The sequence below is a fragment of the Hibiscus syriacus genome, unplaced genomic scaffold, assembly GCF_006381635.1.
Source record: "Hibiscus syriacus cultivar Baekdansim isolate YM2019G1 unplaced genomic scaffold, ASM638163v2 tig00110864_pilon, whole genome shotgun sequence".
Lineage (NCBI taxonomy): Eukaryota > Viridiplantae > Streptophyta > Magnoliopsida > Malvales > Malvaceae > Hibiscus > Hibiscus syriacus.
In genome coordinates this window covers 654,248-726,336 of record NW_024062893.1, presented here as the reverse complement: position 1 = coordinate 726,336, position 72,089 = coordinate 654,248, and the positions used below count along the sequence as shown (strand labels likewise).

General features: G+C 35.8%; 2 protein-coding genes and 1 pseudogene across 2 annotated transcripts; 2 read left to right on the top strand and 1 right to left on the bottom strand.

Moving 5' to 3' along the window:
- Positions 1 to 25,187: 25,187 nt before the first annotated feature.
- On the bottom strand, positions 25,188 to 28,951 carry LOC120143865. Its single transcript, XM_039158083.1, has 8 exons — positions 28,841 to 28,951; positions 28,169 to 28,650; positions 27,364 to 27,418; positions 27,159 to 27,318; positions 26,905 to 27,053; positions 26,585 to 26,736; positions 25,658 to 25,772; positions 25,188 to 25,531 (listed from the first exon to the last, which is right to left on the bottom strand). Exons 1-8 carry the CDS (start codon positions 28,949 to 28,951, stop codon positions 25,391 to 25,393), a joined length of 1,365 nt encoding a protein of 454 aa, XP_039014014.1. The 3' UTR covers positions 25,188 to 25,390.
- Positions 28,952 to 29,450: 499 nt separating this feature from the next.
- On the top strand, positions 29,451 to 40,437 carry LOC120143864 (annotated as a pseudogene).
- Positions 40,438 to 41,046: 609 nt separating this feature from the next.
- On the top strand, positions 41,047 to 43,561 carry LOC120143776 (protein UXT homolog). The gene is made up of 7 exons (XM_039158010.1): positions 41,047 to 41,163; positions 41,268 to 41,414; positions 41,514 to 41,543; positions 41,701 to 41,802; positions 42,548 to 42,655; positions 43,182 to 43,236; positions 43,317 to 43,561. Exons 2-7 carry the CDS (start codon positions 41,323 to 41,325, stop codon positions 43,383 to 43,385), a joined length of 456 nt encoding a protein of 151 aa, XP_039013941.1. The 5' UTR covers positions 41,047 to 41,163; positions 41,268 to 41,322; the 3' UTR covers positions 43,386 to 43,561.
- Positions 43,562 to 72,089: the final 28,528 nt, after the last annotated feature.

Sequence of the window (72,089 nt, the reverse complement as noted above, 5' to 3'; positions counted from 1 at the left end):
CCTACATTATTTAAGAGATGAAAGTAACATTTCTTTTAGTCTAAGAAGTGATAGATTAGAATATATTAATTAGTATACTGATATGTATAAATGTATTATTATGTAGATATAGAACGCAATCTTGTTCTGGAACAATCCAAAGATTTGGATCGAGTCAAAGCAAGCGAGGCTAAGGTGAGTGCGTATTAGTTGATATATTATGATGAATGAAAATAAGACTTGTGACAAGTCTATTTCCTATATTAACATACATATAAGCATGTTATTGATATGAGCATAATTGTGATATATTATTGTATATGTGGTATGATCTGGGTGAATGTATGTTATTGTTATGTGATTATGATATCAATTATGTGATAATGAATGGTATGAATATATAGAAGGTGAAGTAAGCTAAAGTATGTGAACATATGTATATAAGATAAGCCATGTGGATATGATTTATGAGAGTATGAGTGATATGATAAGAACATAGTTTATGTGATATTGCTATGTGAATATATGGTAAACATAATAATGATGCCCATGTTACGTGTCATGAGAGCTAGAGGTATAGTTGGCATGCCAAGAGTCGAGGGTTCTACGTAGTCCTTCGGGACATATATGTAATTCTATAGAACATATATGTGGTACTTCGGTACACTTATTTGGTCCATTGTATTATGTGTTTGGTTCTTAAGGAGTGGTCCTTCGGGACATAGTGGTCATTCTGGACATAGTGGTCATTCGGGACAAATATACAGTGCTCCTAGTGGGAATTTATTCGAGTTGTGGTGACAGCATCAGTGCACAACCTCAATGAACTCACATATTTTTAGTTCTCCAAGATGTACATAGGCCAATAAAGAAATAATATATAGAATCTTAACATGATTGTCATATGTGATTGAACATTTGGATGTGAATGTGTGAGTTTCATTTTTTTCATATATGATATGTTCTATGTGAAATATGTTGATATGATATATGGGAATGTAAATGAATATAATATAATTATATGATATGTTAGAGGTAATTTCATGAGAAATCTAGTGAACGCTATATATATGTAACACCTCAACCCGTACCCGACCCAAATACAAGTCCGAGATGTCACATTGACATTTTAAAACACTTTTGCATACAAAATAACAAAACATTTGAACTTATTTTAAGAAAATACGATAATATACTATTAAATTATGTTCGGAATAAAATTTTGAGGTAAAAACGTATTTATGAACAGTACCGCGAACAATAATGAACATTACCGTGAACAGTAACCTACTATAGTACCAAAATGTTAAATTTTCCAGATTACAAATAGGGAACCGATTCCCCTGCTACATGGAATCGATTCCCCTGCTACAGTACTGCTACAATACTTCTGTAAAACGTACATAAAACTCATAAAAATTTTAACTGTTCAATACTATACATTTACATTCACTTAAATACGTTCAAAACATTAGAAAAGTCGATCATAGTGTTCATAACTAACAACTTATTACATTTCTTACATGCCAACATACTACACAAATCAAAATACATACTTTCTCAATTACTTCTGATATGATCTTCTAGTAGTGTTGCTGTTCTTGCCACTCCTATTTATGTTATTCTTGGTTCTTGGTACCTACGTGTAAATCACTTACACGCAAAGTCATAGACTTAGTGAGGCATAATTAAATATATAACAATGAATTCATGAAACATATACTCTTACCGTTCAATCGTAACATTATAACCTGCATGTATCCATTTCACTACAACATGTATGATCATGTCATGCATATATGAAATTTATCGTCTTATGCAAGTTTCACTTCACTTTATCTTTGTATTACCCATGTACATTTTTTAGAACAAGAGGTAAATGAGTACACTAAGGTTGTACACGAATGTTGTCACCACGGCTCGAATAAATTCCCACTAGGGGCACTGAATATTTGTCCCGAAGGACCACTATATCACGAAGGACCACTGTATATGTCCCGAAGGACCACTATATCCCGAAGGACCACTTCATAACCCTCGACTCTTGGCATGCCAATTATACCTACAACTCTCATATTAAATAACATGGTCTTAAATATGAATACATTTCTCATTTTCATATATTTTTCATCACTTTTCATATAAACACATATTTCACTTCACATGTACACATATGATCATTTCCATTATTTCACATACCTGAATTGATTATTTGACAATTGCATTCTTTCATATAATATCATATTAAAGCATGTATGAATTATGCAAGAAATCAATGTATTCAATATAGATATATGGATGCATGTATGTGAATATGAAATCATGAATTCAACTATAAGAGATAGACTTATCGCAAGTCTTATCTCCATACAATTCTATCTAGTATGTGCACTCACCTTAGCCTTGCTTAATTTGACTCTATTCTAATCCTTCGATTGTTCTTACTTGTCACTTGTTCCGGAACTCGTTTAGGCTCGATATCTACATAAACATAATTTTCGAGACAATTATCAAAATCCTAAACCTTATCATTAACGTCTAATAGCTTAAACAAATTTAATGAACCAAACTTCAACTTTCCTTTAGGGGGTATCGATTCCCTCCTCATAGGGAATCGATTCCCCTTGCATAATCTGTAAAAACGCAGAATTTACTGTTCAAACCCGAAAATCATCAACTCTTCACTAAATTTTCTCATACAAAGTTTCTTTCATACCACCAAATTTAACTACAACAATTTTAACTAACTTCTATCATTTCAACACTTTATTATTTCCAATACTTCATTCAAATTCTTAAAACCAATAATCATACCCAAATTTCAAACAAGTTATTAATCAATTATAACACTCCTAACCCTTTAATTAACCTCTTGACTAGTCAAAAATCTTATTCAAACCTCAAAAACTCATCCATATCGAAATTTCATCTAAAAATCCATTTTTCAAATCTATCTCTAAAACATTTATCTTGTTGTTTTAATGTCATATAATCTTTCTTTAGCTTATATAACATCCAAACTTCCATTTCCAAACTAAAAATAAAAGAAACGACCAAGGTTCAAATTCTTACCTTGAGCTTGTGTGCCTCACGTTGGGAGAAGAAGATGAAGAAGAAGATGAGAGAATTGCTTTGGAAAATTATTTCCTTTCCATGGATCCCACGTGTTTCCCTTATCATATAAGGGAAATAAAAAACTCTTTCAGGTCAAATGACCATTTTGCCCTTTAATTCATTTCATATTTACTAACAATCATTTTGGAACTATTCAATTATTCTACCTTAATCACCAAATTCTAAATTTTTATAATTTAGTCACTAACCCGTTGTTTGAGATGTTACAATATATATATAAGGAAGTGGTGAACTATATGATTAATGAGAATTAAGACCAAGCAGATAGTATATTAACCAAGGAAAAGGTATATAGATAAGTATAAAAGGATATTAAATAAGTGGTGCAGGAAGATATATACGTTTAAAATATAACTGTGAACTAACCTTGCGAAATTAGTAAGAGATATGAAATTTAGTATAAGAATCTAAGAAATCATATGAGAATATCAGAGGAATCAAATAACAATAAGTTATGCAAATGTATATTTATTAAATGAAGATTTGGTGAGGAATGAATTAAGAGAATATAAGAAATTAGGATATTAGAATATGTAACGAGAATTTATGGGTGAAATGTTAAATAGAAACATATAGAAATGAGAGATAAGATACATAGGATTGTGATCAAAATTACAGGATTAAGAATAGGGTAAGTAAACGACTTAAATGAAGATAGTAGAATGTGATATAAGCTAAGTAGTGTAAATTAAATGATTATAAGAATATGAAATAGTAAAACTCATATGTGATATTATAAGGTTTGTGTATGTATGTATTCATTTTATGAAGTGTACATGAAGATGTATGTTATAATAGCATTAATCATTCATATGCATTGTTAGAAGTTTTTGTTTATATTATATGTTTTATAAGCCTCACTAAGTCTTAGACTTAGCGTGTGATTGTTTCACACGTAGGAGAAGCGAGAAGAGAAGCTAAGAGGAGCAAGACAAGTCAGCATCTTCCTTACGAATATCGGATTAGAAATATATTAAATATATGCATTTTGTTTTATAGAATGTAGTTGGCATGTAGTATAAAGATTTGAATAGTATAAGCTCTGATATGTTTTGTAAAACCCATTTATGTCAATTAATGATAAAATATTCATTTTATCGAATAGTGAGTTGGATTTTTATCCACCTGTAAAGGAAAATGTTTTAAAAAGTCAATGTGACATCTAGGACTCGAATCCGGGTTGGATACGGGTTGAGGGTGTTACAACAATCATTCATTTAATTATTAAAATAAAATAATTTAATTTTTAAAAAATATATGAATTATATCAATTTATACTATAATAAAAATATGAAAAGTAAAATAAGAAAAATATAATTACAATATAAATATATTTTGTAGTAACTCACTATTAATATTTTAATATATAAATCATAAATTTTATTTACTTTTAAGTAGTTAAAATAAATTATTTTTAAAAAAGATTAGTATTAAATTATTAAAATGAAATAAAAATACATAATTAATAAAGTAAATTGAATTTTAATATTCCTTTTTAGGATAAATGAGTGGAGCACATATGTTGATAATGTTTAAAATATAAATTTACTTTCTAAAGCAAAATTGGACATGAAAAAACTAAAAATCATAATTTTTACGGTTGATTTTAAATTATCGTTTCCATCATATTTTTCTCATTTGTAATCCATTTTACAATCAAAACGTTTTTTTTATACTAAAAGTACTTTTAAACAGTATTATCTAACGCACCCTTAGTTACTTTGACATACAGTTCCATAACTAATGGAACAAAAACTTTAATTCCTAATGCTATTCAAAATATACACATACAAATAAAGAGTATCTTTAATGATAACATTCTAAGTGTTCGTCGATGTCAGTTTACAGCATATAAAGAAATAAAGAGATTTATATTTTTGTAGAAAAGTCTCAAAGTGTTTGGTCTAACTGTATTTAGGGATGGATTGAATAGAAGTGAGTGAAGGTAGTAGCCTCCCTAAAATTTTAAAATTATAATATATTTTATACTTTCTTTATGTACTTTTTTTTTATTAAAAATCTACTTTCATCTCTCGAAATTTTAAAATTTAAATTCGTTTTCCCTAAAGTTTTAAAAATTTAAGTACATCCCTAACATAAAATGATGTGTCCATCACTTATTGTATTAATAAGGCCAAATGCCAAATGGTGGTAATTTACCCCTTCAAACATATCACATTAGGCTTTTATAGTTATGATAATAATTGTTAACGAATGAGTAGTTGATTTATAATAAAATGATAACTTTGATGATTGTTTGTTTATTTTTAAAACTTTTATACTGAGAAAGGCCTTTACTCATATTTCTTTGATCATTTACGTAATTTACCTAAAATACAACTAATCATAGGAATAAGGTTGTTTGAACAACAAATGAGTGAAGTTATGGTATGTTGATCGAAAAAGACCATCGTAGTTGTAAAAATTGATTTTTGGGGGAAGACATGGACAACTACAGACGACTTTGGAAGTCAACCTCCACGAGTGACGACTTCCCCGGGAAGTTCTGTTGTACGGCGGCTAAAAACAACGTGACTGATTAAACAAGTGATCGGTTAAAATTAAGACCGGTTATGTTATATCATTTAACCGAAAATATTATTTGAGTTGGTAATAAAAAAGGTAATAACCGGTTATGTTATCGTCCTGTGTAAAATGCGCCAAAAAAATATAGACGATAACATAACCGGTTAATTACTGTTAATATTATTAAACACAATAACATATTAGTTAATGCTTATATAACGTAATAGGTAACATTTATATAATAAAATAGGTTAATTACTAAATTTGTTATTACAATCCCCAACATATTGGTAAACGTCTAAAATGTTACTAAGGATAACATAACCGGTTAATTACCGTTAATATTATCAAGCACAATAGCATTTTAAGTAGCGCTTATATAACGTAATAGGCAGCGCTTATATAATAAAATAGGTTAATTACTTAATTTGTTATTACAACATATTAGGTAAACGCCTAAAATGTTACCAATGATAACATAACCGGTTAATTACTGGAAACATTATCAAGCATAATAACATATTAGGTAGCACTTATGTAACGTAATAGGTTGCGTATTATCAAAGTTGATGGGGCTTTAGAATTCCGAAGATAACAAAATAGGTAATTACTTACTTAATTTGTTATCAGTTATGATAAACTTACCTTAGGAATAAATGTTAAAAAATTTAAACTGATGGAGCCATTAGGAATCCCACGATAACATAACCGATTAATCACTTGATTTGTTATCAAGCTTTATCAACATGGTAATTGTTTACGCATATTATAATGATACCGATTGACTTTAACCGTTTTCATTGGAAATTAATCTATTACTTTAAAGTAATAGATTTCGAAATTATAAGTATAGAATATATATATATATATATATATAATGTGTGTGTGCGTGTAGGGTTAAAGCTGATGTAGCCTTAGAACCTTGTATATTGTTTACTTATATTTTCATGATACCGAATGAATTTAACCGTTTTCATTGTCAATTAACCTATTACTTAAAAGTAATACGTTTCGGAATTATAAGTATGGAATATATATATATATATATATATATATATATATATATATCGATACATTTTGCGTGCGTTTGAGCCTCTAGTGTATAATATTACTTAAAAGTAATAGCCTTCATGTGAAATTAAAGTATCGAGATAACAAAGTATTGATACATATATAAAAGTTTATGATATTATTTGGGTGTCAATGCAGTAATTGCTTACTTTTAACCGGTACTTGGAGTATCGATACTTTAACCTTGCCAAACAATCTGTAGAATAGAGTCTCCCGCAAATCATGGTCGAAATCAGTTCTATAATTGGGTTTATCCAGGTTAATCATGTTGACTGCATAGCCAATAAAACCCGGGGTCCAAATGGTAAGCTAGGAATTGGTAATATAAGTTTTTTTAGGGTTTAGGGATTGAATACTTCTAACGTATGGAGTGCATGATTCAACATTACATATAATAGTTGTATTCAGTTCTTGAAGAATTGTTCTTCATTGTATATAAGGATAGTTGTAATGATATCCGTTCACGTTTCGGGATCAATTAGTTAGATGCATGCAATACCCTATATCCTTGAGGCAAAGCACAAGAAATCTGGCTAGGGGTGTTCAAAATTCAGTTTTAACCGAATTAATTCGGTTAATTCGTTCGGCCATCAAATTAGTTCGGTCGGGGAACAGTTAAGGATTTTTTTGGAATTCGGTTAACGGTTAATTCTGTTCGAAATCGGTTAATTAACTGAATTAACTGAATTAACCTTTAAATATAATTATATTAAGAGACTTAGCCGGCCCAATCTATTTAAAACACATTTAAAACCCAAATCAATATTAATTAATTAAAATGATTTAAATACTAAATGCAAAATGTCTGAATCAAATTAATTAGATATTATTTACAATTAGATATTATTTAAATTAATTGTAAATTATTATTTTTTAATTAAAAAAAATATTAAATTCTAAAAAAATTCGGTTAATTTGAAAATTAACTGAATTAACCGAAATTATTCGGTTCGGTTAATACTTTCAAAAAAACGTTCGGTTCGGTTAACGGTTAAAGAAAAATAAAGTTCAGTTAATTCAGTTAAGGGTATTTCGGTTTGGTCGGCCAACGTTTTAACCGAATGAACACCCCTAAATTTGGCACTTAAAGATTTACCAAGAGCGGTAGCTTTTGCTCTGCATGAAACCGAACCTAGAATCAACTTTGCAATTATGCCTATCATGCTGAAGAGAACCTACTAAATAGAACCTATAATCAACTTTTGCTCTTCAGCAGCATAGGCATAATTGCAAAGTTGATTCTAGGTTCTATTTTCATGCAGAGCAGAAGTTACCGCTCTTGGTAAATCTTTAAGTGTCAGATTTCTTGTGCACTGCCTCGAGGATATAGGGTACTGCATGCATCTAACTAATTGGTCCCGAAACGTGAACGAATATCATTACAACTATCCTTATATACAATGAAAAACAATTCTTCAATAATTGAATACAACTATTATATGTAATGTTCAATCATGCAATCCTTACGTTGGCGTGATTCAGTCCCTAAACCCTCAAAGGAAGCTTGTCTTACCAATTCCTAGGTTACCATTTGGACCCTGCAAGGGGGTTTTATTGGCTATGCAGTCAACATGATTATGAGCTTCTTTTATCCTTTGGCATTCAGTCAGACTGTAGTGATTTGAAATTTGTAATCAATTAAAAGTTCTTAAATACTGTAATCCAATTACCATTTCAAGAACAATTACATGAATATATTGATACTTATCGGTTGCTTTCGATTTTCTTCAATGTTGATACGTTGGGGCTCCATTTGAAGGTCATCATCTTCGCGAACAAATATTGAACTTTCAACCTATAATAGGTCCATTCGAAAACAACAAACTTTAAAACCTAACCCCTATTTCCGAAGACTAAAATTCTAAAAAAATTAGGGTTTCGACAACATCCCTTTCGATTCGATTACATCAACAAACAAACAAGTACCCTTCGATTTAATGCGCTACCACTATTTACAACAACTATCTTCTCTCTAGAGAAAACTATGATCGTCTTCTATATATTTCTCTGGATTAGGGTTTCCTTTATAACCCTGATATAACATTTATATTGAATACTCTTACAAAATTATCGATACTTTATATAAAGGAATCGATACTTTGTTGACATTTCATTTTTTTCAAAACCGGTATTTATTGACCGGTTACATTGTATATTAAAACCGGTTTTTATCAATTTTAACCTTTTATATCATTATGCATCGATAATTACAATAAATGTATCGACACTTTATGTGTGCACCTAGTTGGGGATTCATTTTGGACCAAATGTATCGACATAAATTTAAAAAGTATCGATACATTATGTTGACCTATTCTGTCATAAAATCGGTATATTTTTACCGGTTACATTGTAAATTTACCTATTACTTTATAATTATCGGTTTCGATGTTTTTGGGATCGATACTTACAATAAATATATTGACACTTTATGCGTGCACCTCGTTGGGCATTCATTCTGGACCAAAAGTATCAACACAAATGTAAAAAGTATCAATACATTATGTTGACCTATTCTGTTATAAAACTGGTATATTTTGACCAGTTACATTGTAAATTTACCTATTACTTTATAATTATCGGTTTCGATGTTTTTGGGATTGATACTTACAATAAATGTATCGACACTTTATGTGTGACCTCGTTGGGCATTTATTCTGGACCAAAAGTATCGACACAAATGTAAAATGTATTGATACATTATGTTGACCTATTCTGTCATAAAACTGGTATATTTTTACCGGTTACATTGTAAATTTACCTATTACTTTATAATTATCGGTTTCGATGTTTTTGGGATCGATACTTACAATAAACGTATTGACACTTTATACGTGCACCTCGTTGGGCATTCATTCTAGACCAAAAGTATCGACACAAATTTAAAAAGTATCGATATATTATGTTGACCTATTCTATCATAAGGCCGATATAGTTTTACCGGTTACATTGTAAATTTACCTATTACTTTATAATGATTGGTTTCGATGTTTTTGGGATCGATACTTACAATAAATGTGTTGATACATGTTTGTAAGGTGCCTATACTTTATAGGAGAAATTATATAAACTAGTTGTGTCCATTTTTCAATCTGTTGTATTTAATCGATTGTTTAAATTTTTTATCGTTTTCTCAAATTTTAACCGATTTAGAAATTCTAAGTATGAAAAATTTGTTGCGGAGATTATAGAAAACGATACTTTAATAATGTATATCGATACATTTGCACACATATATAAAATACATTAATATAACTAGTATTGATATTTCAACAATCCTCAAATGTATCGGTATACAAATAAGCAAATATGGATATAAAAGTCCGACCAATCAACCAACAACGATTCGGAGATCAAATGTCGTTATATATTCGGAGCAATCAACCTAAATGAAATGCGAGGAAAATCCCGATTTCCACCCATCACCATCTTAACTTCACCCCTCAACTCCACAACTTCTTTCACCACTCCATCTATTTTTCCATCCACTTCCCTCTTAATCCTCTCAATTGCCTCTTCGACTCTTTGTAAGCACCAATATTTTATCATATAAATTAATAAAGAGGGGAGGCATTTTCAACACCCCATGTGCAGCAGTACTACCCATGCTAATGCTCCACTAGACCCTCACCCATATCCCATGTGAAACACCTTCCAACTTGTGCCCGTGCCTCACACATGAAGGTGGTTGTTGCCCATACCTTATTTATGCACACCAACGCATAACACCCAACAACCTTGTATCCCATATGCAACTCGGCTCCCCAGCAGCCCATGCCTCCACGCCTTGCTACTCCAACGACTACTAATACCCCACTCACCTGCAAAAATACAGAACACAAGGAAGTGGAATGCTTTTTTATTTGGTTGTAACTGGGTATTTAACCCAAGCAAGCAGTATGTAAAAGGGGTTCAAAAATCCCACCAAAAATACACTGTAAACTCTATTCCCAAGCAATAACAGACTTCAAAGGTTGTATTTACTTACTCTTTTTATTTTAGTTATTCGAATGTCTCTTTATTTTTAGATTTGTTCATTCAATTCCAGTAGTTAGATTTTTTTTGCTCGATTAAAACCCTGTATCATATCATATTTCCTTAAAGTTTTTATTATAATATTTTCTAAAAGAAACCCATATGCATGTTCGAATATGTATATAAAAAACAACCAGTTTTTACATATATGTATTTTTATTATTTTCGAACCTAGTCTAAGTACAAACTAATAACAGTAAATAAAAGTAAAAAATAAAAGGTTTAGATCGGAAAGTTACCTGGTTCGAATGGGGATCGTCGGAAACCGGGGTAGTCGAGCAGTTTAGGGTAATTTTAAGAGGTTTAGGGTCATTTTAGAGGCTCTAGGTTCTAAAATAGACTTTGGGTGGTTAGATCTAGGTTCTAGCTAATTTTGGGGACATTTTTGGGGTTTCCAGCCACCACATACGACGATCGGTACGGTGGTCGGATCTAGGTAGGGGTGGTAGACCTATTGCCGTTCGGGGAAGGGGAGAGCATTCTCCAAGTTTTTTTTTTGTGTATTTTGGTTAAGAATGAATTAAAAAGGGGAAAAGTTGGTATATATAGGGTATAATAATGGTCTATTTGCAACATAAAACCCTGCAGTTTTAGCGTGTTTTCACAAAATGGTCACTGTAGGGACTGATTTTGATATTTCACCAATTTATGATACAAGCTTTATTTTTTTGGTAAATTAACTATTTTAGTCCTTTTAATTTTAGCGTGATTTTACATTTTGATCACTGAACCTTTTGTTTTTATTTTTTTATTTTGGCCCGTAGCTTTATTTTATTTTAATTTAGCCCTTATTAGTCTTAATTCAGCTTTTGAGTTTAAATTTCTTACAATATGGTCCCTACTTATTTTTATTTAGTTACTTTCTTTTGATTTCTTTCAATTTAGTCCTTATATTTAAAGTTTATCATATTTAGATCCTTAGACTTTTTTAATCTTTTAGAACTCGATACTTTAGATTTTGACCATTTTAATCCCCAAATTTTGATTATACTTTTAATATTGACATAATTAAAGAGGTTAAATAGAGCCTCCATTTTAATTTAGACTTTAAATTAGTCTTTTAATTTAGGGGATAATTCGAGTTGGCCTTCGCGTAAACGTTCGAGGGATCATCTCGGTTATTCGATTCAATAATTAATTAAAACCAAATAGGATTAATATTAGAGCTTACGTTCTTCGTCTTGAGCCCCTAGGTTCTTTAATTTTCATAATTTGACACCGTAGGTTATAAAAATCCTTAATTTATTTTTAGTATAATTAGAATTAAATAAAATTTTGCTTGATTGCATTGTTTTTAAAACTTAAGGCATTGTTCACTTATTAAGGAGTTAATAGTATATCATTCGTGATCGTGCTCAAGGGGTGACTACTGGTAATTCCCTAAATAAGTCGACATCCTTTTCAAAACTGCATCATGATTTTTCTAAAAACAAGGCAATGTTCGGTTATTAGGCACAATAGCTGATCTCCAGCATTTACGCTCGGGGGCGAATGCTATCGGTCTCAATAAACGAATACCCTTTTCAACTTTGCATTTGTAATGATTTTCAAGTTAAATAAAGATTGAATTTAAAATTTCTAATTTTAAATATAGGTTAACCAACTATGTACCAATTTTTGGGCACTTGTGGGGGTGCTAATCCTTCCCCACGCGTAACTGACTCCCGAACCTGATTTCTTGATTTTTGTAGACCCTAAAACTCAGTATTTTATTAAAATAAAATGTTTTATTAAAATCACATGGTTTTTACGGTGTTCCAATCTCACCTTAAATGATTGGTGGCGACTCCTCACATTTCGAAAACCTTTTCAAAGAGAAAACCCCTGTGTCGGTAATCGGCCTTTCCCCGCCCGAGCGAAAAACGGTGTCGACAGCTTGACGACTTCGCTGGGGAGTTTTGTTTTTAAAAACAAATTGATAGTAGAGCCACGAGTTGGTTACCCTGTATTTATTATTTGTAAATTACAAGTTCGATCTTGTTTAATTTATGGTTCATTATATTGTTTCAAAAAAAAATTCTCTCTAATTAATGCTTACACTTTTGTGAAATATTTAGGATTGTTGTATATCATAGCTCTAAACCCGAGCTCAATCCTGGTTTACCTATGTAGGGAGAAACGTCACACCTCACGAGGAGCATTGGGCTTTCTTGTGTGGGTCTGATAAAGTATCTCTAGAAAGCATCCTGAGTTGCTTATCCGGATATCAGATCCGAGGTACTCTTTTAGTGGTGTGATCCCCTGAGCTTAACCTGATTCGCAAGTCTGTAATGGGCCAGAATCAGGGGCAACCTTAACAGGTTGTAAAGATGGCTTGGGAACCTTTGCTAGAACCCGACCTCATTTAGAGAATTTTGTAAGCCTACCCCGCTAGAGCCATGTGGATAGCCTAGGAGAACTAGAACGCATGCGGTTAGGATTATTAATTTTCTTCGTATGCCCTTTTTTAGTCTCAACTTTGAGTCATATTTATTTATTTTTGCTAAGATTACATTTCCGGACTAATCTTTTCAACTAACTTGATTCTTGTTGTCTTGTTTCTACTAACATTGGTTTCCTTTTGTCTACTCTTATTGTATTTTTGCATGAACATGACATATCATTCAAAGATATTGATCCTTAAATGATTGGTCATGTAGAAGGTTCTTGAAAAATAATACCACAATAATGCCTTTCCCTGGGATCAGTAGGATTTCGAAGATGCTTCATGTAGATCGAGTAGCTAGAGGGAGTCTACCTACAAAGGATACGAGCCGGACGTATACCTGCTGAGGTAACAAGTTAAAATCAAGAAGATTCGATGGTGAAGTCAACAATTGAGGATCATGAACCAGCTCAGAATATTTTCGAAAGTAGAAGAAAAAGTAGAAGCTTTGAAGACAATGCAGTTCTCATATGCTCGCAGGAGCTAGGCGACTTGCAGATGGACTAGATTTTCACTTCCCTAGTGTACCGAGATATTGTCGTTTTTTTAAGAATTGTTCTATGAACAATTATTTTTGGATCGATGTCTTGTACATACATTCATTTTGCATGAGACTTGCATTCATCAATACATTGTCGAATCATGCATTAAAGTGTTCATTCATTAAAGTAATGATAATAAGATAAGATTTTCGATCGCAATGATCCGAGTTCACACTGGTAGCAAGAGTTCTTATCATCATTGATGAAAGAAAATGCCTAAAGAAATAGAGGATAAGTTAGCCTGAATTGAGAGAGAACATAAAGATATGCAAGAAGAAATAGAGAACAAGTCTCAGATAGATCTGTTGTACAAGGTGGAAGAAATGTTTAGGAGACATTTGACCACTAGAAAGACCACTGTGGAAGACCCCACACATCCTCTGGGTTTCACACCTGTTCACACTCTTGAGCACATCTCTGCGCATCAAGGAATCTGAACACCAATCTGCTTCACTATCCAGAACCCACAATATAATGTTAGAGCTTCATTCCCCACTGACTGTCCTGCTGCTTCTGGGCTGAAGCCAGGTGAACATTGTACTAATATTGAGGTCCCTGATCAAAATGAATTAGTTAAAAATGAAGAGATTATCCAAAGAATGAAAGATATAGAAGAGATGGTAAAATCCAAGAAGATGGTCAATGCATTCTATGGGAGTGACGCAAGGGATCTAAGCTTGGTTCCTAAACTCATATTACCCCCGAAGTTCAAAGCACCAGACTACGAAAAATACAATGGGAGCACTTGCCCATCGGCCCACCTCATCATGTTCTGCAGGAGAATGACAGGTTACACTGAAAATGATAAGCTTCTAATACATTGCTTCTAGGATAGTCTGACTGGATCGACAGTCAAATGGTACAATCAGTTGACTAGATCCCAGATTAAATCATGGAGGGACTTGGCACGAGCATTTTTAGAACAATATCGTCACGTCACTGACCTGGTACCTAACAGGTGGACGTTGCAAAACATGGAAAAGCGACACAACGAAACCTTCAGGCAGTACGCCCAAAGATGGCACGATGTGGCATCACAAGTACAACCCCCAATGCTAGAGAATGAGGCTACATTATCTTTGTGAATACCTTGAAGGCTCCATATCTGGGGCATCTAGTAGGAAATGCTACAAAGAACTTTGCTGACCTGATCATTTTCGGGGAATTAATTGAGAACGCCATTAGGAATGGCAAGATAGGAGGCTCTGACAATACTGACGTTAAGAAAGGAGTCGATGTCAATACAATGAGTTCTTATTCAGCTAATCGTAGGGCCAAACCTTATAAAATGACCCGAGAGAAAACCCCTATTGGTGAAATTTCGATGACATATGAAGAACTGCTCTCAGTACTAGTTGAGAAGAATCTTGTGACTCCAGTTAGGTCTAAACCGAAAGAACCTCTATTTCCTGAATGGCATGATGCTAATGCAATACGTAGCTACCATATGGGAAGCTCGAGGTATACTAATGAGAATTGTGGGGCATTGAAGCACAAGGTTCAACACTTAATCGATTCAGGGGCATGGACATTCAAAGGATGATATGATATTTTGATGTAAACCGAGAAAAAATCATTGCAACCACTATGAACTTTTGATACACTCGCATATTATCTTGTTTGAATTTCTTTTCTTTCTCTTTTCGTTAAAAAGTTTGCAAGTCACTTGACAATCGAACATTTTAAGTAAAATGCTACCTTATGAGGTTATGAACAAAGAATAATTTTCAGACTAGAAATTCTTTAAATATCCACTGTATTAAAAGTTCTTTTAAGAATCAGAGTTATAGATCTTTGATAAATTGACAATATTGAAAACTGATAAAACAAGGACCCTTGACCTTACCACAGATGATACATTCAAACCCCATACCCTTCTCTTACAGGGACCACTATAGCATTCTCCTCTCATGAGAAAACGACTAAAGGCTTGGCATTCAGGTATGAATAAGAGTGGACAACATGGGGCATCTCTTGTGTATGACGTTGCAAATCTTCCTAGACTACACTTCTGTTGAAGACGTTCAGTGATAATAATAATCTTCACAAATAGAATAATGGAATAAATGAATTTAGTTTAGGTCAGTTGTTTGGGACCTGAACTCTAAATGTGAGATTTCCTGACAATCAAAGACTCCTAGACTATAGCAGGTTCTTCTCGATGAGCTTAAGAAATTTTAAATCTGAATGCTCAAAAAGCTAATAAATTATTACTATATATTATACAATAAAGCTGAGCTATTCCGCTAAAGCAATTGGTTATAGAGGCAACTCAAAAGCCCTGGCTTTATGAATAGATTGCATTTGAATCATGACATTATTCGGATACTTAACAGATTAGTATTTGCTCCACTGTAATTGTCAAGTCAAAGATCTTGTGATGAGACGAACCCTTCAACTAGCCCAATGAGGGCAACTATAAGGTATATACAATAAAGCTGAATTCAGCTAGCCAACAATGGCAAATTAAATCAAATTGATCTAATAATGAGTTTCGATAAAAATGGACTAAGGGAATCGGGGAACACTTGTTATAGTCAACCTCACACAAGCATGCAGAAATTTTATGTTTAGACTGATGTCCCTACACTACATTTGTTAAAGGAAGTCTATGAATCTTGAACAAATGAAAGATTTCAGATGATCAAAATAGAAGTGTTTTAGAAAGTCTAGTGATTGATTATACTAGTTGCGTCATTTTGTCTGCATCTGATTAAAATGCCAAGCCAAAGAAGAGGGGCATGTCGTAAGGTTCACTAGGACCGAAGAAGAGATGACATTTCGATGATTGAAACCTTAGAAACTTAAAGGAGCTAACTTGAAACCAACCCATCAATTTTGACACTTCTCAAAGAGGTATAACTTTGAAAGATTAAAAGAGCTGTTGATTCTCTTGATATTGACTGAACTCATGTTCTGAGATTTGCTTCAATTGTGAGCCTAAAAGAATGACGGTTTCTTAAACGAACTTTCCATATTTTGAAAATAAAAAGAACGAAAATATTTTCAAACAGGACAATCTCTCTGGAGAGTTTAGCCTGGAAATTGATAGAGGCCCCTTAGACCTAGAAACTCAGAATTAGAAATTGGGGTAAAGAATTTGAATGTTAGGGAGTCAGGAAAGCAAATGTTCGCAAAGAAATCGATGGTACACCTTGGTGTGAGAGAAGAATGAAGACGAATAGATTAAGAAGAAAACCAAGATTTCTTAAGCACCTTTTCAGTGCTATTAATTAAGAAAAACATGCATTACACATACATGAATTTGCATCAAACATCCATCATCAGGATAGTTGAATTCAACTACATTTTACAAATCTTTCAGGAAAAAAATTAGAGTAAAAGACAACAAGATTTCCTCTGCAAGAGGGAGCAATCATCTTCAGATTCAACATTTCTAAACAAATTTTTTATCGCTTGAGATAGTCTCATTGAATATGAAGGATTTATTTCACTTCAGACAACTTTTACTCGAAAGAAGATATTTCACTCAAGATTGTTTTTTTTAAAAAGAAGATTTTATCTTGCTTGAGATAGTTTCACTTGAAACATAAAATTTTATCTCACTTGAGATATTTTCATTTGAAACAAAATTTTTTATCTCGCTTGAGATAGTTTCCCTCGAAACAGAAGATTTTATCTCGCTTGAGATAGTTTCCCTCGAAATAGAAGATTTTATCTCGCTTTAGATAGTTTCCCTCGAAACAGAAGATTTTATCTCGCTTGAGATAGTTTCCCTAGAAACATAAGATTTTGTCTCGCTTGAGATAGTTTCCCTCGAAACAGAAGATTTTGTCTCACTTGAGATAGTATCCCTCGAAACAAAAGATTTTGTCTCGTTTGAGATAGTTTCCCTCAAAATAGAAGATTTTGTCTCGCTAGAGATAGTTTCCCTCGAAACATAAGATTTTGTCTCGCTTGAGATAGTTTCCCTCGAAACAGAAGATTTTATCGTGCTTGAGATAGTTTCCCTCGAAACAAAAGATTTTATCTCGCTTGAGATAGTTTCCCTCGAAACAGAAGATTTTATCTCGCTTGAGATAGTTTCCTAGAAACAGAAGATTTTGTCTCGCTTGAGATAGTTTCCCTCAAAACAGAAGATTTTGTCTCGCTTAAGATAGTTTCCCTCGAAACAGAAGATTTTGTCTCGCTAGAGATAGTTTCCCTCAAAACAGAAGATTTTGTCTCGCTTGAGATAGTTTCCCTTGAAACAGAAGATTTTGTCTCGCTTGAGATAGTTTCCCTCGAAACAGAAGATTTTATAAGAAATTACGTTTGATTTTCAAGATTTTCTTGTTGAGTAAGTCCTTCGGGCCATCAGTAAGTCTTTTGAGCATGATGCTTAAATCCTTCGGGTCATCTTTAAGTTTTTCAAGAAAGCAGATAAGTCATTCGGGCCATCCTTAAGACCTTCGGGCAAGATGTTTTCAACATTTCCTTTTCTTGATTCAAGGCATTTCGAATCAGCGACGCCTCACTTGAGGGATCAATTTCTCGCTTGAGATAGTTTCACTCGAAACAGAATATTTATCTCACTTGAGATTGTTTTTCTTAAAAAAAACTATGCCTCACTCAGGGACAAACATTTCCAGTAGAAATATCATGATGAGAAGAATCCGTAGCTTGAATAACTGAAGATGGAGACTCAGCCGAGAGAACGAAGCAAGATGACATCATTTGCAGCAAGGACTCGACGATTTCACAAAAGGAGAAGAATTGGCATTCCCAGTGAAGAGTTCGCAGCTTGACAAGAAGAAACCAAGATAAAATTGGTGCTTTATATCTTTTCTCTATTCCCATTTCACAGTAATGAGCAAAGAGGGGCAGCTATAAGAACCAATATAAATTTATATATTTGCTCTATTCCCGTTCCACTAGACCCTCACCCATGTCCCACGTGAAACACCTTCCAACTTGTGCCCATGCCTCACACATGAAGGTGGTTGTTGCCCATACCTTGTTGATGCACACCAACGCACAACACCCAACAACCTTGTATCCCACATGTAGCTCGGCTCCCCAGCATCCCATGCCTTGCTGCTCCAATGACTACCAACGCCCCACTCACCTGCAAAAATACAGAACACAAGGAAGTGGAATGTTTTTTTATTTGGTTGTAACTGGGTATTTAACCCAAGCAAGCAGTATGTAAAAGGGGTTCGAAAATCCCACAAAAAATACACTGTAAACTCTATTTCCATGCAATAATAGACTTCAAAGGTTGTATTTACTTACTGTTTTTATTTTAGTTATTCGAATGTCTCTTTATTTTTAGATCTGTTCATTCAATTCCAGTAGTTAGATTTTTGTTTCTCGATTAAAACCACGTATCATATCATATTTCCTTAAATTTTTTATTATAATATTTTCTAAAAGAAACCCGTATGCATGTTCGAATATGTACATAAAAAACATTCAATTTTTACATATATGTATTTTTATTATTTTCGAATCTAGTCTAAGTACAAACTAATAACAGTAAATAAAAGTGAAAAATAAAAGGTTTAGATCGAAAAGTTACCTGGTTCGAATGGGGATCGCCAGAAACTGAGGTAGTCGAGCGGTTTAGGGCCATTTTCAGGAGGTTTCGTGTCGTTTTAGAGGCTCTAGGTTCTAAAATAGGCTTCGGGTGGTTAGATCTATGTTTGAGCTAAGTTTAGGGTTTTCGGCCACCGCATACGATGACCGGTGCAGTGGCCGGATCTAGGTAGGGGTGGCCGGCCTATTGTCGACTTGGGAAGGGGAGAGCATTCTCCAAGTTTTTTTCCTTTTTTTTTGTGTATTTTGGTTAAGAGTGAATTAAAAATGGGGAAGAGTTGGTATATATAGGGTATAATAATGGTCTATTTGCAACATAAAACCCTGTAATTTTAGTGTTTTTCATAAAATGGTCATTGTAAGGACTGATTTTGATATTTCACCAATTTATAATACATGCTTTATTTTTTGGTAAATTAACTATTTTAGTCCTTCTAATTTTAGCGTGTTTTTACATTTTAATCACTGGACCTTTTTTATTTTTTTTTATTTTGGCCCTTAGCTTTATTTTATTTTAATTTAACCCTTATTAGTCTTAATTTAGCTTTTGAGTTTAAATTTCTTGCAATATGGTCCCTGCTTATTTTTATTTAGTTACTTTCTTTTGATTTCTTTCAATTTAGTCCTTATATTTAAAGTTTATCATATTTAGATCCTTAGACTTTTTTAATCTTTTAGAATCGATACTTTAGATTTTGACCATTTGAATCCCCAAATTTCGATTAGACTTTTAATATTGACATAATTAAATAGGTTAAATAGAGCATCCATTTTAATTTAGACTTTAAATTAGTCTTTTAATTTAGGGGATAATTCAAGTTGGCCTTCGCTTAAACGCTCGAGGGATCATCTCGGTTATTCGATTCAATAATTAATTAAAACCAAAATAAGATTAATATTAGAGCCTACGTTCTTAGTTTTGAGCCCCTAGGTTCTTTAATTTTCATAATTTGACACCGTAGGTTATAAAAAGCCTTAATTTAGTTTTAGTATAATTAGGATTAAATAAAATTTTGCTTGATTGCATTGTTTTTAAAACTTAAGGCATTGTTCACTTATTAAGGAGTTAATAGTATATCCTCCGCGATTGTGTTCAGGGGGTGACTACTGGTAATTCCCTAAATAAGTCGACATCCTTTTCAAAACTGCATCATATTTTTTCTAAAAATGAGGCAACGTTCGGTTATTAGGCACAATAGTTGATCTCCCGCATTTACGCTTGGGGGCGAATGCTATCGATCTCAATAAACGAATACTATTTTCAACTTTGCAACTGTAATGATTTTCAAGTTAAATAAAGATCGAACTTAAAATTTCTAATTTTAAATATAGGTTAACCAACTAGTTACCAATTTTCGGGCCCTTGTGGGGGTGCTAATCCTTCCCCACATGTAACTAACTCCTAAACCTGATTTCTCAATTTTTCGTAGACCCTAAAACTTAATATTTTATTAAAATAAAATGTTTTATTAAAATCACCTGGTTTTTACAGTGTTCCAATCTCACCTTAAATGATTAGTGCATTTCAAAAATCTTTTCAAAGAGAAAACCCCATGTAGGTAATCGGTCTTTTCCCGCCCGGGCGAAAAATGGTGTCGACACTCTTGATTGTCTTTGTAAAATATCAAAAAGGAAATTTTTTACATCCGCCAATTCATACATCAAAATATCAAATTTACTCTGTTTTCCCTCACCATTATCCCACTCACCGCCATCCCCTACTAGCATCTCTTTTTCCTTCTATTCCCCCACTATCTCTACTATATCCATTGCCTCCTCTACCTTCTTGCCAATAACCTTTAAAATTAAATTACAATATTAATACATTGATTATATTCTTAATATTATTTAATTACATTTATTACCCTTGCTTCGTCAGTCTATCCAACTTCAACTTCACCATCACTCTAACCACCTCTTCCTTCCCCTATGCACGGATGCGTGCCACTCTGGTTCTTTCATATGCCAGCACACTATTACTGTCCGACCAAAAATCGAACAGTGCAACATGCATTTATAATTAAATTTATCATTTTATATAATAATTATACTATCATTTTATATAAAAAAAAACAAAAAAGTTCTTCATCTCATTTTACCTCTAAGATTGTTATGCACCATTTGAGGTATCTCTGAGAGCCCTTTGGAAAGCTGATTATTGATTCAATCAATCTCGAATGGACATATTCAGCCCAATTGAATTCACTTTTCAAGCCTTCATCGCAAATCAGCTTCATATTGTCCTTGCTCATTGATGTATCACCCGTTGGACAAAGAAAGATCCCGACAAGGTACAATAGAACTCGGGCCTTCAAGTCATCCCCCTCGTAAAATCCACTTTTGATTTCCCCTTCAAGTTCAGCATATGTAACCTTCTTCTTCAAATCATATTTGGAGGCAAGTGCTTTACAGTTCTTAGTCTTACTGACTTCTACAACACTTTTGCCTTTATTTTCTACCCCCAAGATGGCTGCAGCACATGAGACCCCCAGAGGAAATGAATAATCATCATATTTAACCATACATTATTGGACATCGAATTACTCCACCAAGGATCGACACAATTCCCTCCCAATTGGTTGATCCCTTACTCCTATCAAAGATCCAAACCTCATTTCTTTCAGCACATTCAATTGCTCTTTCTCCTTAAGGTCTTCAATTAATGAATTCGCTCTTTTTATGCTGCACCTTGTCGACACTTCCTATATTTTTTAAAAATATATAATGTTATTGTTCTTATATATCTTTTATCAAAGTATTTACGAGTTTAATGAATACCTCTTTTCATGTTTTCCTCCAAGCTTTGTATTCTTGTATCTATCTTGACCGTGTCATGTAAGGTTCCTTATCAGCATCAGTCATCGACTTACATTTCTCCAACACATCGTTTTTCACCTAATATTAAGCATAAACATTTCTTAATCAATACATTAACGCTAAATAATACCCAATGTCAATTTCATTTTACATACCGAACCGCTGTGATTGTCAGCTTCCTTCATCCTTTGGCATTCAGTCATAATGTCAACATTTAAAATTTGTAATCAATTTAAAGTTCTTAAATACTTTAATCCAATTACCATTTCAACAATAATAACAAAAATACATTGATACTTACTAGAAGTACATATATTCACCCTTTTGTTGCTTTCGACTCTCAGCCTCAATTTTAAAGTCATCTTTGCCACCAACAATTGCAAGATCCGTTTACTTCATTTTTCCTTCATATATCAGTTTACGCAAATCAAAATCAAATACTGGTTACATACACTTTATTCAATATACAAATATCGATAACTACTCTTGTAGTAAAATGGTTTCCATCAAAAGAATTTGAATGGCCACTACTACAAGTATAAGTACATTTATACAACCTACAATATCATTTTCTACCTATAATATTATATACAATTATCCATATTTATTTTCTACCTATAATATTATATAATCAGTCCTAAATCCTTTTTGGTTTCGATTCGAAATCCCCAAACCAAACCCAAAACCCCTAATCCCTAGTTCCTTCAAACGAATGAGAACACTCAATACTCCAAGTATCGGCACATTTATACAACCTATAATATCATTTTCTACTTATAATATTTAATAAAAGTATCTATATTTATCATCTACCTAGAATATCACTTTTTATTTGTAATCGGTCCCAAATGCTTTTTTACTTCAAAAACCCTAAACAACATATAAAACCCCTATTTCGATTACTGTAATAATAAAAAACTAGGGTTTTGACAACGAACTTTTCGATTCGACTGCAACAACAAACAAACAAACCTCGCTTTAAAAATGTCTTCTGAAATGCAGCAACAATTACGCTTCGATTTCAAAAACTCGGCTGTGTTCTATCTATTTTCAGAGGAAAGTGAGTTATGCCTTTTATATTTTAACCGGATATGTTATTTATATTTAATCGATACAATTACAAATGTCTCAGTACTTTTATGTCAGGTGTCAATACTTTCGATAGAATATTTACCTATTTCTTTTTAAAATATCAATAATTTCTTACGCGTACTTATTAAAGTATCCATACATTCAACATATCTGGTAGCGCTTTATCGGTTTTGTCATAATGAAACTGGTTTTGTCATATTTTTACCTGTTATATTATTGTGGATCGATACATTTTTATAAAGTATCGATACTTTATAGACACTATTACTGTTTTTCTTTTAAATTCCAAAAGTGTCGATACTTATTTCAATGGAATCGGTACTTTCAACATATCCGGTAGCGCTTTACCGGTTTTGCAATAATGAAACCGATTTTTATCATATTTTACATGTTATATTGTTGTGTATTGATACATTTTTATAAATTATCGATACTTTTTAGGCTCTAGTACTACTTTTATTTTAAATTCCAAAAGTGTCGATACTTATTTAAATGTAATCGATACTTTCAACATATCCGGTAGCACTTTACTGGTTTTGTCATAATGAAACCGGTTTTATCATATTTTTACCTGTTATATTGTTGTGTATCGATACATTTTTATAAATTATTGATACTTTTTAGGCGCTAGTACTACTTTTTTTTAAAATTCCAAAAGTGTCTATACTTATTTCAATCATTTCAATACTTTCAACATATCTGGTAGCGTTTTACCGATTTTGTCATATTGAGCCCGGTTTTCTCATATTTTTACCTGATATATTGTTATGCATACATTTTTATTTGTATCGATACGTACCGACAAGCTAAGTTTGCCGGTTGCCAAATTTTTTAATATTTCTTCATGATTTCCACTTACAACATTATTATTACTCAACATTTCCGGTAGCGCTAAACCGACTTTGTTAAATATCTTATTATGTTTCCGGTAACGCCGTATATTAATCGTATATTAGTCCGCCTTTCCTGAAACAACCCCGACTTCCCCTAATGTTTCTCATTCGTACTATACCTATTGATTTTTTTTTCAAATTTATTTACGGCTATAGGAATATCTAAGAACCAATCAAAATCTTGGATTTAATTTTTATATATTATCCAAAAACAACTTCAAATTTATTTATTTTTCCATGATTTATATTATGTAGTATGATAATTATTTTGCAACGTGATAAAAAAATACTATGCATTCTGATTTTGACTATTCTATGCGATAAATATTGAAAATGAATATTATTGAAGTCCATCGTAATAAGACTGAATTTCTTCATGCAGTCAAGCCTGAATATCATATCACTTCACCAAACTGAAGTACTATGAAATCATGATTGATTGATCCTTGCTAGCTTATCCCTTTTAGCTGACCAAGGGGTGAGTAGTTACCAACTCTATCCTTTCCATTGTTATAAAACTATAGGTGTTGCCACTGTTAATCAAATGGGTGGATCAATCGATGGATTCTTAATTCATTGTCTTACGCTCCCAATAAGGGCACTCATTGGATTCTTAATGCATTGTGTCTTCGTTATATATTAACGATTACTCAGCTTGCCTTCCTGCTCCTCCCAATCCCATCATTTTGGAGCTTTGGGTTCATCCTTCATTTGTTCCACCTGCCTTTGTATATCATTTATCTGCGGCTGCATGACAAGCCAAGTTTGCATTTTCTGTCATTTAGACTCTAATACCAATTTATAATTAACTTATTGCAAGTTCAGAAAAGAATTGACAAGAGAGAAGAAAATGAGACGAGAAGACTGATTTCATTCAAATTTTCATATGAGCCTTTTCATTCTTAGTACTATGCAGCTAAATTCTACAGTTGTCATTGTCCTTAGCTGTAACTCTTTGCCCAGGGAGCTGGATTTATTGCCAACCTGCAGTAGTTGCTTTTTTTTCAAATGAAATATCGCTTTCAATATAAAAAAATTAATATCACCTGTAAAACCTGTTATGGTTTCAATATATTCAAAAGTATGCCAGTATCTGACACAAGGGATAATTTTTTTGGTACACAATAGATATGTGTATATTTGAATATAACCAGAAACTGTATCCTTGATTGCCAGATGCAGAAGAGTTGATGCAAATACTTGATGTGCCAATAGTTGGTGGCCTAAAAATGTATGCTATAACTGATCTTCCCCTACTTTTCAGTTATAATCTGTTTAATTTTTGCTACTGTAACCAGTTTGCCTACCCTAACTTCCTCACCAGTTAGCCAGCCAAGTCACAGAGAAACTCTGGTCGATTCACGGACAATCTCATATATTGCTATCACGTTCTCTATAGTCAACAAGAAAATGATACAACATTCCAAGAGATCGGACCGTCTATTTTGGATAACTTCTTGAAGGAAGCGAATGTTGTGCTGCAATAAACGAAGTAAATGTTACAACTGAAGCTCTAACATGCCAGCATGTTTTAGTTTGAAAAAGATTTCTTAGAAATCAATAGGTATGAAATTCATATAGGTGTAGATAAAACATGAAGGTACCTCCACAAATTTTAGCTTGAAATCCAGATTCCCAAAGCGTTGTGTCACCTCATACTCCTCTCGAAGGTACTCGTATATTTGAGCATATCTTGCTTCTCTCCAAGCAATTTCTGATCTGGATAATGAAACAAAACCAACAATTTGGTTACAAAATCCAACTCATGCATCTACTGCTTGGTATTCAAATGCATTAAATGAATAAGAAACGGGAGTTGCTAGTCCTATTTTGACTAACTTCAGCAAGACAATCTTCGAATGACACTAGAGTTGAGAAGTGACATTTGGAGAAGGACCAGTTTCATGCTTGCTGAGCCAAGACATGTAATATCTCACCAATAGGCTGCATAATGTAACTTTAGAGTAAATCCTAGTTTCTTTGATATTACTTTTCAAATAAGAACTCTTGCAGACCCAACTCTCGACCTCTTCGGTGCCATAATTACAAAATAATGTTAAGCCCACCAATATTTATTTATAGGAGACACACCGAATACCGATACGAGATCCTACTTTATAGAAGATTTTCTCGAGGTGCTACAATAATTAATTGAACCAGCACAGTCTTGCAGTCACCAACCCAAGGCATTTTATCAGTACTCTAACAACTCCTCGTGTTACTGCAAGTTTAATGTGCAAAGAATCTTGTAATCACAAGATCACACATGTACATCCAGAATTATTTAGATAGAGGAATAGTAAGGAGAGGATGCAAAAAAGAAAATAAATAATGATCGTCCAAAAGAAAGGGAAGGAGAGAGAAGGAAAGTCACAATTTATTAGGTATTTTTCTTACATCAAACTTTAAATGATTGCACGGTAAACACAGAGCACAATGATCCATAAAAATGTTGGAATATGTAGTTTGGAAAATAAGTTGATGCACTCTGCAGCGTTGTGTAAGGCAAGCAATTTTGCCAGAGATATTACCTCTCAAAAAGACCAACTTTAAGAATTACATCAGCCAAATTTGAATTGGCTTTTCCAACGAGTTTAATGAGCCTTGTCCGATCCATTGTGAAAGTTCCAGTCTTTTCCATTGCACGATTTATGTCAGCCAACCCTTCAACCATCCCATCAACCTGAGAGACATGGAGAAAGACCACAATCAATCTCCAAAGGAAATACCTGGCAGAGTAACAGGCTTTCAAGCCGGGAATCATTTAGAATGGGAAGTATGGTCTCTATGCAAACACCTTTTCTTGTAATAAACTAAATATTTATGCTTCTGTGGAAATTTCTTGTAGTACCTGTGAAACAAAATAATCCAATGCAATGCTTTGACCAAGAACACTTCCGATGACACGGATGCTATCAGTGTCTAAAGTTTTAAGAACAATGTAATCAAGTCCTCCCTGCATATCCTTTGTCAATAATGGCTGCTCTTTTACAGTATAATCTAATGCAAACAGTCAAACAGAAAACAGAAAATTAGTTTGTAATATATGACATTACATGTGCCCCAACAAGAAATGAAAGAAAAAAAGAAAGTAAAAGAATTTACCATCTTTCCTCATTTCTGTAAGCAATCCAGAAGCATGTTTCCTAACCATTTCAAGGTGGCTCTCAACTTCATGGTCCTCAATGTTAAACAAGACAGTAGATCCATACTGAAAAACAACCATATAACGACAGCTGCTGGCTTTCCTTCTAATTCCAAGTGCCTAAAGTCAATTGGACAAAATATATTTGTTCAATCAAACACTAACAAAAGCTATTGGCAAACTTGGCAGATACTCACAAAGATAACGCTTCAAGTTCATCCTAAAATGTTAGTCAACTCATACCATTCTTAATGAACAACACCACATTTGCAACTTGGTTAATAGAGGAAAAGAGTATTGAACTGTAGAGATAAATGAACAAACTTAAAAAGAAGATTGTTCCTTTTTATTATTTAATTTACAGCCTTTATAAGGAGAACTAAGTACAAATAAAGAAACAATCCCTAAAAATCAGTATCTTCCTAAGAATTAGAGACTAAGATTAGATCCTACTAGTCAAGGTAACTCCTAGGACTAAGGTAAGTATTTTGTCCTTAATCTTAGGAATGCTAAGAGTCCCCCTCAAGCTGGAGTGTAGATATTTATCAAACCCAACTTGCCGATGAGCTCCTCGAATATGTTTCTGCTCAAGCTTTTAGTTAGCAAGTCTGCAACTTGTTGTATGGTAGGTAGGTAGGTGATGCACACTTCTCCTGAGTTAGTTCTTTCCTTGATGAAGTGGCGATATATTTCTACGTGTTTGGTGCGATTGTGGTGAACAGGGTTATGAGCTATGCTGACAGCTGCTTGGTTGTTACAGTACATCTTTATAGGTCTAGTGTAGAGCACTTTTAGTTCTCCCATTAGTCGTTGTATCCAAATTCCTTCGCATATGCTATGGGATAGTGCTTGATACTCTGCTTCTACGCTGTTGCTTGTTACAACTGACTACTTTTTTCTTCTCCATGTCACAAGATTGACCCACACATAGCTATGGAAACCACTTGTAGAACGTTTGTGATTAACAGACCTTGCCCAGTCTGCGTCAGTGTAAATTTCCACACTTCGGTTGGCAGTTTTCTTGAAGTGTAGGCCTTTACCAGGAGTCCCCTTTAGATACTTTAAAATTTTGTAAGCAACTTCCAGCTGCTTCTCTCTTGGGGCATGCATGTACTGACTGATAACACTCACACCAAAGGTTATGTCTGGAAGGGTGAGAGATAGGTAGACGAGTCTTCCTACCAGTCGTTGATATCTCCCCTTGTCGACTTCTTCTCCATCTCTATCAGTTCCCAATTTAAGATTAAATTCCATAGGAGTTTTAACTGGTTTACACCCTAACAACCCAACTTCAAACAATAGATCAAGAATATACTTTCTTTGGGAGATGGAAATACATGTTTCAGACCTTGCTACTTCCATTCCAAGGAAGTACTTAAGGTTCCCCAAGTCCTTAAGTTCGAATTCAGCACTAAGAAATTCTTTGACTTTTAATTTCTTTTGAATCATCCCCTGTTAATATTATAACATCCATATAAACAATAAGGATGTAGTATTTCCCACCTTTCGAATGCTTGTAAAACATGGTATGGTCTGTCTGCCCCTAGGTGTAGCTCCTACTGATCATAGCTTTGGTAAATCGAATGAACCATGCCCTTGGAGAATGCTTCAGCCCATATAAGGACTTCTTCAACTTGCATACTTGGCCCTTGCTTTCTTCAAACCCGGGTGGAAAATCCATGTATACTTCCTCATTTAACTCTCCATTGAGGAATACATTTTTTACATCCAATTGAGTCAAAGGCCAGCCCATGTTGACAGTTAGAGATAGAAGAACTCGAATGGTGTTTAGCTTGGCAAACGATGCGAATGTCTCGTCGTAGCCTAGGCCATAGGTTTGGGTGAAATCCTTACCAACGAGTCGAGCCTTGTGTCGGTCAATACTACCATCAGGTTTAAACTTTGTAGTCAAAGATCCATTTGCATCCTACTGTCTTCTTCCCACTAGGTAGATTCGAGACTTCCCAAGTTTCATTTACCTTGAGAGCCCTCATTTCTTCCATCACAGCATTCCTCCACTCAACAGATTCAAGAGCCTCTTCTATATTTTTTGGTGTTTCTACATAATCAACATAAGACACAAAAGATTTATAAGACTTAGACAACAGGGAAATAAGGTGTTGAGTGCAACTTCTTTTTCCCTTTCGAACTGCAATTGGAATATAAATGGATGGCGATAGAGGTGAGGCTTTTGTTTTAGAATAGTCATCTATTGGGGATGAAATTGGCACTGTTGTCTTAGTTTCAGGAGAATGCCGTCATGGAGAATAAGTCCGCAGTTCTGGAGCTTGTTCTTGCCGTCTCTTTGGATCGAGTGGTTGTTGCTCATTGATCGTGCTTATTTCTTGTTGCATAGGGGAACCAATGTCTAAATCTAGAACTACAATGACACCCTGATTTGTAGGCTTGTTGGTGATAGTGGTGGTAGGATCAGGAGGTATAATGAGGCGGGAGTTAAGGGTCTCCTCTTCATTGAGAGTCTCCCCCTGAAGATGAGTTGTTGCAAAGTATGGTTCATTCTCAAAAAAGGTGATTTGTATCACTTAACTTTAACTATATTCATATTTTGGTCATTAAATTTTAAATTTTTTATATTTAATCACTATTTTTGTACATTTATCACTTAGATATAAAATCAGAAACAAATAAAGTGATTTGTGATGTTTTTCGTTAATTATTTTATCATATTACCAAAACATATAAAACTTTTAAAGTTTTCATGCTGTCATTGATATTGTCATTTTTTTTAGAGAAAATAACCTCAGTGACCAAAAATCCCATATAATATACGATTTTAACCGACTTTTTTCGGATTTGCCAAAATGACCAACAAAATCGCAATGCGATCGCTAATTCGCAACGCGATCTCCATTATCGCAAATCAGTTTCCAGATTCGCAACGCGATTATGACTATCGCAATGCAATTTTCCAATTTCGCGTTGCGATTTTCCCAATTCGCAATGCGAATAAGTAAATCGCAACGCGAATTTGGAAAATCGCAATGCGATACTGACTATCGCAATGCGACACTGACTATCGCAACGCGATAATACAAAATATCAACGCAATACTGACTTTCGCAACGCGATACTGACTTTCGCAACGCGATACTGACTTTCGCAATGCGATTCTGACTTTCGCAACGCGATTCTGACTTTCGCAACGCGATTCTGACTTTCGCAACGAGATTCTGACTATCGCAACGAGATAATACAGAATCGCAATGCGATTTTCAAACTTCGCAACATGTTTTAGTTTCGCAACACAAATATTTTGGATATATATCTACGCAGCAGCAATAACTCATAACCTAAATCCCTAAATCACAACTCATTCCATCTCCATCTATCACTCTCTCCGGCGACATCCGTTCCTATATCCGTTCCTACATCCTTCCCCATCCGACAACAAGTCTTAGTTTCGCAGCTCGTTTGTTTAGTAAATTAATTTACAACCATGAAATCATCTAATGTTGATCATGTTTGGATAGATTTGTGTTTTGGAGGGTCATGGGAGAATGTTCATGGTGTTTTACAATATATGCCTTTACCCATGAATCTTCAACTAAAACTGTCATTAAAAAAGTTAACTTATGAAACTCTAATGTTACGTGTTTCAAAGAAATTGAATTTAGAGCCCCTAAGTGGATTTAGGATATCTTATCAGAGAAATGGTAAAGTTTATTTGTTAACCGACAATGAAGATGTTGAACGATTCATTGCTTACATTAGTGTTTCAAGTGATGATGTTACATTGTATGTTGTTGAACCTAGAAGGAGTATTGTTGGGTCAGTAGCGTGTAGTAATCAACTAAGTTTTTCTCAAAACCCACAACCTTTCTCTAATCCAAATCCCAATCAACTTTCAGCACCAAATTTCGGTTTTCGTATTGACCAATTAGACGATGATGAGCCAACTGAAAAAATTGTGAGTACTAGTCAGTATTCGAAATTTGATCTTGGTCAATACCCGAACTTTGATATTGGTCAATACTCGGATTTTGATGATGTTTCAGAAGAAGAAACAGACCCTGCGTGTAATGATTTTGATATTGGTCAATACCTGAATTTTGATGATGAAACAACCGTTGTCGAGGAAGATGTTGTTGATGATAATGAGGAGGAAGTTACGACTGTGAATGAACATGTTGAACATCCATTATGTAATTCATATAATCCTGAAGAAGAAAAAGAAGAAGAAAAAGTCCCCGAAAAGAAAATGCCACGGGAGTATAACTGGAATATGCCAGAATTACTTCAGATACCGGAAGAAGAGTTGGTAAAGAAAGCAGTTGATTGTTACACAAAATTTATTCGTATCAAGAAAGATGATTGTTTTGATACAAAGGAAGACTTGAAGATAGCTTTGTATACGAAATGTGTGGAAGATGGCTATCAACTAAAAGTTAACAAATCAAGCAAAGATCGTTTCGAAACAAGGTGTATGATTGACAAAAACTGTACGTGGCGTATGATTGCAAAGAGGATAAAAGATTGCGAAATGTTTCAAGTTAGGACTTTTATTGATAAACATACATGTTCAAGAACCCAAGTTTTTCCTCACCATAGACAGGCAAACAAAAAGGTGTTGGGTGGTTTTCTGGCTGAGTTAATGTTTTTGAATGGCAGGGTATATCGGGGACATGAAATTATGACTGACATGAATGCTCGGTTCAAGATTAGTATATCATATTATCAAGCTTGGAGAGCCAAATGTTATGCCTTGGAATTGTTGAGGGGGTCGCCAGAAGCATCGTTTGCCCAAATGCCGGCTTATTGTCACAATTTAAAGCTGAAAAATCCTAGGTCGGTAACTCATATCAAAACAGATAGAGATGGACACTTTGAGTTGCTGTTTATCGCCATTGGTGCTGCGGTTAGTAAATCAATATAATTCTGTTGACTCATTTTTGTTAGTTACATGCATTTCACATTTAAATGATTATATTTCTTGTGTATATTATTTTGTAGATTCGTTCGTTTATTACTTGCATGCGCCCAATTATTATAGTTGACGGAGCACATTTGAAAGGTCGATACCTTGGAGTAAACTTATTAGCAGTAGCCATGGATGCTAACAATGGGATATTGCCAATAGCTTACGGGGTTGGCAAATCTGAAACCTCTGATTCATGGACATGGTTTATGGGGCATCTTAGGGATTGCATAGGTCCTATTAGCAATCTGACAATCATATCCGATAGGGCAAACTCAATTGACAACGTTGTTAGAAGGTGTTTCCTAGATACTTTTCATGGACTTTGTGGTGTTCATTTGTATAGAAATCTAAAATCAAGGTCTACTGGTATAAAAAAGCACAAATGGACATACTGGAAGGCTGTAAAAGCTTATCGGGAAGTGGATTTCAATAAGCATATAAACTGTTTAAGACGTATTTTGCCTCAGTGTGCTCAAACACTAGAAGATGTCGGGTTTGAAAGATGGTAAAGAGTACATCAACTTGGAGCAAGATATGGTTTCATGACATCTAATAGTGCAGAATCAATCAACGCTCTAAGTCGTCATTCCCGGAAATTACCCATTACTATGTTAATGGAGTTTTTTCGAGCCTCTATTCAACAGTGGTACTACAAGAAAAGAAACCATGCAGGTATTATTTCTTTGAATTCGTAACTTATCATATATTTTACTAAGTATTATTTATTTAAATTTACAGGAACATTGGAACATCGTGTTACACCATGGACTGAAAAAAAGATAACGAAACATGTTATGAAGTCAACGTCATGGAGAGTTGAACCATGTTCAAACACTTTGTTTGAAGTACTGGATAATAACTTAAATGGGCTTGTCGATCTAAATGCAAGGACGTGTAGTTGTATGAAATGGCAAACATCTGGTTATCCGTGTGGCCATGTTATAAAAGTTGCTCTTCATCTAAACCAAGATGATTCAAGCACATACGCTATGGATTGCTACACTACAGAAGTATATCGACAGACTTATGCCGAGATTGTCTACCCTATTCCACATCCTTCTGAGTGGGACATACCAGATGACTTACAAACAGTTTTTCCACCAGCCATGGACAGAAAGCTACCTGGCCGACCAAAAAGTCACGATCGTATACCGTCTAAGGGTGAAGAGAAAAAGAGATCGACATGTAGTCGGTGCAAGGAAAGTGGTCATACAAGGTTGACATGTGGTTCACCAGTGCCATCACAATCATCTTTTCCTCTACCAAAATATGGATCCTCATCAAAATCCAAAGCTCATATGGTGTCAAGCAAAAGGCAATCAAAATCGCAATCATCTTCAAAATCCCAATCACAACCGGCTTCACCTTTTCGGACTGTTAACTTAGGCGATTTTTAAATGCAAACGTTGTATTATATGTATTTTATGTGTGCACTTTTAACATTTTCAGTTAGGTATGTATTAGTAACTTGAGTTTGAACATTGTTATGATCTGTTCAGTTGTTATCACTTATTAGACATTCATTTGACTATCGCAACGGGGAAATCGCAACGCGAAAATGGCTATCGCAACGCGAAAATCGCAATGCGAAATGAAAATCGCATTACGATTTTCTCGTTGCGATTTTCATTTCGCATTGCGATTCTCTCGTTGCGATAGTCAGTTTCGTGTTGCGATAGTCTGTTTTGCCTTCAACATAATGCATATTGAAAATCAACAAATCAACTATTACATTTCAATCAATTAAACAAGCACAAATAAGAATTATGTACACATCAATTAAACAAATCAACATTTACAAATCATTTTTTACAAATCAATTAAACAATCAAAAAATAATAATAATTCTTATTTCCTCATCAATTATTGAATCAATGAATCAACTTTTTCACCCGTACATCCATTTCACGCAGCTCACTTAAAGATTAACCTGCAGAAACCAAACATTTGCTCAAACAAGACTTCCTACACATCTAAAACCTACAAACAGCAAATTATTGAATTCTAGGTACTTAACCAAACATTTTCAAACCAAAAGGAGTATATATGTTAACAAAACTTGCATTTGACTTACCAATTAACAATGGATATTTTCATAACGCGGATGCAGGTAGGCAGCGTCTCGAATATATCGCTCTAGCCATATAATGCCGAAACCACAAGCCTACTACAGCTCTATCTCTATCGGCGGGAGGTAGAAACTCTGTGCTTCCCGTCGTCAAACGCGACAAGCACATGCATACGAGAGGACCACAATCCCCTCTGGCTCCCGGCGATTGTTGTGGCACGGTCTCGTCTCTGACAACTGTGACATTGAACTTCTTTGGCTTCTTGTGTCCAGAATGAGTCCAATAATTAATCCCATCCAAGAACTTAGCCAAATGAGAGCTCCATCCCTTGATAATATCTCTCAAATCAGACAGTGATATGTAATTTATCATGCTGTCATATACTATTATCTTCAGGGATGGGAGCTGAAGTTGGACGAGAAGCCAATGACGACGTTCCAAAACAGGGATAAACACATGCAATCATAATTAATAATTCATTTATTTGCGCACTTATTTATGAACACCTTTAAAAAATTTAAAAAATAAACACTAACCTTTTCGACCTCCCACCATGCAGGATAAAGTTTAGCTTGTCCATTGCCCAACGAAAATGATTCATCTTGTTGATTCTTCAAGTGAACTGCGTGAAAAGCCGTCGGCATTATTGTATATCGTGAATTTCTTTTATTTTTCCTAAGCTTCCTTATTATTAGAAGACGTGACACCCACGCATCGATATGCTGTTTTACAAAAAAAGACATATATTAGTGAATTACATTAATTTTAAAAAAAATTAATCAAAATCATATATAAGACAAATATAAGACTTACCTCCCCATCGAAATAGCCACTGTCTTCAACCCCTAATAACACACCCCACCAAGATCGATTAAGCAATAAATACATCTCATCGTTGAGTTTGCTTATGTCAGTGTAATACCCTTGGCTCCGCTCATGTAGATAAAAATCAACTGCGGTCTTAGCCCAAAGGGTATTATCCAGAATTGTTTCCGGTAATTGTCTCATCTCCACTTTAGATACCGGAAGGGTACTAGCCGATAACTCATACGAGAGCCAACTCTCATCCATCATGTCCGGCAACGGTGGGGGTTTCTCAATAATTTGATATATTACCCCATGTGAATCGGGCTCTGGAATGGTGGGAGGGACCTCTTCAACGATGACAGTGGCCTCTTGAATGGTGGGGGGACTCTTGAGGGATGATAGGGGCCTCTTGAACAATTGGAGGGGACTCTTGAGGGATGACAGGTGAGTCAGGCTTCTTCTTGCGGAGTCTTCGCACCATTGGGGTGAACGGAGACGTAATAGCACGTGCACGCCGTCTGATGCGTGAACTCCGTCGTACAAGGAAAACCCGACGTAAAGCATCCACCTTATCGGGCCGCTAAAAAAAATTAATACATAAATCAGTAAATAAACAAACATGATATTAAACAAAGACAAATATGTTTCAAACTTGCATTGTATTCACCCAAGTCATTATTCTATCATAGTTCACAAAATGCATCAGATAACATTCCAGAAGTAAGCACTTATATAAACATTTAAAAGGACAACATATATAAACATTCCAGAGAAGAATAGTTTACTTTCGCAACACGAAACTTACTTTCGCAACGCGAAAATGACTATCGCAACGCGGAAATGGCTATCGCAACGACAAAATCGCAATACGAAATGAAAATCGTAACGACAAAATCGCAACGCGAAACACAAATCGCATTGCAATTTTCATTTCGCGTTGAGATTTTGTCGTTGCGATTTTCATTTCGCATTGCGATTTTGTCGTTGTGATTTTCATTTCGCATTGCGATAGCCATTTCCGCGTTGCGATAGTCATTTTCGTGTTGCGAAAGTAAACTATTCTTCTTCTGCAAATTGAAACTTGAATGGATTGCATTACTTCAACCAAAAGACAAAAACAAAACCAAAAACAAATACTAACAAAAACAGTTTAGCAGTATTGGCAGCAACCGAATGAATTTATTAAGCAATCTAAGTGAAATAGTTAATCTAAGTGAAATTACGAGTAAATTTATCATCAAGTTAAATATGAAAAATCTTAAACTTACCTCGTTGCGTAGAGTATGAACCTCATTCTACAACGATGCTACCATCTCACGTAGAGTGGCTACCTCACCGCGTAAAGTAGACACCTAAACACGCCATACACCATCGTCTTTGCGTAAAGTACCGACCTCCTCACACAAGGCATTGACCTCATCACGTAACTCCCCTAACTCATCCCGTGGAGCTGGAGGTGGAGAACAGGGAGATAAACGTTGTGGCATCTTTGCCGGTCGCCTATCTTGCGGTGATGGTGGAGAAGAGGCTCGATGATATGACAGAATAGGTGATGGCTGTCATTGTGGAGGTGTATAGTCGGGTCGATCAGGTGATGGCTCTGGGTGAGGTGATAGCTCTGGGTGAGGTGATGGCTCCCGAAGTGGAGGCTGCTCATCATCCGTGCCATCAAAAAAACGCTTACTAGCTTGCCACCAATCAATGGGAAGGTCAGCTTCCGTGGGTGTCAGCCTCTGTAATGGAGTGTTGGCCTCCTAACAATATAAAAGCTCAAACAAAGTTAAACGTGTACTAGTAATAACTTGTTTATAAACATATGGTAGTATTTATGTTAACTTACATTATTTATTGTCGTATACCGTAGTAAATCTTCCCATTGCAAGGTCCGTTTCCTCTTCCAGGAAATAGCCCTGGGAATATCATTTGAAGTTTTTATTGCATATGTCTTCATGGCGGGAAAGGCCTCAAATATCCAAATCTACAAACAATATAATAACAAACATTAGTAATTGTTAAATAATTACTTATAATTTTGGAAACATTATATAAAAATTCTTACCTTAAAGGCCCAAATAAAGCTTGTCAAAGTGTATTTGGAACCATTGCCATACAAACTTTTTCTATCATCCAAGGCAGACGATAACTTATTCCATGTAGCTTTCCATAAATACGAGCCCCACGGAAACAGGTTCCACGCATTTAGGTCTTCTACCAATTTTCTTAGATCATTCGGAATAGGTTGTCTGGCCTCTCTGCCTAAAAAGCTGGCATGCAAAAGTATTAGAAGGCATACTCGGACAACATCGACGTCATCCATCCGAGTAAAACCATTTTTCTTATTCAATAATCTCGTCAGGTCTTCCATGTGTAGATTCGGCCTCTCCAGCTCAGGAAAAACCCGGGATAACCATGATGGGCGGGTAATGTGTCTAGTGTACCGACCTACATCATCGTGTCCGAAGCGTAGACCGGTGATTAAGCAAAACTCATCCCACCCAAAACATGTATACGCCGGTGGAAAATCAAACCATATCTCTTCATCACGACGTTGTATAGTATCTGGTAGATCGCTAGTCATGGTTTGAAGAAACAGGTGTGTCAACATCACATCTCCACCGGGATGTTGTACTTTCAGCCATGGCCCGAAGCAAGTATCCTCAAACATTTTTTTTTTGCGCAGGTGAAAGCTTCGACGCAATTGTTTTGGCCAGGCTGACTTTATTTCTTAAGGTCAATTGAGCCGAATAAAAGTTCTACAAAAACAATAAACATACTAAGTTAGATATACCAAAAACAATAATAAACATAAAGAGTAGTAGTTTATTCTTCAAACTTAAATTTGCAACACTGTGAATTTCGTATTTGTCTTTGTTTTTTGGTTCAAGTAATGCAATTCATTCAAGTTTCAATTTGCAGAAGAAGAATAGTTTCTGAAAATGAAAATCGCAATACGAAAATGACTATTGCAACGCGTTGCCAAAGTCAGTATCGCGTTGCCAAAGTCAGTATCGCGTTGCGATTTTCCCAATTCGCGTTGCGATTTACTTATTTGCATTGCGAATTGGGAAAATCGCAACGCGAAATTGGAAAATCGCATTGCGATAGTCATAATCGCGTTGCGAATCTAGAAACTGATTTGCGATAATGGAGATCGCGTTGCGAATTAGCGATCGCATTGCGATTTTGTTGGTCATTTTGGCAAATCCGGAAAAAGTTGGTTAAAATCGTATATTATATGGGATTTTTGGTCACTGAGGTTATTTCTTTTTTTTTATTATTCTAAAATATCGATGAATTTATTTTATTATTCTTTGTTATTCTATTAATTTAGATTTTTTTAGGATATATTTAAAATTTTATATCCCAAAATTTAGAGAAAACGACTCTAATCTATAATCCGTACTTTCGATAATTGTGGAATCAAAATATATTACTTATCTTTGTTAAAATTAAAAAAAACTTAAACATCAGAAAAAAAAAAGTTAAGTTAAAGAATTGAGAAGAATGATTTCAAGGGTACTTTCAGAATATTTTTTAGAAAAATTAAGACACTTTCCTGATTTTTTAAAAGATAAATAATATACCGTAATATTATTAAATAATTAACTAAGGAATAACCAAAAATAGAATTATATTAAAGTTGAACAATTAAATTAAATTTTTTAAAATATAATTACTTTATAATATTAAATTACGGCCGTGATTATAATTGTAGCTGCAGTAGTAATTATAAATAGGGTAATCTATGTCAAATGTCACTCATCTTTAAGCTCGGGCTCGAAAATGTCATCGACGTTTCAATTTTGCCAATTTTAGCGCTGACGTTTATGTTTCACTGCAATTTTGCCACTCCGCCGTTAATCCGTTAACGGGACGATGACATGGCATTTTTTTTCCGTGACGGCGATGACATGGCCCCCTCGTCAAAACGACGTCGTTTTGATGCTTAAAAAGTTCAAAACGACGTTGTTTTGTTGATAAAAAATATGTTTTTCATGAGATTCGAACCGCAAACCTTTAGAATCCAAATCTAAATACCCAACCACCAAGCTAACTTAAGAACTTGCTATAACCTTAACAAAACTATTATAAAATGTTCATCACTACCACTGTCACCCTCATTATCTTCCTCATTATCTTCTCTTAAAAACTTAAGAACTTTGGAATCGTGTGACGCTTCAGATGGTGGAGCTCACTAGGGAAACGAGGGATGTGATGATCGAGAAGGACAGCTTTCGAGAGTTTTCGAGGAGTATTTCCGAGCTGGACGTGTTTTTGGTGTCATTAAGTGTATGGAAAATAGAAGCTGCCAGGGGATCAAACTTTACCAAGGCGACACTGGAGAAGTTGAGTGGCTTGTTACGAAAAGCTTCCAAGATAATCGATGATTATAAGTCCGGTAGCCGTCTTCGGTTCTTGCTTTACTCGTATTACAAGGTCTCTAAAGATATTGCCTCAACCATTTCCTCGTTGCAGCTGGCTAATCTTGATATGGCATTGAACTTGAAGAGCATTAATGATGAGGTTATTGATAAGCTCAATACGATGGAGTTTCGAGTGGCAGTAGCGACCGAAATGATTGCTGCAGAAATAGAGAATTCGGTATCCCAAAGCAGTAGAAACCGAGACAATGCTGTAAAGCTTCTAGAGAAGATCGCCGAAGCTGTTAGTGCTAATGCTGATGCATCTTTAGTACAAAATGAATTGGCACTTCTGAAGCAGAAAAAAGAAGAGATAGAAATTCAAAAGAAACAAGCAGAGGCGCTTCAGCTTTCCCAATTGATATAGTTGTTGTATAATATCAAAATCGTTTCGAGTCCACAAAGCGAGGAGACCCTGACATATCATAAGCAATACCCTATTGGTTCCTTCATATGCCCATTGTGCAATGAGATGATGGTTGATCCGGTTGTAATCATTTATGGCCACAGCTTCGAACGGAAAGCGATACAGAGATACTTCTAGAGTGGAAAGAAGGATTGTCCTACTTGCAAAGAAGAGCTTCAAAATTTGGAGCTAACACCAAATGTTAACCTTCGATCCTCAATAGAAGAATGGAAGAAAAATGATATGGATTGGAGATTTCAAGCAGCAGTCTCTCGAATCAACTCCGATGATCATATGAGGAAAAACAAAGCCTTGGATGATATACAGGTTCTCGTGTAAACCCCTCAATATACTGTGAGAGCTATAAAGGAGGGGATCATCCCGAAGTTTGTCAAATCATTAAAAGATGGTAGGGCTTAACGCCATGGCAGCTGTGAAATGCCTTTATTACTTAGCTAAATACTGCCATGATCATAAGGTAAGAATTGGATTTGTGTTTTTACTTTTAACATGTTGAATATCAAATGTTTGAAGAGTTCCTTCTTGGTTGCAGCAGGAGATAATGAGGGTGACGGTGGTAATGATGAACATTTATAATAGTTTTGTTAAGGTTATACCAAGTTCTTAAGTTAGCTTGGTGGTTGGATATTTAGATTTGGATTCTAAAGGTCTACGGTTTGAATCTCATGAAAAACATATTTTTCATCAACAAAACGACGTCGTTTTGACGAGAGTGCCATGTCATCGTCGTCACGAAAAAAAATGTCATGTCATCGTCCCAGATTAACGGCGGAGTGACAAAATTGCAGTAAAACATAAACGTCAGTGCTAAATTGACAAAATTGAAACGTCGATGGCATTTTCGAGCCCGAGCTTAAAGATGAGTGGTATTTGACATAGATTACCCTTATAAATGTTATGGCGTGATTTATTTTTTAAAATTAATTATAAATTTTATATTATAATTGCAGTTACTATTGCATAATACGATGATCTCAAAAACATATTAGAGTAGAATCGTTACATTATATTCTGCTCGCAATTTAATATTACGACTACGAGGGACCCAAACAGGTATATGGTCAAAATTATTGATAAAATAATTAAAATTTGTAATTTAGCCTTGTATTATTTACGACATTTGGGCGGGTTTTGCTTCAAAAGCAGCTCAAGTCAAAACTAGTACCAGTTGCGGGATATTATCGCTTAAAATATTAATTAATTGCTTTCCCTTCTTCGCCTCGAGGCGAAGTTTCCCTTCTGTTGTTAACTTTGTGAACATTCGGAGAAGTTCAATCGACCGACCGACCCTCCCTCGATCTGGTGAGTACTTTTGCATTCAAAGGCACTTACTTTTTTTCCTGTTTAATATACAGTATACCAAAAAGCTTATGCCCTTTACCCGTTCGATGAAACGTCTGAAATAGTATTTCGCTGAAGCCCAAGTAGAAAATTGGTAAATTCTGTTATCGGGAAGAAGAAATGGACAGCGTACGACAAGAGAAAATACGGAAGTTTGAAGAATTTGTTGATCGCCGCCTTAAACCGGATCTTGTTCGTGCTATTGGTGAACGGTATGAAATTTTTCTATATATATATATATATATATGAACAGAAAAAAAGGAAAGGGAATATCAACATTGCTGATTATATTTTCCCCCATACTTTTGCAGGGATAAGGTTTTTGACCAGCAAAAAATTTTGTATCCTTTTATTTAGAGACGAGTTTTCCCCCTCCCAAATAAGGACACAATTGCTTAAAAATTTTCTGTGCTAAATCATTTCCCTTAATTGGGTTTCTTTTTTTCTTGCTGAAAGATAGAGCTTTATATATGTTTACTTTGACACTTTGTTCTGTAGCTCGGATTTGCGGAAGAACATAGAAAATTTAGAGAGAAACAGTGTAACTAATCTTCGGACAGTGGTTAATCTTGGGTCTGAAGTGTACATGCAAGCAGAAGTGTAAGTCTTCTGTGGACTATGTCTTTTGTTTTTGGTGTCTTAGCATATAGCCGTGTATAGTTTGCATACACGCTCACTCCATTATTCCTTTCAGCATAACAATTTACTGCAATTTATGCATTTGTGTAGTGTTTTTAGCAGTCTTCTCATTTTTCGTTTTAAGTTAATAGGCCTTCTACTTGCTACATTCATGAATAGAGTTGTTCAACAACCAGTAAGGTATTCTTTTCCCGGGGTGCCTATGTCTGGTTTTAGCCTCGGGATTTTGCCTCCCGGCCCTTAGGAGGGTGCCAGGAGCTCCCTGTTGATGTAAACCACGATTCTTGGATCGATTGGAGAGCCACGGAACGCTCACACTAAGGGGAACTTATCTCGCTCATGGTGGGGTTCGATGCCATGTCCTTACACTTAAAGGGCATTTTCAATGGCACAATGTGCGAGATAAGTTCCTGTTGGTGCGAGCGTTCTGCGTCTCTCCAAACAATCTCCACGACTCTCCAAACGGTCCAAGGATCGTGTTCTATATCGACAGGGTGCTCTTAGCACCCTCCTAAGAGTCAAGAGACACAATCTCGGGGATAAAACCACACATAGGCTCCTCGGGAAAACAATACCTTACCAGTTGGTTGTTGGGGTTCTGACCAAATAACCGGGAAATCCCTCAACTCTATGTGTTATCTATTTATATTTATTTTGATGTTTGTGTGCTTGTGGTGTTTTGGGGGCTTCCTTTTGACGTTTACAGGCCTGATACACAACATATATTTGTGGATGTCGGACTTGGGTTCCATGTGGAGTTCACCTGGTCAGAAGCATTGAAGTTCATCTCATTGAGGGAGGAAAAGCTGGAGAGGTATATATGATTTTTCTTAAATTGATCAAGCTGCTTTGTTTGGAAGCTCTGTATGTCTCTTATTTGCTTATAGCCTTAAGCACAGAACTACTTCTCAGTTCTCATAGCCTACTTCTTTCTAATTAGTCATAATTTACAGAAATGCCACGAATTATTCATTCGCATCGCAAGGATCATCCTTTTAATATCCCGATGGTATCTATCAATGCCACTATAATAGGAATCTTAAGACTTCATTCATCATCTCCTATATTTCTAGTATGATGGATTGAGAAGCTGGTTTTGCCAAACTCAACTTTTTCTTCATCACTTTAGGTGTTAATTTGGCCTCAATCATCAAGATAGTTCCATAGTTGAGGTTAAAGTTGAAGGAACACAAATAGGCTTTAGCCTCTACAATGGAATATGATCATAAGATTCAAACCCTTCACATTTTAAGCTGAGATTTACCGAATTGTAAAGCTTATTCTCAACTGATTCTTTTGTCTTTCTCTCAAGTGATCTTTTTTTCAATTGCACTATGCAGGCAACTGGAGGAGTATACCCACTTAATTGCATCAATTAAAGCACAAATTAAGCTGGTATGTTTTAAAGATTTGTATTAATGGGTTACCGTTCTGTTTTGGTTGGCATTAGCAATGATCATATACACTCACTGCAGGTTTGTGAAGGAATCCGAGAGTTGCTTCAGATCCCGGGAGAGAAAACCGCAATAGGGCGCGTTTTTTAGCATCTGCAACTAGAATATGTATGAATTTTGTTAACTTGTCTTAACGAGTAACATTGTTTCTTGAGAGAAATGAAATAGAGCATAAAGAAGTGAAACTTTTTCGCTTAATCCCATTTTCCACTGATGCTACCTTTGCATTCAATTTGCACAAAGATTTCGCATTGATCTGTTTGAATCCATTTCAAACAAGGTTTTCTTAAATATGGATTTTACATGAAAAAAATAGGAATCAAAGTGGTTATTTTATCAAACGTTAGGGGTGAATTTTAACATTATACATTTTTCTTTATTTTTTGTGTTTGGGTCTTGGACGGGTGTAAGTTAGTGGTTTTTTTCCCAATAGGGCACCCGTTTAAATTATTTAGCCCAATTGGGCACCTCAAAAATTAATTTGGGATACGACATTTTCTACAGTCCAGGGCAAACTCGTCATTTCGAAGTGAAGAGTTTCATGGGATATAAATTTTATATTTTGGGCCCAATATTTTAATATTTCATGTGGAAAGGTGATGAGTTCTATTAGAAAATTATTATTATTTTTTAGATTATTATACGAATTTAATGTTGGGAAGAAAAAAATACATTGGAACTCATCACGTCGAGGTGATAAGTTTTCTTAGATTTTTTTTTGCTCTCTGAAATGAGGTATATATGTTGAAAAGAATAACAAACTATGGACATTAGATTAGACTCTCAGAAATGCACATTAGGAAGAAAAAAACTACAAACTTAAAACATTAACATAAATACGTAAGTAGGACTAACCTTACGGACACCATAAACATTAAATAAAATCATTAACATAGCAGTATTGATTAAGAAGTTTTATTCTTCGTAATCAGTAGACTCGTCAGAGGTAAGATTAATTTCTTCAATTCCCCATTCTTTTTATTGTTGTCGTTTATGTACGAATTGGAATCATGCTTCTAGGTCTCCATCATCTATATATTTTTCTTGGTCATTTTTCTGAGTTGGTGGGATATTCGAGCTGGAAGCAACATCTTCGATGATACGAACAAGGCCGAGATCATCGAACTCTACAAATAAATCGACATTAGAGAAAGATTGATATTAATATGTCTCAATCATTCCAACAATGTCTACATCATTGCATATATGAAACCTCGTGTATGATAGTGGAATTCTAAAATATAAGGAAGATACTCTTATATTGCTTCTGAGTAGAACTCTTGTTTCTATATTGAACTTCAACTCGTGTAGTTGAATTTTTTTTTGGGAAACACATGGTTATAGATTTGCAATCGTAAAAAAAATTTACACAAATAGTTGACATGTTTGAAAAATCTCAAGCTTTGGAAGTGAAAGATTGAATGTGTTTTTTTTTGTTTTGCTTCAATAGTAGAGTAAAATGGCTTTCAATTCACACATATTAATAGTTGCTGAAGATAATTAAATGAGCATTGAAAAGTTAGTGAAATGGGTAATTATTTGGCCTGTGAGAAACTTGTTTTTTTATATGAAGTGATAAATGCACCACAAAAATGTTTTATGATTTGAGTTGATACATCACTGAAAAGTTTCTGAAGATGATACGATGCCACTATTTCACTCATTGTCTGAAATGTTATTTAAATTATGCATTGAATGACATCTGAAAAGTTGCAGAAGATGATAATGCACTACTATTTTACCCGTTTTCTGAAAAGTTGTTTAAATTATGCATTAAATGACATCTAAAAAGTTGCAGAAAATGATAATGCGCCACTATTTCATTCGTTTTCTGAAAAGTTGTTTAAATTATGCATTGAATGACCTCTGAAAAAGTTACAGAAGATGATGATGCACCACAATTTCACTTTTTTTTTTCTGAAAAATTGTTTAAATTATGCATTGAATGACCTCTGAAAAATTACAGAAGATGATAATGCACCACTATTATTTGGCCTACTGAGATGACATTTCACTCGAGAATTGTTGAATGGTAATTAATGATTGGTCGTATTTGTTTTAAATTGACTCACTTCAGATGAATCTTCACAAAACTTGTTATTTTTTACAATTGTATTGAACAAGCAAAAATCAATCTCTCTCTGAAGCTATGGCGAATAAGTTTTTCACAGTCATCCACCCAAATGGCCAAGTTGTTGAAACTGAAGATGGTGTTCAGTTCATGTCACGAAGGCCCGTGAACATGATGTTTCCGGTAGATGTATCTCATCGACAAATGAAGATGAAAATCGAAAAAAATTAGAGGTTATGTTTCAAGTTTGAGATATTGACACATTATTTCAGAGACTTAGTTCAGATATAGAGCAATCCTGATCGAAGACGACGATGATGTAACTGTTATGGTTAGCCTTCATCAATCTTCCAATAATCAAATAATTGAAATTATTGTTGAAACTGCATATATTCCTACTTCATCAACTATTGCACCAGTGATCATAGAAGCATGGCCATCAGAGGATGTAGATAACCTCGTCGGGAGATTCGGTGAAATCCTTGGTGATTTTAATGAGGATTATGAAACTTTTCTTCCACTTATGATGGACGATGAAACATCAATAATTAATGAATCTGATATCCGAGGTTGCTTCAGTTGGATAAACTTTTGATATGGAGGGTGATATTTGGGAGGCATCCGTTTCTCGTGGCCAAGCAATGTAGAATACTCCGCCAGTTTGGGCACATCCATCAATAGCCATGCAAACATAAAGTTCGCATCTCTAGATGCATCAATATCGTCATGCAGTTACAATACATGAGATAAACTATGATTCCACGAGGAATCCTCAGATTCATGATATGTTCGATATATGCGAAACCCACTAGGGGACCTCAGATAAAGGATCGACGGAGTTTGGAGTTGGGTCACAGTTTTAAAGTAAGAAGGATACACAACTTGTTATGAAGGAGTTTTGTATCAAAGCTCATATGGAATTCGCTGTTGTGGAGTTTGACCAGAAGACATATTTTGTGAGATATATTAACAACAACATCGACTGTATGTGGATGATACATGTCTCATACCTACAACGAAAGATGTTGTGGGAAGTTACAAGGTTGTACGCTCATCTCCTTCACACAAGACCATAAACATTTAGACTCCGATATCATTTGTGCATTCGTGTGGCTACTGGTGGAGAAAAATCCAAGGATCCTGATAACTCTATAAAAAGGTAACTCTATAAAAAGGTAACATTTTGGGACCTTTTCACTTAAGCTATTGAATGTTTAAGAGCTCATGTAGAACTAGGTAGATGCATTTAGAAGCATTTAGTTGCATGTGGTGGAAATCGGTTTGCCGCGACATTTTAGTTTGTCATCAGTGCTACCTTATGGGGAAGGTGTTTGTCTAATGTTGTGCAGGAATTGAAAGCAAGGGAAAAGTGGAAAGGAAATGCCATGACATAAGAAGATTGTTGAGCATAATGCAATTGCCAAGTTCTACTGGCATTTCGAAAGCGCTTTAAGTGCGAGAAGATATTTTTGAAGCCAGCTATATCCGACTCCTCGAGAGCTCTGCCTGAGAAATCCACCTCGAAGATTCGCCTCGAGGGATCGGCGCTCTGCCCGTCGGTTCTGCTGATGATACCACATAACCCTGCAGATCCTGCCTGTCCTTGGGCGCCTGCAGCGGGATTTTGTCGGTCCATCAGCCAACTACCCAGGCTGCATCATAGACTGTCCTGCTCGACTTCCAAGCAAATCAACCATGGTTTTGGGGTTTCCTAGGATAGTTAACACCAAGTCCTAGGATTTGTTTCCCCCTATAAATAGAGGATGAAGCCACAATGAAGAGGACTTTAGTTCCCCACTGTTTTGAGCTTAAAAAGTTAGAGAGAGAAGGTTTCATCTTTCTCCGTCAATCCCACTTGCCCTGGCATTTCTCCTTGACAAGCCGAAGGGAGTGGCGTTCTGAGCATCCGAGAGGAGCCAGTTCGTTAGGAACAGATCTTGGTGGCCGAGGGAAGCATTGGGCAGTGCACGTCGAAGGCTTTCTCTCTTCCCTTTAGTCCTTTGCTTTTATATTTTATTGTTGGGTTGTAAGGAACGAATGAATCTTGCTTTGTGCTTGTTGATTTCGAACCCCACCATGAACTAATCCTATTTGGTGGGAGTTCACTTGGATGTTTAAGTTTTTATTTTAATTAATGGTTGTTGTTTTATGCTTTATTATGTTTTGTTTGTGAGGCTTAATGCTTTAAGGTTGTAGGAGCTACGAGAGTAACCTTTCCTTAGAAGGTGCTTAGGGTTTGAGAGAATGCCTTGGCAAAATATCTTTAGTCTTTGAGAGAAGTTAGGGAGGAACTACACAAACAAGGGGTTCTAGATAGTAACTAGGCCTAATCTACTTTAGAGATAAGGATAGGATGTTATTCGACTAAAAGGAGTTGTGTATAAACGATAGGTGAGATGTTAATGCTGCCGCAAAAAGGTATTGCTGAGATATATCTTATTAACTGAACCAATAGGGTCACTGCAAGGGCTTACGCCAATCGGTTTTGCTAGGGCATCTTTAATCTGTCGAGTCCCTTACTAGAGATAGTATAGGACATTTCAATAGACTCTGTCGGGCAGGGTAAGCTTAGAAGAAACACCATTCAGAGACATAGACTTAGATTTTCCTTGTGACTCATTCCACTCATTCCCATTGCTGCTTGCCATTTGAGAAAACTAAAGTCCTTTATTTATTAAATTGTATATTTACATTTTATTTTGTCTTGATATTTCCATTTGCTTGCACGTATTACAATTTAATTTGCCACAGTATTTTCATTTACCATCACTCTACCATCATTCCGTTTCCACATCAGCTATTCCATTTTGCCACATCATTCTCATTTGTACATACCATCACTAACTTTACTTAGGTGACAAAGTAAAGTGCCTTGACAAACCTATTTGATTTCCCCAATTCCCTGTGGAGACGATACTCGACTTATCACTTTATTACTTGTTCGATTGTGTATACTTGCATACATATCCGCATCATATTTTAGTACTCACAAAGAGTGGACAAGTTTTTGGCGCCGTTGCCGGGGAACTTTGGCAACTGGAAGTTAAATTGATTTGTCATAGCATTCTTATTTTACTTGTTCATATTTTCTTTTTAATTAGCTTTACTTTTTACTTTCCTTAATTTTAGTTAATTGTTTTTCTAGGTACATGACCAGAAGCAACCCTTAAGAGCCATTAAAACCGATTGATCCAGAAATTGAGAGGCTTTTTAGGCAAAGAAGAAGCGCTCAATGTGTAAGCATGTACCAAATAGGAAATCAAGGCATTGGTCATGAGGATAATTAGAATGCCGAGGCAAATCCAAATGCTGGGAATGCAACCAGGCCTTGTGCTATTCGTGATCACTTAAACCCGATCTTAGATGATTTAAATCCTGGAATAGTGGCCCCAGAAATTCTGGCAGCCCACTTTGAGCTCAAACCTGCCATGTTCAATATGCTTAATTCTATAGGGCAGTTTGGGGGCATGCCAAATGAAGATGCCAGGCAGCACATTCGTAACTTCTTGGAGGTATGCGATTCTTTTCGCCAGCAAGGGGTGCACGAAGATGTTCTGAAATTAAAGCTTTTTCCTTATTCTCTGCGTGACCGAGTGAGGGCTTGGTTGAGTGGCGTTCCAGTGGGTTCTATGGAGTCGTGGACAGATCTGTGCAAAAAGATTTTGCTGCAGTATAATCCTCCAAACATGAACACCCAATTAAGGAACGACATTGCTTCCTTTCATCAAGCTGATGACGAGTCGATGTATGAATACTGGGATCGGTACAAGGCATTTCTTCGCAAGTGCTCAAACCATGGTTTTCAAGATTGGACATAAGTGGTGATGTTCTACAATGGAGTAAATGCACTCATGAGGATGATGCTAGATGCCTCGACAAATGGGACGTTACTTGACAAATCACCAACAGAGGCATTTGACATTTTGGATAGGATTGCTACCAATGATTATCAGTTCCCCTCTTCTAGGCTTGGATTCGGGCGCAAAACACATGGGACTTTTGAGCTAGATTATAAAGACAATATGTTCGCTTAGCTTGCGACCATTACCAACATGCTAAAGAATTTACAAAGGCCAATTGAGGTGAGAGAAGTGAAGGCAGCCAATTCAACATATTTATTACGCCACGACAATCACAATGAGAGTGACTGCCCAACCAATCAAGAATCCATCAACTTTGTGGGTAACTTCAACCGAAGCAACAACAACCCCTATTCCAACACCTATAATCCTGATGACATCAGCATCCAAATTTTTCATGGGGAAATCAAGGAACCAGTAGTGCCCATCAGCCAGCTTGGCAGTAGAATTTCAATGAATCCCAGGGCTATCAATCTAATATGCCATGGCATAATTCTAATAAGGGAGGGCCATCTTCATCTAATACTAGTTCGTTGGAAGCCACATTGCAAGAGTTCATTGCAACAAAGAAGACAATGCTGCAAGACCATTCAACATCCATTAAAAATCAAGAAGCCCTACTTCAAAGCCATAGTTCGTCACTAAGGGTGCTGAAGAGTCAGGTTGGTCAAATTACTATGGCATTACAAGAACGCAGACCAGGACATTTGCCGAGTGACACTGAAGTCACAAAACCTTATGGCAAAGAGCAATGTAGTGTGCTAACTCTCCGAAGTGGTACACAGATTAATCTTGAAGAAAAGTTTGGGGGAACACCGAAGGACAATTCACCCCCTAAGATCGGTCACGCTGATCAAGAGGTGCTAGAAGAAGCACCAGAGGAGGAGGATAAATCTGAAAGTTCATCAAGTAAAAAAACTGAAGGGGCAAACAAAAATGCCGCGGTAACTTCTATTCGCACCCTGTCAGTACAGGAAGCCAGACTACCGCCTCCTTTTCCTCAAAGACTAAAGAAGCACAACGAAGACATCTAGTTTAAAAAGTTTGTTGACATACTGAGTCAACTGTAAATGAATGTTCCTTTTCTAGAAGCAATGGAGAAAATGCCAACATATGCTAAATTTCTTAAGGAAATTGTCACCAAGAAGAGAAAGGTTGAGCAGTACGAAACAATTGCCACGGTAAAAGAATTTTGCTCTTCCTTAAGCAAGCTACCACCAAAGAGACATGATCCGGGTAGCTTTATCATACCGTGTTCGATAGGAGACAAGTTTGTTGGGAAGGCATTATGTGACCTTGGTTCAAGTGTAAATTTGATGCCTAAGTCAATATTCGTAAAGCTTGGGATAGGAAATGCGAGACCCACCTCCGTCATCTTACAATTAGCCAATCGTTCACACGTATGTCCAGAAGGGCGAATTGAAGATGTAATTGTGAAGATTGACAAGTTTGTTTTTCCTGTTGATTTTCTAATTCTAGACTGTGAGGTTAACGCCACTGTACCCATCATATTGGGGAGACCTTTCCTAGCCACTGGTCGAATTCTCACCGACTGTGAGCGGGGTGAACTAACCATGTGTGTGGCCGATCAACATGTCACCGTTAATGTCCTCCGATCTCTCAAATACATGAATGATTCTGAAGAATGCCAAAGCATTTTTGAAGTAAATACAGCAGTTAAAAAATAAGCAGATCAGTTTTGCTGTGACAATTTCATTCAGTTGGATATTGATGATAAGTTTCTTGAAGAGACTTATGACTTTTCATCTGAGGAACAACAGATTAGCTTCCTTAAAGCTAGCCCAGGTACGCACTTTGAACCTTTGAATTTTGAAGAGTTTGTTCCTCCCAAGCCCTCATTACAGCATGCACCTACCCTTGAACTTAAGAACTTGCCACGACATCTTAAATATGCTTATCTGGGTAGTAATGAAACTTTTCCGGTGATTATTTTCTCTGCCCTTACACCTAACCAAGAATCTAGTTTGCTAAGTCTTTTTTCACAGCATAAGAAAGCATTAGGATGGACTATGGCAGAGCTTAAGGGAATAAGTCCAACAATCTGCATGCACAAAATCCTGTTGGAAGAATGCCACGGCAAATCCATAGAGCCACAACGAAGATTAAATCCAATCATGAAACAAGTTGTTATGAAAGAGATTCTTAAATGTCTTGACGCTGGAGTAATATACCCTATTTTGGATAGTTCATGGGTAAGTCCCGTTCAATGCGTGCCAAAGAAGGGAGCCATGATCGTGGTAACAAGTGAAGACAATGAGTTGATACCGACTCGCACGGTCACCGGGTGGCGAATCTGCATGGACGACCACAAGCTCAACAAGGCCACCAAGAATGATCACTTCCCTTTGCCATTCATCGATCAAATGCTGGATCGGCTTGCTGGCAAGGCATATTATTGTTTCTTGGACGGTTACTCGGGGTATAACCAGATTGCCATCGCACCAGAGGACCAAGAGAATACCACATTCACATGCCTGTATGGAACTTATGCTTTTCGAAGAATGCCTTTTGGACTCTGTAATGCCCCGACAACTTTTCAGCGCTGCATGCAAGCCATTTTTTCTGACATAGTTAAAGACTTTCTGGAAATTTTCATGGACGATTTTTCTGTTTCTGGTGACGACTTTCAAAAATGTCTCAGCAATTTGGAAAAGGTACTGAAGCGGTGCGAAGAAGCAGACCTTGTGCTAAACTGGGAAAAATGCCATTTCATGGTAACAAAAGGCATTGTTCTAGGCCATAAAATATCTAAGAAGGGCATTGAGGTTGATAAAGCCAAGATCGAAGTGATCGAAAAGCTTCGCCCACCAAATTCTGTCAAGGGCATTCAGAGTTTCCTTAGACATGCTGGATTTTATAGGCGATTCATCAAGGATTTCTCCACACTATCCAAGCCCTTATGTACCCTGCTGCAACAGAACCAACCGTTCGTGTTCGATCAGAAATGCCATGGCGCATTCAAAGAGCTGAAGCAAAGACTTATATTTGTGCCAATCATAGTTCCCCCAGATTGGACGACCCCATTCGAATTAATGTGCGATGCAAGTGATTTTGCCTTGCGAGCTGTGCTTGGGCAACGAAGAGGTAAAATCTTTCATGTCATATATTATTCTAGCCGTACCTTAAATGATGCACAATTGAATTACACAACCACTGAGAAAGAATTACTTGTCGTGGTATTCGCATTTGACAAGTTTAGGCCATACTTGATAGGTACCAAAGTTATAGTTCACACTGATCATTCAGCTATAAAATACCTAGTGAACAAGAAAGATGCCAAGCCTAGACTGATTAGGTGGATATTACTCTTGCAAGAATTCGACTTAGAGGTAATTGATAGGAAAGGTACTGAGAATTAGGTTGCAGACCATTTGTCTAGGCTAGAGAACACTTCAGAATGCCATGACATATTTGATATTAAAGAAGAATTCCCTGACGAGAAAATTTTATATGCCACGGTAATTTCTTGGTACGCTGACCTAGTTAACTTTCTTGTTAGTGGTGTTTTTCTTATGAACTAAACAACCAAGGTAAAAATAGGTTTCTTCATGATGCCAAGTTCTATTTTTGGGACGAGCCGTACTTATTCAAGTAATGCGCTGATCAAATGATTCGACGATGTGTCCCCGAAGAAGAGTAAAGTGATATCTTACACCATTGCCATACATCAACTTGTAGAGGGTATTTTGGAGGTTCGAGGACTGCTGCAAAGGTCCTCTAGTCAGGCTTCTATTGGCCATCATTATTTAAAGATGCCCACGCATTTTGCAAAGCGTGTGACAGATGCCAGCGCACTGGAAATATTTCCAGACGCCATGAAATGCCGCTGCAAAATATTCTGGAGATTGAGCTTTTCGATGTTTGGGGCATTGATTTCATGGGACCATTCCCATATTCCTTTGGAGACTTATACATTTTGCTTGCGGTGGACTACGTTTCAAAGTGGGTTGAAGCAATTGCTACGCCAAGAAATGACTCCAAGACGGTGCTCAAGTTCCTTCATAAGAATATATTCACTCACTTTGGAGTCTCTAGAGCCATCATCAGTGATGAGGGCACTCACTTTGACAACAAGCTGATTGCTAAGGCATTACAGAAATATGGAGTGCGACATAAGATTGCCACGGCATATCACCCACAGACGAATGAACAGGCTGAAGTTTCTAATATAGAAGTTAAACAAATCCTTGAGAAGGTGGTGAACCCTCAGAGGAAAGACTGGTCCCCCAAGCTCGATGAAGCATTATGGGCCTATAGGACGGCATTCAAAACACCTCTGGGAATGTCACCTTTTAAGATGGTATAAGACTGCCACCTCCCAGTCGAGTTAGAACACAAAGCTTATTGGGCAATCAAGAAGCTAAACTTCGACGCACAACTTGCTGGGGAGAAACGATTGCTCGACTTGAATGAAATAGAGGAGTTTCGAGCACAAGCTTATGAAAATGCCAAGCTCTACAAGGAAAAGACTAAGAAGTGACATGATAAAAATATTTTGCCACGACATTTTCATGAGGGCCAGAAAGTGTTGCTTTTCAACTCAAGGCTCAAACTCTTCCCTGGCAAACTAAAATCACGTTGGTCGGGATCGTTTGAGGTTTACCATGTATACCCATATGGCGTTGTTGATATCAAGAACATGGACGATGGATCTATTTTTAAAGTCAATGGTCAGCGCCTGAAGGCTTACCAAGGAATCCCACCTGCGCATGACAAGTCAGCATTGCTCTTGCACGACGTCGATACTGGTCTGACATCTTAAGGATGCCATGACATTTTAAATTTACTCCTGTGCATAAATAATTTTTAGATTGCTATTATTTTAGTCTTTATTATTTTTAATTTTTAATTAATTCTATTTTTAATGTACTTTTACAAGAACCTTCCCACACACAATACACGTGAAGCGTATGGAGGAAGTTGGGAAACATTTGGGCGACAAACATTTGGGCGGCAAATGAAAACAAGAAAAGAAGGGAATTTTTTTTACCTTTTGACTTTTGACTTGGGATTAGTTTCCTTTTAACTTTCATTTTGTTTCTTTCCCGCCTAGGCCCCACATTTTTATTTACATTTCCCCACAAAAATCCTCATTTTGTTTGTATCTTCATTTCACTTTTAGCTTTTTACTTTAACTTTCTCTCATCTTCTTCCTCCATTTTTTTCTTTTGTTGACCAAACCTCCATAGCCGGAACCCAAGCTTTTCTTCTTAGTCCCTTGTGTGTTCTTATCATGGTCCGTTCCTGTCCCCCTGCACCACCTTCGCCGCTACGGTTTGTAGATGATTTTGCCCGTGAACGGTTCCAAACAATCAAGAACCGGTGAGTCTTTTTCGAGTTGGGATTTGTCTTCTCCGAGGAGGAGGACGATGACTTGGGCAGCGAGGTGCTCGATGTGGTCACTAGGCATAAGTGGAAGAAATTTGCCAAGTACCTTGCCGCTGTCAACGCAACATTAGTGAAGGAGTTTTATTCTAACATTACTGAGCCAAATCAGCATGTCGTGATGGTTTGCGGCATTTCTTTTCATTTTACTCATACTGCTATTAATCGCTACTTTAAACTGCAGGGTCTTGAAGATCATCATACATCTTTTGCACAAGAAGCTGACAATGAAACTTACCAAGGCATCTTGGAAGACCTTTGTCTTCCAAATACAAAATGGAATGGACAGTAAATAAGTCGCAAGACCGTAAACCGGGAGAGGCAGCTCCCACAGGTGAAGTTGTGGAATCATTTCATGAAGCACAAACTTTTACCCACGTCCCACAACACTACCGTGTCATGCCAGCGAATGCTCTTGCTGCATTCAATCATCTTTGGGCGAGCCATGGATGAAGGGAAGATTATAGTGGAACAGGCTCATTTGTGCCTGAAGTGTCCTGCAAGTGCCTTGGTATTTCTAAACCTCATCACTGCCTTATACCAAAAGAAGAAGGTTCCTGAAGAAATGTTTGATAAGATCTTACCATGTATTACTGGGATTACCAGAGCAAAAGTTCCTTTGTTGCTGGGACTGAAGGAAGTAAAGAGGAAGGAACAAGGGGCTTCCACATCTCGCGTTTCACCATCTCAATATGCCAAGGCAAGTTCAGATGCCCTGGAGCAGGTAGTCCAGCGCACTCACGAGTAGGTCGGGCAGCTGTCTGACAAACTGATGACATATTTTGCCTATGCCAAACGCCGAGATGAATTTCTCACCAGTGCCTTGATGGAATTCCTCCCGCACACTAACTTCACCATTCCTGTCTTCCCTGATATACTCGTTCCACCGAATGATGATGCTGAGGCATCTGCAGAAGCACCTCATCCTACCAATACTGATGCCCCTCAATCTCACGGTGCAGAGAATCCCCAGTTTGTTGAACCCGAAGAGTCTGCTGACGATGAAGAGACCGAGGACCCTGATCCCATCCATATTGTGTCATCCAATGCCGATCCAGAAGACAACCTCCAACTCGCTAATATCTCGGAACCAGCACAACTTGTTGATCACTTGGCAGCAGAACACCCTGATTTACCGCAACATGCTGCGCCGATGGAAGAAGAGCAACCTAAAGTACCACATCCCACTGAGTCCACCGATGAGTCACAATCAGAGATGCCACGGTAAGCTCCCTTGCGTAGGAGTAGGCGTCGCCTTAGGAAGGCATCTCAGCGTGCGGAGCCCCCGCTCCCAGTTGTTCCCGAAGGACCTAGCACTCCTCCAGCAGCATCCGCGTCTGACTCCGAACATTCCAGCCCCGCCAAACTCCGCAAGCGCACTCGCCGCGAAACCGCTGCACCACCACCATAAAGCCAAGGTACCTTGCATTTGCATTGCATTCATAGCATGTAGTTTCATTTTCCTTTGTTTTAGTAATCATTGAGGACAATGCTTCTCTCAAGTTTGGGGGAAGTAGGGTTCTCACATCATCGCATGATAGTAGTAGTAAACTAAATATGCCATGACATTAGTAATTGCTGAATAGTTTTCTGGAATTAGTTAAGGATGCCCGATGATGATGAATTCTGGATGGCCAGGATAGAATGTTCATGACTGGTTAATGATGATAGGACTAACTATAGGACTTGCTTCTTTGAAACCCTTGAATACACGATTGTATGCTTTCCATGCTTGAGAAACTTCGAAATTTTTTAGAAAAAAATTCTTAAAATGTCGTGGCATAACAAATTAACTGCTGAAACCCCACAATTATATGCTAAAAAAATATTTGAAAAATGAATGAAGTTATGAATAAATGCCTCGGCATATCTGTAGAGGGACACTCCGCTATGCCATGGCATATGAGTGAATGAAAGATGTCACGAGATGACTCTACCTGACTAGCTCGGGGGTGGAAGGTATGCTCCCTTTCACCTAGAGTATGGGATGGTAGAGTGATGAGCTGACTCCCCTCGTAGCAGATTTAATAAAAGAAAAGAAAGGCAAGGTGGGAGTTGTTTTTAAAAATGTCATGGCAAATTGAGAAAGCTTGTTTAGAAAATTTTTAGGTTTGTTAATCATGGATTGGATACAAGCACGCACACATACACACAAAGAGTTTTGTTCTAGGGGGAAGTGGTTGAATTCTCAAACCTAGTCTAACTTGTGAAACCAAATGCTGAGGACTGAAATTTTATTCCGTAAAACTATTTTGCTTCTGAACTTGTCATGGTATTTTTGTTTTGCTATTATTATCCATTTCTTGAGGACAAGCAATAGCTTAAGTTTGGGGGTGTGATAACTCTATAAAAAGGTCACATTTTGGGACCTTTTCACTTAAGCTATTGAATGTTTAAGAGCTCATGTAGAACCAGGTAGATGCATTTAGAAACATTTAGTTGCATGTGGTGGAAATCGGTTTACCACGACATTTTAATTTGTCATCAGTGCTACCTTATGGGGAAGGTGTTTCTCTAATGTTGTGTAGGAATTGAAAGTAAGGGAAAAGTGAAAAGGAAATGCCGTGACATAAGGAGATTGCTGAGCATAATGAAATTACCAAGTTCTATTAGCATTTCGAAAGCGCTTTAAGTGCGAGAAGATATTTTTGAAGCCAGATGTATCCGACTCCTCGAGAGCTCTGCCCGAGAAATCCACCTCGAAGATCCACCTGGAGGGATCGGCACTCTGCCCGCTGGTTCTGCTGATGACACCACCTGACCTTGCAGATCCTGCCTGTCCTTGGGCGCCTACAACGGGATTTTACCGGTCCATCAGCCAGCTACCTAGGCTGCATCATAGACTGTCCTGTTAGACTTCTAAGAAAATCAACCATGGTTTTGGGGTTTCCTAGGATAGTTAACACCAAGTCCTAGGATTTGTTTTCCCCTATAAATAGAGGATGAAGCCAAAATGAAGAGGACTTTAGTTCCCCACTGTTTTGAGCTTAAAAAGTTAGGGAGAGAAGTTTCATCTTTCTCCGTCAATCCCACTTGTTGTGGTATTTCTCCTTGACAAGCCGAAGGGAGTGGCGTTCTGAGCATCCGAGAGGAGCCAGTTCGCTAGGAGCAGATCTTGGTGGCCGAGGAAAGCATTGGGCAGTGCACGTCGAAGGCTTTCTCTCCTCCCCTTAGTCATTTGATTTTATATTTTGTTGTTGGGTTGTAAGGAACGAATGAATCTTGCTTTGTGCTTGTTGATTTCGAACCCCACCATGAACTAATCCTATTTGGTGGGAGTTCACTTGGATGTTTAAGTTTTTATTTTAATGAATGGTTGCTGTTTTATGCTTTATTCTATTTTGTTTGTGAGGCTTAATGCTTTAAGGTTGTAGGAGCTACGAGAGTAGCCTTTCCTTGGAAGGTGTTTAGGGTTTGAGAGAATGCCTTGGCAAAATATCTTTAGTCTTTGAGAGAAGTTAGGGAGGAACTACACAAACAAGGGGTTCTAGATAGTAACTAGGCCTAATCCACCTTAGAGATAAGGATAGGATTTCATTTGACTAAAAGGAGTTGTGTATAAACGATAGGTTAGATGTTAATGCTGTCGCAAAAAGGTATTGCTGAGACATATCCTATTAACTGAACTAATAGGGTCACTGCAAGGGCTTACGCCAATCGGTTTTACAAGGGCAGCTTTAATCTGTCGAGTCCCTTACTAGAGATAGCATAGGGCATTTCAGTAGACTCTGTCAGGCAGGGTAAGCTTAGAAGAAACACCATTCAGAGACATACACTTAGATTTTCCTTGTGACTCCTTCCACTCATTCCCATTGCTGCTTGTCATTTGAGAAAACTAAAGTCCTATATTTATTAAATTGTATATTTACATTTTATTTTGTCTTGACATTTCCATTTGCTTGCACGTATTACAATTTAATTTGCCATAGCATTTTCAATTACCATCACTCTATCATCATTCCATTTCCACATCAGCTATTCCATTTTTCCACAGCATTCTCATTTGTACATACCATCACTAACTTTACTTAGGTGACAAAGTAAAGTGCCTTGACAAACCTATTTGATTTCTCCAATTCCCTATGGAGACGATACTCGACTTATCACTTTATTACTTGTTCGATTGTGTATACTTGCACACATATCCACATCATATTTTAGTACTCACAAAGAGCGGATAGATCCGAATATCAATGATTGTGGCATCAATACATAATACATTTGGGTATATTCCATCTTATTACAAGTCCTGGATGGCCAAACAGAAAGTTATGACACTACTGAACGGTGATTGGAATCAGTCGTACAATGAGTTGCCACATCTGTTGCACGCAATGGAATATTTCATCCCATGGACTATTTTTTCTTCTACACTTATCCTTCATCCACATTTGATGGACAAATTATTCTTGGGAAGAGAGTTTTCGGAGGCTTTTTCTGGGTTTTCAAGTCACAAATTGAAGAATTTCATTACCGTAAACAGATGGTTTAAGTGGATGTCACTTTTCTATATGACTTATATAAACACGTTCTTATGATAGTTGTTGCACAAGATGATGACATAAACATCTTCCCCATTGCCTTCTCCATTGTTAAAAATGAGTCTAAGGAAATTTGAAATTTCTTTATGTCAAACTTGTACTCCCATGTTATCACTCAAGATGGGATTTGTATTATCTCAGACCATTCACCTAGGTTGTTGGCCACGATTGACAGACCGGGAAGCAGGTGGTCACCTCCGTATGCATTTCCTACATATTGCATGCATCATATTGCTTTAAATGTTATGACGATGTTCAAGAATAAGAAGATAAAGAAAGAGAATATCAGCATGGGTAACTTATTTAGTTTTACCCTTCATTTTTTTGGTCTTGGTATTCGTTTAAAAGTATTATACTTATAGGTAACTATTTTTTCAAGCTACATATTTCTACAATTGAGCTTTCGTGCAAGACTGGAAAATTTGAGAAATCATGGAGAAAAGGTGTATAACTTTGCAGTTGAGATACCCTATGAAATATGGGCACATGCATATGACGATCAAGGTCGATGTTATGGTCATATGACAACCAATCTTATCGAGTGTATCAATTCAGTGCTAAAAAGGACTAGACATCTTTCGATGGCAAGTATTGTTCGGGAGACATACTTCAGACTGGGTAAAGTTTGGGCAGACAAAAGTGCCCAGGTAAAGGCAATGCTCAATGAAGGTAGAAATTGGGCTCCACATCTAGAGAAAGCAATGACCAAAAATCAAACTCATGCAACATCAATGTATGTTCGTAATTTTACCAGACTGGAATCTGATTATATTGTCCAAACACTTGTTCGACCATATGAGGGTGGGACTTCTGCCACCTATACTGGTAATCTGAATAGAATATGGTGTGATTGTGGTTGATTTCAAGCCTTCAGATGCTCATACGGTTACGCGGTTGCTGCATGTATGCATATGAATGTAGACCCATACATTTACGCAGATGATTGTTATAGCTTGTATACTATGCATAACATATACTATGCATATTAGCCATATACTGTCTCTGAAAATTGGTTGCCCAATCTGCAATTGAGAAGGAAGTTGAGGGCTCGTCATGAATCTAGTTGAATTCATACTAATATAGATGATCTTCAAAGAGAGCAAGGTCTAGCGAAGCTACGTGGGCACTGCAGAGGTGAATGTCACAATAGAAAACACTGCCCACATCTCCTAAGATATCGAGTAGGCCGATAAATCCTTTGCAATCATATTCCCAAGTTTTACTGATTTTAAAAATATCAATGACAATTTTACAAATATTCTTTCCACAAGTGCATGTTTTGGTTCTCCTATAAATCTATCAACTAACACAACTCCTATTTATATTTAAAATTTGAGGAAATGAATGTAGAAACTCGTCACCTTGGCGTAACGAGTTCCCGTGTATTTTTTTCTTCCCAACATTAAATTTTCATAATAATATGAAATAAATAATTTTTTTAATAGAACTCGAGGTGACGAGTTCTAGAGGAAATATTAAAATATTAGGTCCGAGATATAAAAATTATATCTATGAAACTCGTCACGTCGAGGTGACGAGTTCACCCTATACTATAGAAAATACCGTAGATTCAAATTAAATTTTTAGGTGCCCTAATAGGCTAAATAATTTAAGCGGGTGACCTATTGGGGAAAAAAACCTAAGTTAGTTTCTTGGTTAGGGACGATTCTTTTGGGCAAAATAGGCTGATTTGAGAGTGCGGGTCGAAGTAATTTAATGTCTACACCCAATTCAGCTTATTTGATCCTACATAATAATGTCACATCCGGAAGCTATTTTGCCTTAAAAGATGTTTTTCACCTACAACTCTGTAACAAACTGTTGTTATTCTCCATAAATTAAATTTATGTGTTGAATAGAAAAATATGTGATATAAATGAATTTTTATATATTATAAATTTAAAAAGTGAAATCGTATCGGATCATGTGATCAAAACGGATCAGGTGATTACAAAGTAATATATGTTCTAAATGTTTTGAACCCTTTGACAATGAACGCCCAATCACCCTGCTGCGGTCACTGGTGTTCGAACTTGTGACTTCTACGAACAACAATGATTATTTTAACTACTAAGATAAGTTGGTTCTTGCAAGAAAAAAAATACTTGAGTGGTTAAAACGAAACTCAATAAATAATTGAATGACTAAATATGTAATTTATCATTCTAGTTTTTTAATTGAGTTAACTTTTTGAGAAAATGAGATAACCAGCTTCCCTCCCATTGAATGCACACTGCAGTGCACACCCTTAAATAATGCAATTACGACATTTTACCTACTAATATTGCCGGTATAAAAATAATGCCAAAATGGAAAAAAAATATTATTCAGAAAGAAAAACTATAATGTGAGTTGAAATGGGTCTATTTGTTTCATCGAAAACATATTTTATTTTGTTTTTCATTTTTCGGTATTTAGTTCACGAAAAATAGATTGGTCAATGTAAAATATTTTCTTGATCAATATGTTTTTTTTTTGTATTTTCTTAAAAATAATTACGGTATGATTTTTCATAGGTCATTTTTCGAATTTTTCATTTCAGAACATAAATACTCAAAATAATATTATTTTATGTATTTAATGTTTATATAAAATTTTAATATCATTTTAATAAAAATATTAATTATTAAAATATATTAATTAATATTTTTAATATTATAATAATATGCTCAGTTATATTATAATAGTATATGATATTATATTCTTATTTTAATAATATATAATAAAATATAAATAATTTTTATATAAAATAAATTTTATTTAATCATTAATAATGAATAATATTATTTATGTATTTAATATTAATATAATAGTATAGTAATATTTTAATAAAAAATACTTAAAATGTGTTTATTAATAAGTTTAAAAACATAATATAATATTTTTATTTCAATAGAATATACTAATTTTAATATTTTTATTTACAAATTTGTAGAAATAATATTTTAATAATAATATTGACATAAATAATATTGAATAAATTGTTATCATATTTTAAAAATAATAATATTAGATTTTTATAATAAATAATATATTTTATTATATTTGATATTTATAATAAATATTTTTTAAAAAACAATTATCAACTAATAGAGAGTGGTTTATAGAACATCTCCAAAACACTGTAAAACATTTTTCAGAGAATGTAATTTATTTTATGGAAAATATTTTTTAAAAAATATTTTTAGTGAAACAAATGGATCGTAAGCCATTATTATTTTCAAAAATTATGAAACAAAAATATGTTGATATGATCTTCAAGCAAGTAGAAATTTTATCACTCATGGTAACAAATATTATAAAGGATGAACCACGTAATTACAATACACGATTCGAATATTATGAATCATCTTAAACATTTATGCAAAATGAAAAAATGGAATATTTTAAAATGAGTTACGATAGAAAATTATTTTCAATTGTTAAATTTTTAAAAATTATACAATAAGTATTAATTTTTATTTTACTATAAAATAGATAATATTTTAATTGCAATTAAGAGGAATTATGTAACCCATAAATTAACGTGTAATGATATTTTAGATTTTTTTAAATTCCTCTTCCAACTTCTCAACCGATTGAGATATATCTAAAGTCAAAATATAAATGAACATCTTCAATAGAAATAAGTTTCTATGTTGTTTAAAATTTTGTTTTTTGTGATGTTGTTTTAATAGATAAACATAGACGAGAGTGGTTGAATTCTTAATTCCATAATTAAACCCTTAGAAAGTAAATATTGAAATAAAAATGATAATAAACTTATTTAAATGGTATATTTACTAACGGGAATAAAAGAAATTGAAAGTGAAATGCGACAAACATTAGTAATACAAAATGGTTATAAGAGAATTAGTTCACGAACCTAACGGACATGAATTAAGGTAGCAGAATCCTCGTGGAGAAACGTAACAATTTTCTGTGGAGGAGAGTAGAACACCATATTGGCAAGAGGATTCTACCTAAACCATCTTTTTTCCAATATCTTGATGTTTCCAATTTAATCCCCACTGTTTTCAATTTGCCCGTCGGAATAGTTGGATTTGGGTTCGAGCTCAAGTTACAACCATTTTAATTTTACAAATTTCAAGATCAGGTTTTTTTAGTTTCTTCATCTGAGTTTGATAACAGTATTTAAGGAGTTTTGAGTTATTTATTCCAATAATTTTAAATTTAATTTGTTAATATTTTATGATTAAATTAAATATAAATTCAAATTGAACAAGTAAGATTTCAAGTTGGGATATAAAACTCTATTAGTAATAACTATGGTAAATATCACCATATTATTATTCATGTTATAATTTTATTTTAATCATTAAATTATTTTCTTGGCATTTTAATATTTAATATTACATTTTTATGTTAGTCATTAGTTATTTAATTTTTGATAACTTTTAGAGGAGATGCCGAGATTATTACATCTCTTGTTAAAGTAATAATGTTCAAAATAAATAATTTAATAAATTTAATTTACAATTGATAACTCTGTAAAAAGTCTATATTTGAGGCCTTTTTACTTAAGTTGTTGATTGTCTTAAGGCTCATATAGGTTCATTTAGATGCATTTAGGAGCATGTAGTTGCACTTGGTAGATTTATTTTGCCTTAGCATTTTATTTTGTGAATGGTGCTATTTTATGGGGAAGGTTTGGTTTGGATGTTGATGTGCAGGTTCTAGGAGCAAGGGTGTGTGAGTAGAATTTTATTTCACACAAGGACATCTGTAAATTCATCACGTGTTCTTTGTCGCCAACCACCCAGGATGGGCCCACTGCCACCTGTTGTACTACCCCTCACATGTGGGGAATGTACCTTATGGTATCTTTGTAATTTTGGTACAAAATCTAGGTATATTCCCTTGGTATATATAGATTATGACACCACAAATGAATAATCTAATCTTTTTGGGGAGAAAAGTGAGCTGAACAAATGATGAAAAGGTGGCAACAAGCTTCCAACTTTTTTTTTCTCATATTTTTCGTGATATTCCTCCATTTTCAAGCTTGAGGGAGTGGCGAGCTAGGCGTTCGAGAGGAGCTAGCACCGTTGAGGTGGTTTGTAGTGGTCGAGGGAGCTCCAACAGTGCATGTTTGGAGTCTTTTCTCCACCTTTATGCTTTCTTTTTATTCACGTCTTATGGGTTCTAAGGAATGAATAATTTTCATGGATTATTTGAACCCCACCATGAACTAAACCTTATTTGGTGGGGTTCATCATTGATGATTAAGTGTTTTTCTTGAATGGATGGTTAATATTTTCATGTTTATTACTTGTTTTGCTCGTTGTTTTTAATTATTTAAGATTGTAAAAGCTATGAGAGTAGCATTTTCTTAAGTATACTACTTAGTGTTCGAGAGAAACTAAGTTATTGATCTTTCGTGTTCGAGAGAAACTAAAGGATGATCGACATAAGAAATTCATTTTAGCTGATAACTAGAGCCTAATCCACCGTCAAAGATGAGGTTAGGATTTCAACGACTAAAATGAGTAGTACTAAATCGATAGGTTAGATGTTGTTGCTCAGTCCGAGAGGTTTTTCCATGACATTCTCATCTGTCAGATCCTATGACTAGAGATAACATAGGGACACTTGTACTAAAATCTGTCGAGCAAGTAAGACATAGAAGTTCAGACATCTTAAAAGATAAGGCTTAAGATTCCTAAGTGAACTTATCATTCATTCCCATAATAGCTTGTTGTGTGGGGATTATCAAGTCATCTTACTTAATTCCCAAATTATCAATCTGTTTTACCTTAACATTTTCATTTGATTACACTTAAAACAACTACTTTTGAGAATATTTTCCACTCACGAACACTACTATTTCAACTCCACCTACATACATTTCATTTTGCTTCGGCATAACCGTTTGTGCATACCATTAGCTATACTTAGATAAATTAGTTTGTTGCTTTGACTTAACTCGTAATTTCCTCCAATCCATGTGGATACGATATTCACTCAACATTGTATTACTTGTTCGATTGTGTATAATTGCACATATTTTCGTATAAATTATAGCACACACAAAAATGAGAAAACGTTTGCTTGGGATTGCAACTGGAAGTTTAATAGTTTGTCATAGCATTTTTATTTTACTTATTTATTTCTTTTGTATAGTTTACTTGATATTTTCTTCACCATTTTCAGGTCTAATTGGTGCATGACCTGAGGACATCCTGAGGAATCATTAATACCAATTGAACCTGAGATTGAACGACTTTTTAGACGAAGGAGACATGCTCAACGTGCTCATCAAAATATGTATAGACTGCAAAACCAAGGTGTTGACCAAGTAGAGGACCAGACAGATCAAAATGCCGAGGCAATTCTAGATGCTGGGAATGCTGCTAGGCCTCATGCTATCTGCGATCACTTAAATCCTATTTTGTACGATCTAAATCCTAGTATTGTGGCACCTGAGATTCAGGAAGCCCACTTCGAGCTCAAAACAGTCATGGTCAATATATTGAATTCTATAGGACAGTTTGGGGGTATGCCTCATAAAGATGTTAGGCAACACATTCGTAACTTCTTGGAGGTGTGTGATTCTTTCAGGCAACAAGGAGTGCATAAGGATTTGTTGAAGCTTAAGTTGTTTTCATATTCTTTGCATGACCGAGCAAGGGCTTGATTGAGTGGAGTTTCATCTGGATCGATAGATTCTTGGTATGATATATGCAGAAGTTTTTATTGTTGTATAATCCGCCGAACATGAACACTCAACTTAGAAACGACATAGCATATTTTCGTCAAGCTGATGATGAGTCTATGTATAAGTGTTAGGACCGATATAAGGGATTGCTTCGCAAGTGTACAAATCATGGTTTCTACGATTGCCATGATATTTTATAATGGAGTAAATACACCCATGAGGATGATACTAGATACCTCGACAAATGGGACTTTGCTAGATAAATACCTGAAGAGGCTTTTGACATTCTGGATAGGATTGCAAGCAATGATTACCAATTTCCCTCTTCAAGGCTTGGAACTAGGAGGAAGACACCTGGGACATATGAGTTAGGTGCTAAGGACTCACTGTCCACCCAGTTTTCAGCTATCACAAATATGTTAAAGAACTTGCAACGTTCCAATGAGGTGAAAGAGGTGAAGGAAGTTAGTTCAACATGTTTATTATGTCATGGCAATCACCATGAGAGTGAGTGCCCAACCATTCAAGAGTCCATCAACTATATGGTAAATTTCAATTGAAACAACAACAACAACAACAACCCCTATTCTAACACCTACAATCTAGGATGGCGTTAGCACCCAAATATCATATGGGGAAATTAAGGAGATCTCAATACTAGTCATTTAGCTCGACAGCAGAATATCAATGAACTCCCAACCTATAAAGCGAATATGCCATGATATAATTTTAACAAAGGGGCACCATCTTCATCAAATACAAGTTCTTTGGAGGCCACTATGCAAGATTTTATAGTAGCTACCAAGACCATGTTGCAAGACCATTCCACGACTATTAAAAATCAAGGTGTTCTACTTCAAAGTTAATGAGCTTTACTATAAATCCACATCTTGTCTCTCAAAGCTTTGGAGGATCAAGTTGGACAAATTGCCACAATATTACAAGAACGCTAACCAGGATGTTTTCCTAGTGATACTAAGGTCACTAAAGCTCATGGCAAGGAGCAATGTAGTACACTAACTCTAAGGAGTGATACTCAAATCAATTTACAAGATAAGTTTGGGGGAAAGTCGAATGATTCTACCCCCATGACCGAACAAGCTGACTTTGAGATATAACACAATGAAACCATTGTGCAGAAGGACAAAAATAAGGGTTCATCTAGTGAACCTACTAAGGGAGCTAACAAAAATGTCACAACAAAATTAGTTCCCACCCCGTCAGTAGAAGAAGTTAGACCCCTACCACCCTTCCCGCAAAGATTGAAAAAGCACAATAATGATATCCAATTCAAGAAGTTAGTTGACATTCTTGACCATATTTATATTAACGTCCCTTTCCTTGAAGCCATATAACAAATGCCCACTTACTAAATTTCTCAAGGAAATTTTCACCAAGAAAAGAAAAGTTGAGAAGTACGAGACAGTTGCTACGGCAAAAGAATTTTGCTCAGTATTGAGCAAGTTGCCACCAAAGCAAAAAGATCCAGGTAGCTTTATTATTCTATTTCTATAGGAGATAACTATATTGTGAAGACACTTTGTGATCTTGCCTCGAGTGTGAACTTAATGCCTAAGTCAATATTTTTGAAGCTTGAGATAATACATGTAAGACCCACCTCCGTTATTTTACAACTATCTGACCGTTCTCATGTTTATCCCGAAGAGAGAGTCGAAGATGTTATTGTACGGATGGACAAATTTGTGTTCCCAGTGGACTTCCTTATACTTAATTGTGAGGTTCACACTAATGCACCCAGAATTATTGGGAGACATTTCCTAGCCACTTGTCACATCTTTATTGATTGTGAAAAGGGTGAACACACCATGAGAGTTGCCAACCAATGTGTGACTGTGAATGTATTTCATACTCTCAAATTTATTGATGACTCAGAAGAATGCCAGATCATTTTTTAAGTGCATCAATTGATAGAAGAGGAAGCTGATCAATTTTGCCACAACAATTTCGTACAGCTGACATATTATAAGAGGCTCATTTAAGAACAACACATCAATGAGCCTAAGGAATTTCAATTGGAGATAGAGTAGTCTAGCTTAATCACAACTAGACCAGGTACGCACTTTGAACCTCTTGATTTTGAAGAATTTGTTCCTCTTAAGACATCACTCCATCATGCACCTACCCGAGAACTAAAGACTTTGCCAAAGCATATTAAATATGCTTACTTAGGTGATGATGACACTTTATTTATGATTATCTCTTCTAACCTTACTCTTGACCACGAACGTAATATGCTAAGTGTTTTGTTGCAACATAAGAAAGTTTTAGGATGGATGATAGTTGACTTGAAGGGGATAGGTCACACTATTTGCATGTACAAGATTTTGGTAGAAGAATGCCATGGTAATTCCATTGATCCAAAAAAAAGCTCAACCCTATTATGAAGAAAAATATGATGAGAAAGATCATTAACTAGCTTGATGTTGGGGTGATATACCCTATATCCAATAGTTCATGGGGTAACTTAGTATAATGTGTCCCCAAGAAAGGAGGCACAACTGTGGTGAGCAATAAGAATAATGAGCTTCTACCCATTATACCGTCACAATATAGAGGATGTACATGGACTACCATAAACTAAACAAAGCTACTAAGAAGGACAATTTTCCTCTACCTTTCATCGATCAAATACTAGATTGATTGGTGGGCAAAGCATACTATTACTTCTTAGATGGATATTCTTGGTACCACCAAATTGACATAGCGCTAAAGGACCAAGAGAAGACAATTTTCACATGCCTCTATGGTACTTATGCCTTTAGGAGAATACCTCTTGACTCTGCAATGCCCTGAAAACTTTTCAATGTTGTATGCAAGCTATCTTCTCCGAAATGGTTGAGGATTTTCTAGAAATATTTATGGATAACTTCTTCGTTTCTTGAGACAACTTTGAGAAATTCCTTGCCAATCTGGTACGAGTGCTCAAGATATGTGAGGAGGCTAACCTTGTGCTTAATTGGGAGAAATTTCACTTCATGGTGACTGAAGGTATTGTACTAAGCCACAAGATCTTGCACAAGGGCATTAAAGTGGATAAAGCCAAAATTGACGTGATTGAGAAATTGCCTCTGTCAACCTCTATCAAAGGCATTAGGAGTTTTCTTGGACATATTGATTTTTATATGAGATTTATCAAGACTTCTCTAAGATCTCCAATCCCTTGTGTACCTTGCTTCAACAAAACCAACCCTTTCTGTTTGATAAATTTTGTCATGGTGCATTCACAGAGTTGAAACAAAGACTTATCTCAGCACCCATTGTTGTTTCCCCGATTATACTTCACCATTTGAGTTGTTGTGTGATGCGAGCGATTATGTCGTGGGAGTTTTGCTTGGTTACATGTTATTTATTATGCTAGTCTTATCTTAAATGAAGCACAATTGAATTACACAACCATTAAGAAAGAACTACTTATCGTGGTATTTATATTTGATAAGTTTAGGCCATACTTAATAGGCACCAAAGTAATTGTTCACACTGATCACTCAACTATAAAATATTTAGTGAAAAAGAAGGATGTCAAGCCTAGACTAATTAGGTGGATATTACTACTGTAAAAATTTGACTTAGAGGTTGTAGATAGGAAAGGTACCGAGAACCAAGTTGCAGATCACCTTTCTAGGCTAGAAAACAATTCAGAATGCCCTGACATTTTAGATATTCAAGAGAAATTCCCTGAAGAGAAAATCTTATATGTCGCGGCATTATCATGGTACGTTGACATCATTAATTTTCTTATTAGTAGAATTTTGCCTTATGATTTGAGCAACCAAGGTAGGAGGAAGTTCAAGCATGATGCAAAGTTTTATTTCTGGAATGAGACATATTTGTTCAAGCAATGTGCAAACCATATGATCCGTAGATGTATCCCCGATGAGGGACATCCTACACCATTTCCACGCGACCCCATGTGGAGGTCACTTTGGAGGTGCAAGAACTGCTGCAGAGGTCTTTCAATCGGACTTTTATTGGCCTACACTCTTCAAAGATGCTCATGAGTTTAGCAAGGCATGCGATCGATGCCAACGTACTGGAACATTATTAAATGGAAATAAATGTCATTGTAAAATATTTTGGAGATTGAGCTCTTTGACATGTGGGGCATTGACTTAATGAGACCCTTCACATCATCCTTATGAGATCTATACATCTTGTTAGCAATTGATTATGTGCACAAGTGGGTTGAGGCAATTGCAACACTGAAGAATGACATTAAAACCGTGCTCAAGTTCATGTACAAAAATATCTTCACCAGATTTGGAGCACCTAGAGCCATCATCAGTGATGAAGGCACCCATTTTGATAACAAGCTAATTGCCAAGGCACTGCAGAGGTATGGGGTGTGACACAAAATTGCCACGACATGTCACCCCTATACAAATTGCCAAGCTGAAGTCTCTAACCGTGAGATCAAGAAGATTCACAGAAAGTGGTGAACCCCATAAGAAAATATTGATCCCAACGCTCGAAAAAACACTTTGGGCTTACCGTACAACATTTAAAACTCCACTAGGGATTTCCCCATTCAAATTGGTATATGGAAAAACCTGTGATCTTCCTGTCGAGCTAGAGCATAAAGCTTATTAGGCTATCAAAAAGCTCAATTTTTATGCACAATTAGCTGGAGAGCAAATATTATTAGAGCTCAATGAAATGGAAGAGTTTAGGAAACAAGCATATGAAAATGCCAAGCTTTACAAGGAGAAGACTAAGAAATGGCATGATCAAATGCTTTTGCCATGGCATTTTCATATTGGTCAATAGGTACTCCTCTACAACTCAAGGCTAAGGCTTTTCCCGAGTAAACGCAAGTCAAGATGGTCCGGACCCTTTGAAGTGTACCAAGTCTACCCTCATGGAGCTATCAACATTAAAAATATATATGATGAAACCATTTTCAAAGTCAACAGCTAGCGATTGAAGGCTTACAATGGAGCATCACCCTTGCCTGATAAGTTAGCACTCTACCTACAAGACACCTGAGTTTGCCCTTTTAAGCTTTTTGGAAATGCCATAACATTTTGGATTTACTACTGTCCATAAATAACACGTGCAATTTTTGTTTTATTATTAATGCAATTATTTTTTAGTTATTTTAATTATTTATCATGTTTTTAGGGCACACAAATGTTGCATGCATGAATAGTGGAAACTAAAGGATAAAAAGATGGACAAGCCCTAACCTTGGAAAAATGGGCGTTAAAAAGATATAAAGAATGGGGAAGAAAAATTAATTTTTCAAATTTCAACTTTTTTCAATTTTTATTTATTTTCTCTTTCCATCTTTTCACCCCTCCATATTTATTTTCACCTTTTTATCCTTACCAAACCCTTTCCCCACGTTTCACTTATTAAACATTTCCATTTTTCTCTTACTTTTACTTTATCTCTTCATATTGTCTTTACCGTTGATCTTTTCTTCTCTTTCATCCACGCCAAAACTCCATAGCCATTAAAGCTCCAAGCTTTCCATTTTTCCCTTCATCTTCTCTAGCAGCCATGGTGTGTTCTCACCTCGCAAACACTACTCCTACGTTCACCCAACAATTTCAAAACGATGCATCAAAGGAGAGGTTTTGAATCATAAAAAACTGAAGAGTTTTCTCTGAGCAAGGCTTTGTCTTTGCCGGTGATGAAAATGGTGACCTTGGACTTGATGTGATGAACATTATCAAGATGCACAAATTGGAGAAGTTTGCAAGGAATCTTAACAACGTCAACGTCTCCCTTGTCAAATAATTTTATACAAATATTTCCAAACCCACCCAACACTCAATTTTTTTAGAGGTACATCTATTCGTTTTACACCTTCCGCGATTAATCGATACTTTAAACTGCAAGATGTTGTTGATGGCTATACTAAGTTTGAGAATGAGGCTGATAATGAGACCTATCATAGTGTTAATGAAGACTTATTCCTTGCAAACTCAGAGTGGAATGGAAAGTAAGCAAATAGGCGTTTGATGGATCAAGAAAAGCTTCAACCAAAGGCCAAACTATGGAACCACTTCATTAAGCACAAGGTAATGCCAAGCGCACACAACACTACCATCTCACTACCTCGGATGATGCTTTTGTACTTGATGTTGGTTGGGTGTTCGAAAGCCGCAGGAAAGATTATATTTAAGCAAGCACATGCGTGCTTGAAAACGGTTAGCTAGTGCCTTAGTCTTTCCCAGCCTCATCACGAGACTTTGACGTAAGAAAAAAGGTTCAAGAGGATACATTTGATGAAAT

Coding starts and splice junctions, on each gene's coding strand:
- LOC120143865 (XM_039158083.1), bottom strand. CDS start 28,951: ATGGGCTGGCCTTTGACTCAATTGGATGTAAAAAATGTATTCCTCAAT. Junction 26,737..26,904: donor TGGATTATTTTGTTTCACAG/GTACTACAAGAA, acceptor CATGTCTCTCAG/GTTGATGGGATGGTTGAAGG. Junction 25,773..26,584: donor AAAGTTGGTCTTTTTGAGAG/GTAATATCTCTG, acceptor TTCATTATCCAG/ATCAGAAATTGCTTGGAGAG.
- LOC120143776 (XM_039158010.1), top strand. CDS start 41,323: ATGGACAGCGTACGACAAGAGAAAATACGGAAGTTTGAAGAATTTGTT. Junction 41,803..42,547: donor GTGTACATGCAAGCAGAAGT/GTAAGTCTTCTG, acceptor TGACGTTTACAG/GCCTGATACACAACATATAT. Junction 42,656..43,181: donor AGGGAGGAAAAGCTGGAGAG/GTATATATGATT, acceptor TGCACTATGCAG/GCAACTGGAGGAGTATACCC.